This window comes from Phascolarctos cinereus, unplaced genomic scaffold (genome assembly GCF_003287225.1).
Source record: "Phascolarctos cinereus isolate Bilbo 61053 unplaced genomic scaffold, phaCin_HiC Scaffold_2;HRSCAF=192, whole genome shotgun sequence".
NCBI classification, from domain to species: Eukaryota; Metazoa; Chordata; class Mammalia; order Diprotodontia; family Phascolarctidae; genus Phascolarctos; species Phascolarctos cinereus.
Window position 1 is genome coordinate 100,105,351 of NW_027555625.1, and position 72,089 is coordinate 100,177,439.

The following is a 72,089-nucleotide window of genomic DNA, read 5'->3' on the forward strand; positions in this document are numbered from 1 at the left end:
AGCAAACCTGCAGCAGGCCACAGGAAATTGAGTCACAGATACCAGTGGTGGTTTACAGACTTCTCATCACAAAAGTAAAAGATGACCTTGAAGATCAGTAGGAAAGGTCTGTTGGACCTGGGTGAGAGAGGAGTGCAGTCCAGCCCCAACCCCAGCACTTCCCTGGGGTTTCAGCAATGGCAACTCCTTTGACAGTGGCTACTTCTGGAGCTGTCAGCACACAGAGAGTAAGGGAAGTGAACAACTAATCAGAAAGAAATTACAGGGGTCTCTTTGCTGGCTCTGAGGCAGGATTCTGTTGCTTTGCCCATACTTGGATCTGGGTCACAGTCCTGGCTGGCAGTCCTGGGTGAGGAGAAACACTAGCATAGCAGAGCTTGTGGCAGCAGTGAAGAGTGAACCCTCTTCATAGTTCATGGCAGAAAAGAGTGCTTGTGGTCATTCACAGACCAAAGCACAGGCCAAGAAAGGATTAAACACCTCTCTTTAGATCACACCACCTTGGAAGAACTGAAAACTTACAGGTCCCTAGAAATATCTCTGAAAACAGCTGCATAAAACCCATGAAGCTTGGGACAGTACACCCTCCAAACTATAAGCAGAGCCCTACATTAAAAGGAAGTTAAAAATTCAAATAATTGCCTGGGAAAATGAACAAACAGTGGGAAAAAAAATCTCAGCCTATAGAAACTTGCTCTGGTAATATGGAAGATCAAAACATGCACTCAGAAGAAAACAACAAAATCAAAGCTCCTACATTCAAAGCCTCCAAGAAAAAAAAAATGAATTGGTCTCTGTCCATGGAAGAGCTCAAAAAGGATTTAGAAAATCAAGTAAGAGAAGTAGAGGAAAAAATTGGGAGAGAAATGAGAGTGATGCAAGAAAATTATGAAATAAGAGTAAACAGCTTGCTAAAGGAGACACTCCAAAAATACTGATGAAAATAATACCTTCAAAATAGACTAATGCAAATGACAAAAGAGGTCCAAAAGGTCCATGAGGAGAAGAATGCCTTAAAAAGCAGAATTGGACAGATGAAAAGGATGTCCAAAAGCTCACTAAAGAAATTACTTCCTTTAAAATTAGAATGGAGCAAATGGAAGCTCGTGACTTTACGAGAAATCAAGACATTGTAAAAAAATTGAAAAAAAAAATAGAACATAATATGAAATTTCTCATTGGAAAAACAACTGACTTGGAAAATAGATCCAAAAGAAAAAATTTAAAAATTATTGGACTATCTGAAAGCCATGATTAAAAAAAAGGAGCCTAGACATCATCTTCCAAGAAATTATCAAAGAAAACTGCCCTGATATTCTAGAACCAGAGGGAAAAATAGAAATGGAAAGAATCTACCAATCGCCTCCTGAAAGAGATCCTCAAAGGAAAACTCCTAGGAATATTGTAGCCAAGTTACAGGGTTCCCAGTTCAAGGAGAAAATACTGTAAACAGCCAGAAAGAAACAATTCAAGTATTGTAGAAACACAATCTGGATAACACAAGACTTAGTGGCTTCTACATTAAGGGACCAGAAGGCTTGGAATATAATATTCCAGAGGTCAAAGGAAGTAGGATTAAAAGCAAGAATCACCTACCCAGACAAACTGAATATAATCCTTCAGGGGGAAAAATAGATAGTCATTGAGAAAGAAGACTTTCAAGCATTCTTTATGAAAAGACCAGGGCTGAATAGGAAATTTGATTTTCAAATACAAGACTCAAGAGAAGCATGAAAAAGGTAAACAGTAAAGAGAAGCCATAAGGGAATTATTAAAATTATACTGTTTACATTCCTACATGGAACAATGATATTTGTAACTCATGAGACCTTTCTCGGTATTATGGTAATTGGAGGGAAAGATGTGTGTGTGTGTGTGCGTGTGTGTGTGTGTGTGTGTGTGTGTGTGTGTAGACAGACAGCAGAGGGTGAGTTGAAAATGAAGGGATGATATCTAAAAAATAAAAATACAGGTGAGAGAGATTATATTGGGAGGAGAAAAGGAGAGGTAAAATGGGTAAAATGTCTCATAAAAAAGGGAAGAAAAAGCTTTTGCAGTGGAAGGAAAGTGGGGGAAGGTGAGATGGAATGAGTGAATCTTACTCTCATTGGATTTGGCTTAAGGAACGAATATCATATACACTTAATTGGGTATGGAAATCTATCTTACCCTTCAGAAAAATAGGAACGAAGGGATATGAGAGATGGAGACAATAGAAGCAGGGCATATCTGGGAAGGTATTAATAAGAAGCAAACACATTTGAGGAGAGACAGCGTCAAAGAAGATAACAGAATAAAGTGGGGAGTGCGATAGGATGAAGGGAAATACAGTTAGTTTTTCACAACATGACTATTATGGAAATGTTTTGCATGACTACACATGTATAACCCATATCCAGTTGCTTGCTTTCTCAATGAGGGTGGGTGGCAGAGAGAAAGGCAGAGAATTTGGAACCCAAAGTTTTAAAAACAAATGTTATAAATAGCTTTTACATGCAACTGGGAAATAAGATATAAAGGCAAGGGGATATATAAATCTATCCTGCCTTACAAGAAAATAGAAGGGGAAGGGGATAAGAGAAGGTGGGAGGTGATAGAAGGGAGGGCAGATTGGGGGAAGGGGTATTCAGAATGTATGCTGTCTTAGGTTAAGGGGAAGGGAGAGATGGGGAGAAAAGCTGGAACTCAAAATCTTATGGAAGTCAATGTTGAAAACTAAAAATAAATTAAAAAAAAGAAAGTAAATGTAAAAAAAGAAAAAGAAAAAAAGTCCTTGGGCCTAGGCAATTGCTATCTTTCATTCTATAAGGGGCATAGGGGAGAAGAGTGTGACTAGAGGGACATTTCCAAACAAGCCCGTAGGAAGAAGCAAGTGTCTTCTTCCAGAAGGAAAGTAGGAATGTAAGAAAAGTTCTAGTACCAGCCAGGCAACTTTGCTCATCTTAGCGCTAAACTAATGTCATGCTATTTCCTACAGAATCAGTCCCAAGCTCTATTAAAATAAAACTTTCTTACTGCATACACCAAAAATTAGAAAATTCATTTTCAAGCCTGTACTATAACTGCAAATTATCTTGCTACTGTGCGAGAAAATAAAAGCAGGAGGGACAGGGGTATATTTGAAAAGGGAAATATGTATAGTCAAGCATACTGTCAGAGAGCTGGGCTTTAAGTTAGGAGTACCCCTGTTCTGGTCATATGTATGCCACATACTGGCTATGTGACCCTGCTTAAATAAGCTAGTATCTTAGTTCTCTAGGGGATTTTCTATGACTAAATTAAAGAAAAGGAGCCAATATGTATTTGAAAAGGAAGCTCCTCGTTAGCAGCTTTCTATAATAATGAAATAGCAGTTCTAGTTCAAACAAACAAAATGATTTTTAGGTATAGGCGAAGGAGAAAACATTTAGACTAGATACTAAAATACTTTTTTTCACTGACTGTTTAAAGCATTTTGATAGCATCTCTTCACATAAGCAGTTAATATGATATTATTAATGACTTCTATCTAATTAAATTTCCTACAGGTACTTTAGTTAATTACATTTTTTTGTTAGTAGCTGCTGTTATATGGATTTGGAAATAATATTGCATAATCTAAAAACATTAATTCATTCATTCCAACTGACCTCTCCCTGAATTATTCAAAATTAAAATGCTCTTCTGTTCTACTCATACATATTATTGTTAATAATCCACTGCTTCCCCTATCCAAAGCTAAATCTGCTTTATTGTGTAGTGATCTTAAATTTAAGTAAGGTAATCCTGGACTTTCTCAAGCTCTTCCTCTTCTAATGCAAGACGTATTATAACAATTTTCCATATTCATCATGTAAACTCAGGCATATTTGAACTCAGATTGTTAAACTAAATGACTTTCAGAGCACCTAGTTCTTTTTACCTTGTATTTTTATAATGTTTTACCACTCCATAAAAAAAGGAAGATCATCTTTATCTGAATTTAAATCTGGCCAACCTGTGGTATAAGAAAGCTTTTATTGACTGTAGATATCTGTTCAATAAAGAATATCAATCTACAACATTTTTATTTGTGGATGAATATCATTTCTTGTTAAATTAATATTTTAAAAGGGAGATAGGAGAAGAAAGCTTTGGGGAGAAGAATTCAGTAGACACCATCCCATTTGCATGAAGATAAGAATATTTTGGGAACAAAAATAAAAATTAGAATGAAATGGTTTTACCAAATCTCTTCAACTGGAGAAATGCCCTTAACTAAGGTTTCCTAGCTAACTCATCACAGTAAACACAAGGCAAAGTGAGCATGTCCAGACCCATGAAAGGAATTTGAAGGAATAGTGGATAAAGTGGCCTTGGCATCATAAAGAAATAGATTCTAGTCTTACCTATGAATCTTAAAAGCTATGTGCAATCCTAGCCAAGTAATATAACTAACAAGGCTTATCTGCATTAGTAGAAGGATTTTCTTTACCAGGAACACCTCATAGCAATGAAAAATGGAATTGAAAAATGAAATCACAGGACCAATTCCCTTCCTCTTGCCCTTTCTTCCTCCCTCTGTCCACCTTTGTCTCAATCTCTCTCTCTCTCTCTCTCTCTCTCTCTCTCTCTCTCTCTCTCTGTCTCTCTCTCTGTCTCTTTCTCTCCCAAATACATACATACATACAACACACACACACACACACACACACACACACTAATATGTATATGTATATCCTTACAAAAACTACATGTATATATGTGTGTGTTTTTGTGCACCAAAAGTTCTTACTAAAAGATACCTTTTCAAAATGAGTTGGTCAAACCATATGCATAGTCATGTTTTATATTGTTTTAATAAAAAAATTCTTGAAAATTCAAGAATGAAATATTTTAATTAATTTGTTGTGTATATTTGTGCATGTATACAGACAAATTTATGTGTATGGAAACACATATTTATATGAGTATGTATATATAGGCATATTATATACATATGTACATAGATACATATGTGTATATAGGTGTATATATACATATATATATACACATATGTACATAGGTACATCACACATACACACGCAAACACACACACACAGAAAAGCATACCAATGATATGAACAAAAACAAAAAATATCACTGTTCTCAAGAAGGGCAGACAAAAAGGAAACAAAAGCAAACAACTGCATAAGAACAAGACATAAACAAGATAATTTGGAAGTAATCAAAAGGAAGGCAATACCACTAATGGGGATCTGGAAAGGCTCTTGTAGAACATGAGGTTGTAACTGAGACTTGGAAGCAAGGAAAGCCAGGAGGTATAGACACGGAGGGAGAGTCAGTGAAAATATCCATAGTGGAGCTTTTTTCACCAATTCTATCCCCATACCCTTCTTCAAGAGCTTCTCAATTACATCATGGTCATAACTAGTTCAAGCACTAGCATAGCCACTACCTGCCACCTCCTTCTACCATGACCATTTACTGGAAAATCTTTAACCATGATAAGATATCTCTAAAATCTACAAAATCCAGATCACTAATGGGATTTGCCTAGTGATGGAGGGGAAAATGGTCAGTAGGACAGATGGTACTCTGATGATTCAGCATGATTTCATCAGTAAAAATGTCTTCACTGAGGTCTCAGAGGGTCCTGAGGGTCTCAGAGATTTCACTTTAATCCCTAGAGATGACACAGTAATGAACCATCATCTCAAGAAAGTAGCTTCTCAAAAAAATCCTAAAACAAAATGTACAAAAAATCTGAGATGAAATCAATCAAAGGCAGGCTTGAAAAATAGAAATCAAAGAAAAACCTTACTAATGGGAGCTCAAGAACAAATCAAATATACCTGTTGTAATTTCAAATACCATTAGCTCTTCACAGATGAAAACATAAATCCAGGCAATATAGTGGCTTTATTGAATTTCTATGATGATGATGTGACTCAATTTACAGTTTTCTTAAAGGACATTTTAGAAATAGAGAAATGTTAATGAGTTCAATGGATTAGTTTGGATCCCCTGTCGTTATAAAAGGCTGCTGCTTGTTTGTCTTCTATACAACACCAGAACTTTGACAGACTTGGACAGATGTCATCTTGAGTATTATCCATTTATTTTTTTACCACAAATTGTTTGGAGTGGAGGCATTATTTTTTAAATGTCATTTAGGTGGCCTGAAATCAAACACGTGTGCATTCCTCTGCAACACTTCTGGAAAAAAAAAAAAGAAGAAGAAAATGTTCAGAGTTGGACAATGGATTGTTCTGTGCAAGAAATGACAAGAAGACCAGTGCCACTTGACCATAGAATATTTAGAGGGGGGTCAAGAGGAAGAATACTGGGAACTTGCAAATGGGGAGAAATTACATAGGATTTTTAAAGCAAAATAGAGGATTTTATACTTGATCTGGTAAGCAATAGAGAGCCACTATAGTTTATCGAATGGTCAGCTTTACATATTAGGGAAATAGCAGTGGTAGCTGAGTAACAGATGAGCTAAAGTGGGGAGAAACTTAAGATAGAGAGACAAACCAGAAGGCTATTGCAGTAGTCCAGGCATGAAGTGAAAAGGGCCTAAACCAGGATAGTAGCTGTATCAAATGAGGGAGGGAGCATACATAAGAAATGTTACAGAGGTAGAGCTAATAATAGCTAGCATTTATATAGTGTTTTAAGGCTTGCAGAGCACTTTTCAAATGTCTCATTTGATCCACACAATAACCCTGGGATGTAGATGTCATTGTTATCCTAATTTCATATACAAGGAAATTAAGGGGCTTGTTCTGGGTCATACAACTAGCAAGTGTCTGAAGGACTCTTTTAAATCAAGTATTCCTGACTCCAATTTCAGGGCTCTATGTACAGTGCCACCTACCTGTCAAGTCAACAGATTGTATGGGCAGGGTGGGAGAAGGGGCGTTAGACAGTGGAGAGTCAAAGATAAATATTAGCTAGCTTGGGATGACTGGGGGAATTATGGTACCCTTGACACAAATAGGGAAGTTAGGAAGGAGGAAGGGTTTAAGGGATCAGATAATCAATTTTTTGGACATACTGAATTTAAGGTGCCTAATGGCAGTCTAGTACAATATGTCCAATAGATAGTTGGAGAAGAGAAACTGGAGGTCAGGAGAAGTAAATTGTCTGGGTAAATATATCTGAGAATCAGATTTATTTATAGAGATATTTAATCCATGTTAGCAACTGAAATTTCCAAGTGAAATTATATGGAAGGGGAAAGGGTTCAAGACAGAGCATTGGGGGTGGGGGTGGAGCAAACTGAAGAGTGTTATGAATAGAGTAGGAGGGAAGGAAATAGAAGACTGATAGTTTGGTAAAGAATGGAATGTAGGAGAGATAGGAAGTTATGTAACGGTTAATAAAAGGGTTAGAGATTATGAGGCAGAGGGGAGAAGTGTAATGGTAAATTATTATGATGAAGTAAAGGAATTTCAGAGTCCATGAACATGGAAGTAGGACAATTGTAGGTGGTAGCAAGATCAAGGATAAGGCCTTTTCTGGTTATAGCTGAGATGCAGAAGTAAATTAGGTCACAGGAAATAATCAAATTAAGGAACAGGAAAGATAGTGTGTTTGAGGACATAGCGATACATATGTTGAAAACACCTAGTATGAGAGAAGAAATTGATGAGACAAAAATTATAAGCCAACATTGGACTCATTAAGAAAGGAAAGTTGGTGCTCTGGGGTCCAGTATATAACAATAACCATAATTTTCACTGGAGGATATATAGTGATTGAAACAAAGTGGGAGAAGTTACTTATTGACTGATGTTGACAGTGGCAGAGTCAAGAAGTAGTAATGGGGACAAGGAGGATTTAACTCCTCTAATATGGCCATCTTGGGGGTATAAATGAAAGTGCAACCAGTGCTGGAAAGCATGGCTAGAGGAGCTATGTCATTAGGAAGTAGCAAGGTCTCAGAGCATACGAGAAGATGGAAGGTGCAAGAAAGGAAAAAAAGTTTCAGATGAACTCTAGTTTGTTATGTAACAAGCATACATTCCAGAATCCAAGGAGAAATAATTGGAAAGCTTTAGAGTGGTGTGGGGGGGGCAAGGGGGTTGTTTGATGGAGATGGGAATAAGGGAATACTCAGTGGTGCACAGAGAATGGAGTTCAATAGCAACTGGGAGGTCAGAAGAACTAGGATGAAGAGAGCATTATCAGGTGATAATAAGCTAATCACTATGGTAGGAATTTGGGGACATTATCATCCCCAGGGGGCCAGGATGCTGATCTCTGCATGTGGATTAGGCAAAAGAGTAAACAGCACAGCTGGACCTTTACAATTATGGAGGTTCCAGGTAGGTACTCACTGATCATTGTGTCAAGGTTAGTGAGGCATCATCCTAGGGCACTTGGTATCAGGTCTATAAGTGCAGCAGGCCAGAAATTGAGCAGCTCAGGAGGTGGAAGAGCCCCAAGAGTGAGCTGGAAGTACACAGTGAGATTGACTCACTAACTGAGCTTTCTTATGATACTTAAATGTATGTATGATACTTTAAAACAATCTAACCTGTTTGGAAACTCACTATAAAGTTGTTGTCAGGACACTCACATTAGGAGATTTCTCTTTTATAGAAAGGAGAAGACATTATAAATTATGACATGCATGGGAATTTGTAATTAGATCCTCAGTGCAACCAAATTATTGGCATAACAATGTGCCTAATAACAGGGCCTTATGCTTACAATATGCTTTGGTACTGATGCCTCTCTCTTTAATTGTTTGAGTGTTCAACATTTCTTCTTCCCTATTTCTCTTGAAGGTATCACAAACATTCTAGTCACCCAGCTTTGCAACCTCAGGAGTTGTTAATAGACTGTTTTGTTTCTTTCATCTCCATATGCAATCAATTAAAAAGTCCTGTTAACCCAGCTCTGAAATATCTTTCACATCCATCTCCTTCTCTCTCTTCACCCAGTTTCTTTCCTATTCTATGCCTTCATCACTTCTGTCATGGACTTCTACAATAGCCATTTACCTGTCCTCCTTACTTTCTGCTTCTTCCTTAAAATAGCTTCCTCCTTTTTTTCTGTAATATATCCTCTGCACACTGACAACTCAATATTACTAAAACATTCTAGCCATATGATCATAGGTCTAGGCCTAAATGGGACTTCAGAGGTCATTTATTTCAACTGTTACATTTATAAAAGGGGAAACTGAGGTCCATGGAAGTTAAGTAACTTATCTAAAGGCAATATGTAGGAAGTGATATTTCAACCAAGTTATTTGGACTACAGAGCCAATGTTCTTTGTATTATTCCATATTTCTCTACATCCTAGTTTCATTAGAGATCTTCATTGGTTACCTACTGCCTCTTGGTTGCAATAAAAAAGCCTCTGTCCCTTATTGAAAATTCTCTGCTATGTCTCCCATACAGGCTAACACCACATATTGGCTCTTCCAGTCATCCTGGACTATTTATTGATTCCCTACATGTAACATTCCTTTTTGCCTCAATGTTTTTGCAGGGGTTGGAGGCACTTTCTCCAACTGTCTCCTCACCTCTGTCTTTTAAAATCCCTTCTTTCCTTCGAGACATACCTCACATTCCACCTCCTACATAAAATCTCTCTTAACACTCCTAGTTATTAGTTTTCTTATCTTGGTACTACATTTTTTTTTTACTTTAAGAAAACCTTTATTTTTGTTTAAAGTAATTTTTTGAAATCTTCAGATGCAAATTTGAAATCCTCACTTCTAAGACAAGATACAAAGGGTCAAAGAAAGATTCAAGGAGCTGCCACACCTCTTTTGGATAGTTCATCCTGTTCCATATTTACAGACAATGATGCAGTGTGAGGTCAATTATCAAATGTTTCTTTTGGTACTACATTTTAATGGGATTTATGTACTCTCATCTATATACTTGGGACAGTTAGGTGTTAGAGTAGATAGAGTGTTGGGCCTGGAGTCAGAAAGACTCATCTTCTTGAGTTAAAACCTGTCTTCAGACACTTACTAGATGTGTGACTGTGGGCTAGTCAATTAACTCTGTCTCAGTTTCCTCATCTGTAAAATGAGTGAAACAAGGGAGTGGAAAACTTTTCCAGTCTCTTTGCCAAGAATCCCAAATGAGGTCACAAAGATTTGGAAGTGACTGAAAGAATTGAGCAGCAATATATACTCTGAATGTATTTAACTGTGAATATGTTCTATCTGTTTCCCAGGAAAAAAGTTAACCACTTGATGATAGGAATAGTCTTGTTTTTGTCCTTATTATAATATCTATCCCCAAATCCCACTCCATCTCCAGATTCTACAATCTTGCACAATACTTTACACAATATAAAAATTTGATCATTATTCATTGAATTAAATTGAATGCTTTATCATGGGTTCCCACATTTCCAATGCAGAAGTACTTCATATAACTGAGAAAGACATGAAAATAGAGACACCTGGGACATTTTTTGAGGGTCTAAGAAGAGGCACCAGCAAATGAAGCCTTGTTTGGTAGAGCTCAGAGACATGCAAATGGTACCCGCACGCACACACACACACACACACACACACACACACACACACCCCACCAGTAAAATTTCTTCAGAAAGAAAGAAGAGCTAGACTGACCAAATCCCTTTTCCAGAGGTTTATGCATGACTTGAAGCAAGGTACTCTCAGCAGGAGCATGTTCAGCCAATCAAGCCTAGTCCCTCTAGCCTCTTATTTTTTCCACTGTAAGGCACCCTGAGTGAATCAATGTGCAGCAGCAGACATCCCTGGCTTTCTTGCTGTAAGGATGTAGAGCTCATTGAATTAAGGTGAAAGAAGGCAGTCAAACCCTTTTATTCATTTTTCTCCCTTTCTTGCATTGGTAGAAACCAAGCAATCATCACATCTCTGAGTTCCCAATGCACTTTCCAACATAGAATTCACTTGAGGATAAATGTCTCTTCTCCCTTCTCTATCCAAAGTTGTAATCCTTCGAATTGCCCAATATTCTCTAGTGCAGCACTGAACGAATTGTTTTTCAATTGCAGCTTTCCAAACACTGAAAAGCTTTGCAAGGATACAATGTAGACTCCAATCTACTGGCCCTGCCAGCGTACTGAATTTTGTTTTATGATGAACACAATTCACAAGATGTACTCCCTATTGCTCTTGCTTAGCAAAGAGCAGTGAGAGACCTTTAGAGCCATTACAAGTCAGTATTTTCTCAGACTTTCAGAATTAAAAATGAAATCATTAAATATGATCTTTTGCAAGATCAAGTGGAATAGCAATTAAGGGGGGAAAGAACAAATGCCACTTAGTAATGGTATTTGATCTATATATAAAACAAATATAATGGTCTCCTCTGAGGCCAGGAGAGAAACAAGATGCACATATTTGTTATCTTAAAGGAGATACTACTCCCATTTACTCCTTTCATCTCTCCATTGGCATCCAAATTTGTTAGCACTGTCTTAGATTCCCATTGGATGATTTCTTTAAAATTTTAAATATTTAGGGAAGTTGTAAAGCTAGTTTGATTTTCTTTATATTTTAATGTGCCACTTCCTCTCTCTCTCTCTCTCTCTCTCTCTCTCTCTCTCTCTCTCTCTCTCCCTCTCTCTCTGTCTCTCACACGCACACACATGCACACATGCACATGCATATGCACACCACACACATATGTATAAACTTGACACTCACATATTGGATTGCCCAGGATATGGTTACTCATATATCAAGATCAAAGTACTCTGTGGATTCTACACTCCTACGATTACAGTTTATAAGCTTCTGCTGATGCATTCAGCTTTAATAGTCAGCTGCTTGACACAATTTAACTCAAATCAAAGGCATTTATGAAAATGACATGGTACAAATATCAGTGATAAAGCATTTTCCCTTTGGGGAACATTGAGGTCGTTCTTCCATATAAACATACAGTATCAGTGTGAAGAGTAGACATACACATAAAGCATGTAATTAAAAAGGGACACATCTAATGAATACACATGGGCAAGAGGTACTCTGCTCTAGTCATCTTACATCTGAAATATTCTGTTCAGCACCTCAATTTATGAAGAACCCTGGCTCCAATCTATCCTGCACTCATCTGTAAAGGTGCTTTCTTAAGTTACACATCTAACCATTTCATTTACTGTCTCCCTATTACCTCTAAAGTCAAATATAAATTTCTCGGTTTTACATTTATAACCCTTTGCAACTTAACCCTGCCCTACCTTTCCAGTCTTATTACATTTTACTCTTTTTTTCTTATGTTCAACAGTTCGATTACCTTTTCTTTCCCACAATGTTTAGTCTCCCATCTCAATTCCTTTGACTAGCTGCCCCCTCCCTCAGCTTGGAGTCCTCTTTGTCCTCATCTATGCCTTTTCCCAGGATTTTTTCAACAAACAATTAAAATCCCACTTTTTTCCCATTCCCCTTCCTCCTCTTATTTCCTATGAGATTACCTTCCTAGTCTGAGATTGCCCACCTATTTTGTATATACCTTGTCTCTACATTATGGAGAGAAGTAGATACTGCAGTGAGGAGAGCATGGGACCTGGAGTCAGGAAGGCTTAAGTTCAAATGTGGACTTAGACACTAACTTTGCGACCCTGGGTAAGTCACTTAAAATGTCTGCCTCAGTTTCCTCAACTGTAAACTGAGGATAATAATAGCATCTACCTCCCAGGGTTGTTGTGACAACAAAAAGAGATAATATAATGAAAGTGCTGAGTATAGAGCCTGGCACATAGAATGTTTAATAAATGATTTTTCCTTCCTTCTTTTTTCATACATAGTTATTTACATATTGTCTCTATCAATGGAATGTGTGCTTCTCAAGGATAGGGATAATATCTTTCTTGTCTAGCACTTAACACAGTGCTCACAACACAGAAAGCACTTAATAAATGTTTATTGACTGACTTATATAATGGTGAGGAGTACAGAGAAGTACAATTAGAATAATAATGGTGGTGGAGGAAAGGAATAAGCATTTATTAAGTTGTTACATCATGCCAAGTATTGTGATAAGTACTTTAAAAATCTCATTTAATCCTCAAAACAACCCTGTGAGGTAGGTGCCATTTACAGTTGAGGAAAGTGAGTCAGACACATGTTAAGTGACTTGATCAGGATCACAAAACCAGTGCCTGAGACTGGGTTGCAACTGTGATTTTCCCAATGCTCTTCCTGCTACTGCAACACCCAATTGTTTCTAAGGGCCTTGAGTCCGTGATTTATAATGATCAGTTGTTGTTGTTCATCCTCTGTTCTCGAAGAGGACTAATGATATAACAAGGGTGAAAAGAAAGTGAAATGTTTAACTTGGTTGAAAGGGGACTTGGGGGACATGATAGTTGTTTCCAAATATTTGAAAGGATGTCATGTGGAAGACTGGTTAATTAGACCACAGGTATCAAATGTGAATAGAAATGAGGGTCATTAAACTTTATGTAAGGATACTCGCAGGGTGAATATTGACTATGAAAACCACATATGAATATTATCTACATTTAATTGTATTTTAGATATTTTCTTAAATATCTCAATTTTATTTTATTCTGTATTGGGTTGCATTCTGGAATGTTGTGGGCTGCTTATAAGCCGTGGGCTGCATTTTTACACCTTTGAATTTGACTCTTGATCCCATTCTCAACTTCATCCTCACATCTTCTCCAGTAGATTTCTTTTTCTCTCATTATCACCTATAAATGAAAATCATTCTTTGCCTGTCTACTAACTGCTTCCTTAAAATTTTTAATGCATTTTGCAAAGTGCCTGTCAGATAATAAATGTTTAATAGAAGATTGTTGAGAACTCAGAAATCCTTCATTTGATCCAAATATATCCACTAGTTATTACCTTAATATCTCTCTTTCCTTTACTAAACTTCTTGAGAGAGCTGTTTATATACTCTATACTTCTCTTTCCTTCCATCTCACTCTCTTTAATTTTTTCAGTGTGACTTATGACTAGATTATTCAAGGCAACTTCATTCCAAAGTTAAAAATGTTCTTTCAATTGTCAAATAAGATGAATTTTTCTCAATCCTCACCCTTCTTAACTTTTCTACTATCTTTGACACTATCAGTTACTCTCCTTTAATTGATTTTTTCATCTCCAGGTTTTAGGAATATTTCTCTCATTTGGTTCTCATAGTACCTTTCTAGGTACTACTTCTCATTTCTCTTTTATGGATCTTCATTCAATTCACGTCTCCTAAGCATGAGTGTCCTCCAATACCATGTCATGGACATTTTCTTCTTCTATGACATTTTTCTTGGTGATCTCATCTACTCCCATGTATTCCATTTTTGCATATAATGCTCACATCTATTTCTCAAGCCCTAAAATGTCTATTGACCCTCAGCCTTGCATTTACAGCTGCTGATTGGGCATCTCAAATTGAATATCCAGTGGCACCTTAAAGTCATTTACTGAACTGAAATTTATGAAAACTGAACTCACTGTCAAACAACTCTTCTAAATTTCCATATTAATGTAGAGGACTCCACCATTTTCATGGCTGATAAAGTTCTCAACCTCATGTCTCAATAAGTCAGTGAAGTAACATTTTACTATCAAGGCACTCTGCTAAAATCTGGGGTGCGCTGACTGCAAGAAGTTCACAGTTCATCTGGGGATATAATATGCAAAGAACTATGCATAAACAATAATATATGGGGGTGTAATCTCAGTGATGGCACTAAGATTAAGGAGTAGTGAAAATGGATTATTAAATACAATAGAACTTTAGCAAAAACTTGAAAGGAGCTAAAGAGGCTAGGAGGCAGAGATAAAATAGAGTATAATAGGCCTGGAAGATACACAGTGAAAAATGTTTGGAGTTGGGAGATGGAGTATCATTTATGAGAAACAGCAAGGAGGTCAGTGTCATAAGATCATCAATCTCATGAAGTCAGGAATAAAATGTAAAAAAAAAAAAAACTGGAGGGGCAGGTAGGTGTCCCAGTAGATAGAGCTCCTGCCTTGGAGTCAGGAGTAACTGAATTCAAATCCGACCTCAGACACTTGACACTTACTAGCTGTGTGACCCTGGGCAAGTCACTTAACCCTACTGCCTAGACACCCCCCAAAAAAAACGGAAATGTAAGGAAGCGCCAGGCAATGAAGACATTTGAAAACCAAACACATTATTTTTATTAAATCTTAGGGAAAAAATGTAGTTCATTGAATAAAGAAGTAAAACGCTGAAACTTGAATTTTCAGAAGATCATGACAGCCTAGTTGAAGACAGATTAGAGTGGAGAGAGGTAAGGCAGAGAGGTCTAAAAGCAGTCTATTGTAATACTTCAGGCATAAGGTAATGAGGGCCTTGACTAAGATTGTTATAGTATCAAAGAAGAGAAGGGGTGAGATTGGAAATTAAAAAGTTAAAAATTATAGCACTTGACCACTGAATGGGTATATGGAAGTTTAGAGTGAAGATACAAAGATCACACACACATGCACATACATACACACACAAACACACAGATAAATATAGCTATATTAATCGATACATATATCAATATGGATATATCTTTCTGTCTAGATATAGATATATATCTTGTTTCTATGTGAGTTGATTGCATGTTGACTCTCAAATGTGACATTAATTGGGACTTAGAGGATGAAAAGGATTTCAACAGAAGATACGGAAAATCACAGGATGATATTGGAGAAAGGCTAATAGTCTACTATGGCTGAAAAAAAATTATAAGGGGCCATTTTGATATTTGAATACATCTCAGTGATGTAGTTAATCCTTACACAGGTTAAAATCACAACCTATTTATACCACCTTATCCTATATAAGTGTTTTCCATATCACTGCAGTAATCCTCCATAGAGTATTTACCCAACGTGCTGGGATATTTTTGCTAATTCTTTGAATATTTATTCCATAGAAGTGAATCACTTCAGCAATCCTTTTGTTATGCCTTGGTCTCACTAATTGAGCTACTCTTTTCTTCCACTCATACATGTCTTTAAGGATATCATATATGGCATTTCTTGAGAGCCAGTCACAATTGATAAAATACTACAGTTCATTTGCAATCACCAGCTTTGTTTCTATTAATCTTTGTGTCATCTTATAGTTTTTCATTTTGCAATATTATGATGTCCTGTAGTCAACAGCCATCTTTGAGAGGAAATATGTGTTAAAAAGAAAAAAAAATGTGTGTTACTTTTGGTTTATTTGTAGTCAGGAATAACTTCAGATAATTAAAAACTTTGCATCTTTTTACTTGATCTGATCCTATTCAACTCTGAGTCCATTTCTTTTTCAATATGCAACACCTATCCATTATAAATGTTAATTTATTAACTTAATGATTGCCCATCATAGTTCATGTAATATTCTTGGAAAGATATGTTATTCATCCATTCCGAATTTTCATGTATTGATTATTAGGCTGATGAAAGGTGTTGTCCATTTCCAGAGAAAGAACTGGTAGAGCCTGAATGCAGGTATGCAGACCAAAGATACTTTTTCTTTATGTTGTTTTTCTTGTGGGTTTTCTTTTATATGTTTTCTTTCACAGAATGACTTCCTTGGAAATGTACTTTGCATAAATACACATATAACCCATGTCAAATTGCTTGCCTTCTCAGTTGGCAGTGGTAAGGAGGAGAGAGAATTTGGAACTCAAAATTTCAAAAAAAAAGAATGTTAAAATTGTTTTATGTGTAATTGGGGAAAATAAAATATTAAGTATGATTAAAAAAATTATTGAAACTAACTTCCTAGAAACAAAACAAAATATTTGTAAAGGTTTTTTGTTGTTTTGAAACCTTCTAAATCCATGTTATATTTTTTAATCTCAAATGTAAACAATAAGAATAGTACATTAGTGTTCATTGATCTAAATCTGTGCTCTCCGTGAAGTTTTGGATTCAGGATTATGATTAGTCTCTCAATATATTCAGCCTTAGCTTTCTTCTTGATAAATTCATGGTAGCATGTCTTACTTTGAATTAGAATCTTGACAAGCAGCTCGAAGATTTCATCTAGGTCTCAATTCCATACATAGCAGTGAACAGTAAAAACTGCATAGATTATGAAATGTCAAATTATATTAACCTTCCTCAAAAAGTTGGTTAGTCAGACTGATAGCACTCCAGTGAACCAATTGTTTTCTAACATTAAATCATCCTCTCCAACTGTTTTCCTCTTTCTGTAACTACTTTATTTCCCTTGAAAAAAATAAATTTGTTGGTGATATCAGATCTTGCATTTGTATTTTGTTAGAGCTTTGGAAAGAATCTGAAGTAGATAGAGATTTGTCATTTTGAGGGGTAAAAATGGTATCCTGTTTAACAAGTATTACTTTGAGTTCTTACTCGATTTTTTCTCCAGGATATCATACCAAAATTAAAACTTTGTAAAAAGAAAAATGGTGATTTTGAGCTACAGTTCATATTGACAAATTTTAAAAGTTTTATATGAGAAAAATGAAACTTAAAAAGAAAATAAAGTTATTACGTATTGGAGGAATTGGTTAGCAAATGTGTTTTCCTGTACCTTTTCCCTATTTAATATTGAGTTTAAAACAATAACAGTGACTTTCTTCCTCTCTTGTCTTTACTAAGAATTTCACTGTAAATAAGAATTGAGTCAAAGAGACAGAGAGCTAGACCTGAAATCTTTAGAGGCCTGAATCTTATGCCAATCCTGTCTCCCACATTTACTTGTGATCAAAAGCAAGCCCCTTAACATTGTAAATTTCAGTCCCTTCATCTGTAAAATGAGACTTGTAGTATTTCCCTAAGAAAGTTGCTGTCAATGGATATAAAGCATTTTATAAACCTAGTACTACATTAAAATCAGATCTTATTAATTTTAAAATTCATTTTAAAACGAACCTTTAACATACACCTAAGATTAGGATGAGCTAATCAAACTTTTTAAAGAAAATTCCTCCCTCCTTTTTGATGCATGTTTAGATGCCTTGCATACCTTCCAGGTCTCTTCTGCCCCCTCAAAAGTTTCTCAAGCAAATAAAAGTAATGAAAGTTCTTAAAGCTCCCAGCATTTTTAAAACACTTTACATTTTGCTAAACACTGCAAATTTTATCTCATTTTATCCTTATACCAACTCAGTGAATTATTAGGATCCCCAATTTACAGATAAGGAAAGTGGAACAACCAGATGTTAGGTGACTTGAACAGAGTAACACAGAGAGCTATACAATCTGAGGTGGGATTTAAAATCATTTTTTTTTAACTCTATGGTCCAGCAATATGTGTTCTGCATTACCTTTCTGTCTTAAGAAATTTGGCATTTTTATGAGTTGAAGTTTTGGTGAATTGATGATTTTTTTAATATATAAATTTATTTATTTTCAGTTTTCAATATTTTCTTCCACAAGATTTTGAGTTGCAAATTTTCACCCCATCTCATCCCTTCCCCCACCGCAAGCATTCTGAATATCCCTTTCCCTAGTCTGTTCTCTCTTCTACCTCTTCCCCCCTTCTCTTATCCCCCTGCCCTTCTACTTTCCTGCAGGGCAGGACAGACTTCTGTACCCCATTTCTCATATTCCTTATTTCCCAGTAGCATGTGAAAATATATTTTTTAAATACCTGTTTTTAAAATGTTAGGTTTCAAATTTTCTTTCTTCCTCCCTCCCCAACCACCCTCACTGAAAAGGAAAGCAACTCAACATAGGTTGTACGTGTGCAGTTATGCAAAACACCTCCACAGTAGACATGTTGTGAAAAACTAACTCTATTTCCCTTAATCCTACCCTGCCCTCCCATTTATTCTATTCTTCCTTTTGACCCTGTCCCTCCTCAGAAGTATTTGCTTCTGATTACCCCCTTTCCCAATCTGCCCTCCTCTCTATCATTCCCCTGCTCTCTTGTCCCCTTCTCCACCTATTTTCCCATAGGGTAAGACAGATTTCCATATCCAATTGAATGTGTATGTTATTCCATCCTTAAGCCAAATCCCATGAGAATAAGACTCACTCATTCCCTCTCACCTTCCCCAATTTCCCCTCCACTGTAGGAGAGTTTTCTTTTGTTTTTTTTTTTTTTTTGTGAGATAATTTGCCCCATTCTATCTGTCCCTTTCTTCTTCTCCAAGTATAATCCTCTCTCATCCCTTAATTTTATTCTCCAGATATGACCCCTTTATCTTCATGTAACCCTGTGCCCTCTATCTATCTATTTACCTATACATACATATAATTTTTTTTTCCTCCAACTACCCTGATACTGACAAAGGTCCCATAAGTTATAAATATCATGTTTCCATGCAGGAATGTAAACAGTTCAGTCTTAATAAGTCTCTTATGATTTCTCTTTCCTGTTTACCTCTTCATGTTCCACTGGAGTCCTGTATTTGAAAGTCAAATTTTCTATTCAGCTCTGGTCTGTTCATCCAGAATGCTTGAAAGTCCTCTATTTCACTGAATGACCATTTTTTCCCCTGAAGAATTATACTCAGTTTTGCTGGCTAGGTGATTCTTGGTTATAATCTTATCTCTTTTGCCCTCTGGAACATTATATTCCATGCCCTGCAGTCCTTTAACATAGAAGCTGCTAAATCTTGTGTTATCCTGATTGTGTTTCCACAATACTTGAATTGTTTCTTTCTGGCAGCTTGTAATATTTTCTCCTTGCCCTGGGAAATCTGGAATTTGGGGACAATATTCCTAGGAGTTTTCCTTTGGGGACCTCTTTCAGGAGGAGATAGGTGGATTCCTTCAATTTCTATTTTGCCATCTGGTTCAGGGCAGTTTTTCTTGATAATTTCTTCTTCACATTCTCTTCTATTTTTTAATTCTTTTGGATTTGTTTTACAGTGTTTTGATTTCTCATAAAGTCACTAGCCTCCAATTGCTCTAATCTAATTTATAAGGAAGTATTTTCTTCAGTAATCTTTTGGACTTCCTTTTCCATTTGGCCAATTTTTCTTTCTAGGGCATTTTTCTCCTCATTGGCTTTTTGGACCTCTTTTGCCACTTGGGTTAAGCAATTTTTTAAGGTGTTATTCAGTATTTTTTTGGGTCTCCTTAAGCAAGCTGTGGACTTGTTTTTCATGATTTCTTGCATCACTCTCATTTCTCTTCTCAGTTTTTCCTCTACTTCTCTTACTTGCTTCTCAAAATCCATTTTGAGCTCTTCCAAGGCATGGGACTGATTCATATTTTCCTTTGAGGCTTTGGATGTAGTAGGAGCTTTAACTTTGTTATCTTCTTTTGGTTGTATATTTTGATCTTCTTTGTCACCCAAGTAAGATAATATAGTCTGACTCTTTTTGTGCTGCTTGCTTATGTTCCTGGCCAATTACTTGAGTTTCAAACTCTTTGTTAAGGTAAGAGTCTGTTTCCAATGTGGAGAATGTACTGTCCCAAGCTTTGGGGGTTTATATAGCTGTTTTCAGAGAACTTGTAGGGACCCATAAATTTTCAGTTCTTGCGAAGTGGTATGATAAGGGGCTAGGTGTTTACTCCTTTCCTGGCCTGTGCTGTGGTCTATTAGTGACCACAAGCACTCCTTTCTGTCTTGTAACCGGGAAGAAGGTTTCCTGTCCACAGCCAGTACAAGCTCCACTGAGCCAGTGCTCCTTCTCACTCCAGGACCCCCGTCCAGAACTGTGATCTAGATCCAACCGCAGGCAAAGCAAGAGATTCCTGCCTCAGCACCAGCAGAGAGATCCCTTCAATCCCCCTCTGATTGGCTTCTCTATTCCCCCTCAGTCTGTGGACCAGAAGTTGGGGAAGCAGCTGCCCAGCCCAGGGCCGTGTTCTCAGGTTCCTGGACCTGAGACCCCAGCTTCCTCTCTCAGCACCGCAGAAACAGACTTTTCCCACTGATCTTCTAAGTTGTCTTTGGCATTTGTGGATAGAGGAGTCTGGAAACAGCCACAGCTGCCTAAGATTCAGCCCTCTAAGACCTGCCCCAGGTTCGCTGCGGCCCATGCGCCCATGCCGCGCTGTGCTGCGTTCCCAGCCCAGCATGATATACCTCTCTGATAAATCATCCAGCATGTCTTGGGCTGGAAATTTGTTTTCACTCTGTCTTTGTGTGGGTTTTACTGCCTTAGACTTTGTTTAGAGCCATTTTTATAGGTATTTGGAGGGTTTGGGGGGAGAGCTCAAGAAAGTTTCTGCTTTCACTCCATCTTGGCTCCGCCCCCCCTACAACAGTAAATTGATTATTTTAACAGACCTACTTTCCTACATTTGTCAAAGGATTGGATTCCAAAATACATCTCTTTCTATGACTAAGTGTCTTAGATTGATATGTAAATGTATGTATTTACATAATCAGCAATTCCTTTTAATAAGACCTGCTTAATGGGATTTGGCTTCATTGCTGTACTTGTGAATTAGTTCAGATTAGTTAAATAGTTAAATTAGTTAAATTAGTCAAATAGTTAACTAATCTGGAAGCTTTGGCCAAAAGGGAAATGGTCAAAATACTTCAGTTGTCTTAATACTGATGAATTTTCCAGTCTTACATGGGATGAGTGAACTGGGAGGGAGTATAATAGCATCATTGCATTCAGTTAAAGCTAAAATAGAATAATAAGCATATTAACAAAATGCATTTGAGATTCACAGAACTCTTTGGTCAAAACAACTTAGCTAGATATGGAATGTTCTTGGTGCCTTCAGATCATCCGTTTCACTGTCTTTTCATTCTCCCATTGTTTTGGGACATAAGATCGTCATTCTCAAGCATAGGCAGCAAAAGGAAAGAACTGGTCAAGTACCATCAATTTGAAGAGTCTGTCTAGTCAGAAGCTTTCTGCTAAATATGGCAGGTTGGGAAAGCAATACTTTCAGTACCTGAGGAAAAGATAAAGCTTCAATATCTAGGCAAGTTTTATAGGTGCATCAGGCATCAGACAGAGACCAGGGGATTTAGCTAAGGTTAAGTAGAAGAAACAGAAAGTGTCATGAGTCTAGGCAGTCGAGGAAGAGGCTGAATACCAGGGGAGTCAGTATGCATAGATAGTATTACTGTTGAAGTTCTTGAGCAGAGAACATCTTTTTTTTTCTTTGAATTGCTCGCTAGATGTGAGTGCCTCTCACCATTGATTATAGCCGGAAGGAGGTCAGAGTTCTGTACCTGACCTTTGCTCCTGATGGATACAAGAAAAATGTGGTACTGGGATGATTGAAATGCTCTGACAATAGTATAGACACAGCCTTAAAGTTAGGGACAGAAGAAAAATTGGGAGGAAATATGCCACAAGGGAAAGAACATTTTAGCTGGAATTAGAGAATACTCACTGTCTATGTGACCTTAGGTAAGTCAGTTACTCTCTTAAAACTCAGTTTCCTTATGCATAAAATGAGGGAGTTAGAAATCTTTGAAGTCCCTCTTGTTATCTATACTCACAAACAGTGGAGATTTTGTGTCCATCAGGACAAAAAAAAGTAACACACTCACTAGTGATTTTACCTTGGGGAAAATCAGGCTAACTAAAATAAGACTCTACATATAATATGTTCTATTCCAATTGCAAAAAAATTCCCTGATATTAGGTACTTTATAAATGAGATTCAAGAGCCACAAATGATACAAACAAACAAACAAACAAATAAATAAATATAATTATCCTTTGGGGTTTTCCTGCCTTACTTGAGGATAACTTTGCCTATTCTGATATCACATTTTACAAATTTCCAAATAGTCTCCAGTCATGCTAAGACCTTAATGATTCTGATTTTCAGGATAGACCTTAGGTTTGTGGCTTATCTGAAAGACAGCCCTGCCAGCAGCACTTTCCAATGGAAACAATTGTAAATATAGCATAAAACTATTCACTTTCAAGGCTTTAAACATTGTTGTTGTTTTGGGAAAGTAATTGGTTTTTCTCTTTCTCTCATTCTTTTTCCCCTCCCAATGCTCAATGCAATCTATATTGCCTGGAAGCCAGACTCTGAATGAAGCAGATGCTCCAAGTTTAAATTCTAATCTGAAAGAAAAGTTGTTTCCTAGCAACAGAAACTATGAAAACTTCAAGTGCACCTCTTATATAGCTAAAGGTTTCTCCTGCTTTATTTCTTCATTCACTGGATGGGTTGTTAAAAAGATCATTGTATCAATGATATTTGGATTTGAAGATATATTGATAAAGATGGTACTTTGATATATATATCTTAAATCTCAGTTTCCTCACCCATAAAATGAAGGACGTAGAAAAATCATCTTTGAAGTCCCTCTTGTTATCTATATTCACAGACAGTGGAGTTTCTGTGTCCATTAGGACAAAAAAAAAGTAACACACTGACTAGTGATTTTAACTTATGGAAAATCAGCTAAAATTAGACTCTACATATAATACATTCTATTCCAATTACAAAACAATTCCCTCATATTAGGTACTTTATAACTGAGATATAAAAGAGAGATGTATCAAAACCAGCTCCATTGGTTTTAAGCTATTATTTTGTAAAAGTTTTCACTGCCAAAATTTCAAAATATTTACATTTAGGGAGGTATAAATGAAAAGCTTAGGCATGGGCATTGAGTTTTTATCAAGGCCATTTGGAGATACAGACTTTTTGGGGCTAGGAAATAAAAGCAAGGTATAAGTATTTATATGTTTTGTTTTGTTTTGTTTGGATGAGGAGGAGGAGGAGGAGGATATTTATGTCAGGTGAGTGTATTATCTCCAATTTACCAATGAGGCAACTGAGACTGATAAAGATTAAGATAATTGCTCAAGGTCACATAGTTAATGAAAGTCTATGATGGACCTCAAAATTCTACCTTCTTGACTACAAATCCAGCAATCAATTCACTTTGCCACCTAGCTGAAACCTGGAGGTCATTCACAGTAGTCTTTTTCCTCTTTCCCAGATTTCAAGGATATGTCAACATGTGACAATAAGGTAGAGTGTTGAATTAAATATCTGTGTAACAGACTAAAAGCTTTACTATTCAGTGTCTATTTGTTTTTGCACAGAAAGAAAATTTTTGTTACAAAGATGTCAAAATCTAAGAAATGGAACACTCTTACTTCATTTTAATTTGTTAAAGCATTCTATGAAGTATTTTAATCTTACCGCTGCTCTCATGGCAGGGAACTAGTGACAGGTTATAATAATCAGAAATTTGAATAAAAGTACAAGAGCTTTGGGTTTGGTTCTAATTATTGAATTTTGCTAACTGATAGTTTTAAAAATGTCTTGATCCTTTGTTCAGGTACACATGATGTCTAAGACATACTGCTCAGCATTCAAACATATGCTGATTTGTCTCATTTACTAAACCAATTTCTGATGCATCCATTTTGTAATATAATTTTATATTTATATAATGTGTTATTATAATATAATATACTTTGTAATATATGTATAATATAGAATCTATATAAACTATATTATTATATATAACTATATATTAACATATAGTATTTATATTGATATAATATAATTTTATAAAGATCATAATTGTTAGATAAAGTACATTTTATTCCAACTCAGAATTACAAAGCATACTAATATTTGTTCAGTTCTCATGATTATTATGGAATCCCACCTGGAACAAAGATCTTTCCCCAATGCTTTTGGAGACAACAAAGGTTTAGCAAAGAGCCACTAGGGAGTTCAGAGAAACTGTTTGTTTCTGGACATAAAAATAAATGCCCTAACTTTCAAAGAAGTATTAATGAAGGTTCTGGGATATCCATTTGCGTTTTTTTTAAATAATTAAGCTCATATACACTAAATTTTAAAAACTCCACCCTACTCTTGGATATAATTGTGATGGGTTAATAATAGCTACTAATTTGTCCAAAATTTTTGTTGTGAAATTTTAAACAAGCTGACCATTTCAGGGTGGTAGTATTTAATATTTTACATTTTTTAAATATCTATTTTCTATCAGAAAAAGAATATGTATAAGATAAAATTTAATTTGTACAAGGTTAATTGTTATTTGATTCCAAAATTTCATATTAAAGGTCAAGAGAACAGAGCAACCAAGAACTCCCACCATAACACTTTATGGACTTATAGCATTTATTATGATATCTATATCTATATATACACACAGATACATACACATGCACACATAGAGTACAAATAAATATAAATATATATAAATATTTGTCTATATCTTTGTCTCCGTATTTCTGTATCTATGCCTATACATACACATAGACATATGTCTATATCTATATCTATCTACCTATCTATATCTATCTATTTATCTACATATCTCCAGTACAAATTAAAGGCTTAGTGAGATTTTATTTGTACTTTATATTTATTCATAAACGATCTGAGGCAAGAGAAAACAAAGATTTATTTTAAAATTGAGAATCTAAACAATGATGACTGAAGTGCTACCTATACAGGATGGGAAAAGGAAAATCACAGCAACAGAGAAATTAGTCCACAGCTCCTCTAGGTCTGTCTTCCAGTAACTCTATTCAGACTTCAATAACTTAAGAACCACTTCACTGCTGAATGGAGTCACATAGGGTCTGAAAATTGTAAAACATATTTAACTTCATGAAAGGCTATGCTGAACTGCATGTGGTTTAAGAGAAGACCTTGCAAGAAAAATACCAGGGAGTATATTTAGAAAAGACTGCCTGAGGTTTGCACAAAATAACTCCCAAAATGGAAGCATTAGGAGAGCTCCTTTAGTCCCCAGTCAAATAGGAATCTATTGAATCATTGAACTTCCATAAGGAGAAATTGACCCCTAAACCAAATAGATAGATTGATAGTTCTGTAAACTCCCTTGATGAGGTAAGGATAGATTAATTCTATGAATTTCTGTTTGTATCTGAATGGATACAGAACTCTGGGACTGGCATACTATGTGAAACAAATGGTACTTAAGAATAAACTGGGAGAAAAGAAAAATTGACTCTGGGGAAAATTTACTCTTTGGCTCTATCCTACTCAGGTGGGTAGAAGGGCTTCTGGTTGGATTACAATGTTCAGGCAGATTCTGGTAGAGGTGAGCCATACAGCCAATCTCTGTAGAACAAATGATAATTCACACACACACACACACACACACACACACACACACACACACACACCTGGAGAAAACCCTTAACTTTTTTTTGCAATAAACCATAATTTGTTCGATGTTTGACTGGAAAATATGATAGTTGCAAGCTGATTCTCCAAATCATTAAGGCTTAAAAATTCTAGATTGGTATTCTAAGCTGACTGATCTGAGAATGTATTGAGCTTCTACACTGTAACCAAGATAACTATCTATGAGAATTAGACTAATTGGGTAAAATTGTAAGAAGTGGATATATGAACTTTTAACATGACTTTTTAGACCCAAAGGAGAAAGAGGAGGAAAAAGAAAGACAGAGAGAAAGACAGAAAGATGGAAAGAGAGAGAGAGAGAGAGAGAGAGAGAGAGAGAGAGAGAGAGAGACAGAGAGAGAGAGAGAGACAGAGACAGAGAGAGACAGAGAGAGAGAGGAAGGAAGGAAGGAAGGAAGGAAGGAAGGAAGGAAGGAAGGAAGGAAGGAAGAGAAGCAGTGTACTCTTTCAGGGGATGAAAACAGAGAAAACAGTAGCACAGACAGAGAAGGAAAGAGAGGGGGAAGTGGGATGCAATAAAGCTCAATTCAGGCATAGCTTTTAATGGGCTATAGTGACCTTTATTTTCTCCAGGATGGGGAAGTAAAAAGTAATTTCTGCCTTAAGAAAACAATCAAACATTCAAAGAAAAGGTTCCTCAGAGGTTTTATAGTATGTGTGAAGGAATTGCTAGTAAGAAGTAATGTAGTATTATATGAAGAACTTGGAATCACTACAGACCTGGGTTCAAATTAGCTCTGAAAATGTTATTACTTGTTGTGTGACCATGGACAAGTCACTCTATATCATCATGCCTCAGATTTCTCATCTGTTGGTAGGGATATGAATACAAATACTACATTATTTACATAGTTGCTTTGAGGTTCATAAGCTATAATTACTTTGTAATGTGTTTTATAAATCTTAAAAAGAGTAATATGAGTGTCAGCTATTATCACTCTTTCTGAAGAATGGAAAAATTAAAGACCAGTAAGCTGAATCAATGATACATACAAAAGTAGTTACATAAGAAAAAGATTGACGCGAACAAGGGAGTTTAAAGGAGCAAGAAAATATGTGAGCAAATTCTATATTTTGTTCAATCTGACAATTAGAACTAGAGAGAGGAACTGGGGGGACAAATTTGTAAATTCCTTCATTGATAATGAATTTCTTTTTATACCCATAGGTAGTTCATAAATCAATTAACAAAACTATACATTTTGTGCCTACTATTTCCCAAGTTCTCCATTATACTGCTCAGGGAAATCAAGGCCATGAATAAATGGTGATTACTACCCTCACTTCATCCCTATCAAATCCCTTTACATATAATATGAATCCAACAAATTATTTTTGAATGATTCCATTACATTTGTACTCAATTTGCTATTTCCCCCTCCATATCTATGCAGAAGTTGTAGGAAAAGTGTATTCATGTCTGAAAAACAATAAGTCTAATTTCATTTCTAAGCGAATTATTTCTTTTCTCTTATAATGACATTCTAAATGTCATTTATCATGTACAAAGAACAGCTGAATAGTTCATGTTTGAAATGAAAAATAAAAAACAAATTTTAAAAAAATTAGAATGGCACTTCAAAACCTTTGAAGAAAAAAAAAGAGGAAGTAAAATATGTGAGATAAGACAATAAGAGTTAGTTGGGTTTGAAAAAGATCTCAGATTATTCAATGTAAAACACAGTCTGTAGCATCATATTGTTTATTATTGACATGAGGAAATGGAGAGCACACTGATTTGCATGGTTGAAATCCACAAATTTAATTGTTGTTGTTGTTGTTGATGATGATGATGATGATGATGATGATGATGATGCAATTTTTAAAGACTGAGTATCCTTGTCTCAACTGGGTTGCAAGTGCAATGGCTGCTAATCAAGGCTCTGATATAATTCTGATTATAGAGAAGCCTTGGATTGTTCTGTTTTCTGACCTGGTCTGATTCATACCTCCTTAGTCAAAATGTTTTTTTTTTTCCCTTACTCTGTTCCTGCTACCCAGTTTGAGGCTTAATATATCAATGCCAACTTTAATGCAGACATTTAATTAGCTTAACCCATGAAGCTCAGAAATCTGGATCTCAAGAGGTTCACCAGCCTCAGCCTCCAAGAAGCAGAGATTCCAGGTGTGTTCCACCATGCCTTGCTCCCAAGTTGATTTTTAAGTAGGTCATTTTTGTGTCATTTAAAAATATGTTTTCTTTTAGAGTGTTTTCTCACAATTAACTTTTCTCCATTTAAACATCTATGGCAATAGGCTATATTTGTATGGTTACAAAGAAAATACATTGCTAAGTATAAGATGGTCTAAGCAGTCATGGGTAACAGGAGTTCCTTCTATCAATTATCCAATGAGTACTTCTTGACCATCAGCTCAGTACAATTCATTCATTCATACTCATTTTCCCAGCTCTGGAACCTTCCAAAATCTGTTATCACTGTTTCTGTCCTTCTCTATGCAATTTAATATGCTCCACGAATTCTAAACTCCACTCATCTGGACAAATATCTTGCCCCAAAATGTATGAGTGGATACTACTGCTCTCTCTCTTTCACTCTCTCCCTCTCTCCCTTTCTCTCCTCTTCCTCCCCCATCCTTCCTCTTTCTTTCCTCCCTTCCCCTATCTGCATTAACTTTTAAGAACTGTACAATGACCTGATGTCAGCTTACTATTTAGTTCAAGGAATATGGTAATCTCAGATTTATCTAAGAGATAAGATGGAAATTTGTCTCTGAGCTATAAATCACAGACTTTAAGTCAGATATCAAGCATCCTTTATATTTATCATCAGTACATCACACAGCATGTATTCAATGAGAATCAGGTCTATTCTAGTTCCTTGTGAAAAGGACCAGGGATACAAAGACATATGCAATAGAGAGATCTGACATCATATCCTTTTTCTCTTTTATTCTATTTTATTTTTTCAATAAAAAATCTAAAAATCTGCTTGGTATTGTCTAAGAAATAGAGTGGTAGATCAGTGGAATAGGTTAAATATGCAAGACACAGTAGTCAATGACTATAGTAATCTATTATTTGATAAGCCCAAAGACCCCAGCTTCTGGGATAAGAACCCACTCTTTGAAAAAAAACCGCTGGGAAAACTGGAAAAGAGTATGGCAGAAAATAGGCATAGACCCAAATCTCACACCATATACCAAAATAAACTCAAAATGGGTTCATGATTTAGATATAAAGTCTGATACTATAAGCAAACTAGGACAACAAGAAATAGTTTACCTATCAGATCTATGGAGAACTGAAGAATTCATGACCAAACAGGAGATAGAGAACATTATGAAAAGCAAAATGGATAATTTTGATTACATTAAATTGAAAAGTTTTTGCACAAACAAATCCAATGCAACTAAGATTACAAAGAAGGTAGAGAATTGGGAAAGAATTTTTAAAACCAGTCTCTCTAATAAGGGCCTCATTTCTAGAATATATAGAGAATTAAGACAAATTTATAAGAATACAAACCATTTCCCAACTGATAAATGGTCAAAGGATATGAACAGACAGTTCTCAGATGAAGAAATCAAAGCCATCTATAGTCATATGAAAAAAAAATTACTCTAAATCATTATTGATTAGAGAAAAGCAAATCAAAACAACTCAGAGGTACCACATCACACCTATCAGATTGGCCAACATGACAAAACAGGAAAATGAGAAATGTTGGAGAAGATGTGGGAAAATTAGAACACTAATGCATTGTTGGTGGAGTTGTGAAATGATCCAACCATTTTGGAGAACAATTTGGAACTATGCCCAAAGGGCTATGAAAATGTGCACACCCTTTGCCCCAGCAATAGCACTTCTAGGATTATATCCCAAAGAGATCATACAAATGGGTAAAGGACCCACATGTATGAAAATATTCACAGCAGCTCTTTTTGTGGTGGCAAAGAATTAGAAATTGAAAGGATGCCCATCAACTGGGGAAGGGCTGAGCAAGTTGTGCTATATGAATGTAATGGAATACTATTGTACTATAAGAAACGATGAAAAGGCTGACTTCAGAAAAACCTGGAAAGACTTATATGGTCTGATGCTGAGTGAAGTGAGCAGAACCAAGAGAAAGTTGTACACAATAACAGCCACATTATGCGATGATTAATATTGATAAACTTAACCATTCTCAGCAATACAAGGGTCTAAGACATCTCCAGAGGCCTCACGATGGAAAATGCTATCTACATCCAAAGAAAGAACTATGGAAGTTGAATCACTACCATTTTTTTCTTTTTTGTTGAGTTTTGTTTCATCTTTCTGATGGTTCCTCATATTGGTTTTAATTTTTACTTACAACTTCACTAATGTGAAAATATGTTTAATAGGAATATAAATATATAGCCTATATCAGATTGTGTGCTGTCTTGGGGAAGGTAGTGGGGAGGAAGGGGGGAAAATTTTAAATTCAAAAGCATATGGAAGTGATTGTTGATAAATCAAAATAAATTAATAAAATTAAAAGTGAAAAAAAATTCTAAAGTACTATAACATATTATTACTCTGGTGTAATCCTAGTCATTGTGATCAAAAGAGAGAACCAAATAACTTTTCTTTTGCATTACCCTTCTCAAACTATATATGCGTTAATTAAAGTTGTCTAAGGTACAACCACATGAGTTCCAAATAACTAGGGAAAGCCAGTATGGACTGTAGGATATATTTTTTGAAAAATTCTATGTCTCATGGTACATGAACATAATGGACAATGTTGTGCCATAAGAAAAAAAAGAAACATCTGGGTGGGGGGGGCAAAGAGAAAGGTCTCTTCTGATTCTCCTGCTCAGTTCTTGACATCCCTACTCTTTTTCAGTCTTTCCCAAAGATCTTATATGATCCTTTGAGAATTTCCAGGAATTACTTATATACTAATTCCAGTTCAAAAAACTTAAGTCTGCTTTCTAGCTTAGAGAATGCAATAGTCACAAATCGTTCTCAGGACTGAGGATAAATGCTTGTCTTTCTCACTTAAAAATCCCAAGACGTGAGTCTATTTGCAAGACCTTCTTTAAAATTATAAATGAAGTAAATATATGTGTGCATGAAATATTTACTAACATATTCCTAGCACTGTGCCAATTGATGCTACACAGCATAGCTATCTGAAGTTGAGTCTTGTTTTATTACTACACCCTAAACTCCACTGCAACTGCAGTATACATCTTTTCTAGAGGCTAGCATAGTGTTTTTCACCAAATACGTGTTTAATAAATGCTTCATTAAAAATTTGTATAGCTGTGAATGGGTTACTGGATCATACAAAGACTACCAATTTCTCAACTTTATGCAGAGATGCCTTTTTTAAAAATTAGTGTCATGTTCTTCCATACTTCCATAAAACAATCTATGCAAATAATGATCATAGTTTGTGCTTTATTCAAATAAAATTAATTAATAAAATTTTAGAAATATTGAAATATGAAATATGCAATTACATTAAGTAATGTTCACAACAATTTACTAATAAAATCACTAATAATTTTAAATTTATAAGTTTTACAAGGGGGCACAGCCAAGCTCACTTGCTTGAGCTCTCCCCCAAACCTCTTCAAATACTCATTAAAAAATGGCTCTAAACAAATTCTGAAGCAGCAGAAACCACAAAAAGATAGAGTGAAACAAATTTCTGGCCCAAGACAACCTGGATGGTTTATTGTAAAGGCATATCGCGCCGGGCTGGGAGCACAGGACGGCATGGACCCGCAGGCTGCAGCAAACCTGGAGCAGGCCTCAGAGGAATGAATCTCAGGCAGCTGTGGAGGTTTCTAGACTCCTCAATCCACAAATGCCAAAGACAACTTAGAAGGTCAGTGGGAAAAGTCTGTTTTTGTCGGTGCTGAGAGAGGAAGGCAGGGTCACAGCTCTATTCACCGAGAGTGTGACCCTAGGGGAGAGCAGCTGCTTCCTGAGCTTCTGGCCCATAGACTGAGGGGAAAGCCAGTGGCTGATCAGAGAGGGATTGCAGGGATCACTTTGCCAGTACTGAGGTAGCAATCTCTTGCTTTGCCCATGCTTGGATCTGGGTCACAGTTCTGGGCGGTGGTGATGGGGTGGGGAGGAACGTTGTCGTGGTAGAACTTGTAGCAGCTGTGAAGAGGAACCCCTCTTCACAGTTACAGGACAGAAAGGAGTACTTGTGGTCACAGGCCAGGAAAGAAGTAAACACTTAGCCCCTTATCATACCAACTTGGAAGAACTGAAAATTTACAGGTCCCTACAAGTATCTCTGAAAATATCTGTACAAACCCCTGAAGCTTGGGACAGTACATTCTCCACATTGGAAGCAGATTTGTACCTTAACAAAGAGTTTAAAACTCAAGTAATTGGCCGGAATCATGAGCAAGCAGTGCAAAAAGAGTCAGACCACATTATCTTATTATGGTGAAAAAGAAGATCAAAATATATAACCAGAATAAGACAACAAAGTCAAAGCTCCTACATCCAAAGCCTCCAAGAAAAATATGAATCAGTCCCAGGCCTTGGAAGAGCTCAAAAGGGATTTTGAGAAGCAAGTAAGGGAAGTAGAGGAAACACTAGGAAGAGAAATGAGAGTGAGGCAAGACATTTACAAAAAAAACCCCAAGTCAACAGCTTGCTAAAGGAGACCCCAAAAAATACTAAAGAAAATAACACCTTAAAAAATAGCCTAAACCAAATGGCAAAAGGGGTCCAAAAAGCCAATGAGGAGAAGTATGCCATAAAAAGAAAAATTGGCCAAATGGAAAAGGAAGTGCAAAAGATTACTGAAGAAAATACTTCCTTAAAAGTTAAAATAGACCAACTGGAAGCTACAGACGTTATGAGAAATCAAAACATGTAAAACAAATCCAAAAGAATGAAAAATTAGAAAACAATGTGAAATATATCTTTGGAAAAACAACTGACCTGGAAAATAGATCCAGGAGAGAGAATTTAAAAATTATTGGACTATCTGAAAGCCATGATCAAAAAAAAAAGAGCCTAGACATCATCTTTCAAGAAATTATCAAGGAAAACTGCCCTGATATATTAGAACCAGAGGGCAAAATAGAAATTGAAAGAATCCACCTGTCTCCTCCTGAAAGAGATCCCCAAAGGAAAACTCCTAGGAATATAGTAGCCAAATTCCAGAATTCCCTGGTCAAGGAGAAAATCTTACAAGCTGCTAGAAGGAAACAATTCAAGTACTGTGGAAACACAATCAGGATAACACAAGATTTAGCAGCTTCTACATTAAAGGACTGCAGGGCATGGAATATAATATTCTGGAGGGCAAAGGAGATAGGATTACTACCAAGAATCAAGTACCCAGCAAAACTGAGTATAATCCTTCTGGGGGAAAAAATGGTCATTCAGTGAAATAGAACACTTTAAAGCATTCTTGATGAACAGACCAGAGCTGAATAGAAAACTTGACTTTCAAATACAGGACTCCAGTGGAACATGAAGAGGTAAACAGGAAAGAGAAATCATAAGAGACTTATTAAGACTGAACTGTTTACATTCCTGCATGGAAACATGATATTTATAACTCATGAGACCTTTGTCAGTATTAGGGTAGTTGGAGGGGAAAAAAATATATGCATGTACATATATATATATATATATATATATATATATAATATATATATAGAGAGAGAGAGAGAGAGAGAGAGAGAGAGAGAGAGAGAGAGAGAGAGAGAGAGAGAGAGAGAGAGAGAGAGAGAGAGAGAGGGAAAGAGACAGACAGAGAGAGAGAGACAGACAGAGAGAGAGAGAGGGCACAGAGTGAGTTGAAGATTAAGGGGTCATATGTGGAGAATAAAATGAAGGGATGAGAAAGGATTATACTTGGAGAAGAAGAAAGGAACAGGTAGAATGGGGTAAATTATCTCACACACACACAAAAAAAAAAAAACAGAAAAGAAAAGAAATGTATCCTACAGTGGAGGGGAAACAGGGGAAGGTGAGAGGGAATAAGTGAATCTTATTCTCATAGGATTTGGCTTAAGGAGGGAATAACATACACATTCAATTGGGTATCGAAATCTGTCTCACCGTACAGGAAAATAGGGGGAGAAGCAGACCAGAGAGCAGGAGGATGATAGAAAGGAGAGAAGATTGGGAAAGGGGGTAATCAGAAGCAAATACTTCTGAGGAGGGACAGGGTCAAAAGGAAGAATAGAATAAATGGGAGGGCAGGGTAGGATTAAGGGAAATAGAGTTAGTTTTTCACAACATGTCTACTGTGGAGGTGTTTTGCATAACTGCACATGTACAACCTATGTTGAGTTGCTTGCCTTTTCAATGAGGGTGGTTGGGGAGGGAGGAAGAAAGAAAATTTGAAACCTAACATTTTAAAAACATGTATTTAAAAAATATATTTTCACATGCTACTGGGAAATAAGAAATATAGAAAATGGGATACAGAAGTCTGTCCTGCCCTACAGGAAAATAGAAGGGCAAGGGGATAAGAGAAGGGGGGAAGAGATAGAAGAGAGGACAGACTAGGGGAAAGGATATTAAGAATGCATGCCATCTTGGGGTGGGGGAAGGGGTGAGATGGGATAAAAATCTGGAATTCAAAAACTTGTGGAAGTGAATGTTGAAAAGTAAAAATAAATAAATTTATATTTAAAATAATTTGTAAGTTTTACAAGTAATTGCCAAGATAAAAATAAATATTTTATATAATGACCTTGGTTACTATATTATAATGATGGGTAAATATGTTTTTCATGAAAAGTTTCTCAAAAAGTGGTAAGATTGCTGATATTGCTCTTCTTAATTCTTTTTTAAACAATAATTGAGATTTTAAAATGTCTTTTTAACAGCTATGTTACTAAAAACTCATTTTGCAGTAAGGTGTTATGAGTAAGAATAAAATTAGTATCATTTTAAATGATAAACAAGGGGACTCTTTATTCACACATAAGCAAAACATAGTAAGAATTTCAATTTCCAGTACTCCTTTCAACCTAGAATCTTAAGGCATTACTTACTATATACTATTCAAATTCAAATGGAGTAAGATTCTATGATTAGTTTGTATATGGCAATTTGTAAAATTGCAATTTGTGTTTAGAAACATTGTCATTTAATTACTTAAATTATTTAAAATAAAATGGTAACTCCTTTTGTAGAGTGATTAAGGGATTAGCCGGTTTTTATTTCTTCTAATTTGTTTCATATGGTAGGCTTTTTTTTAAACTTTGGTAATACATGAGAGTGTTTTTTTTGTCAGATGCATTATCTACAAATCTAATTTTTTGGTGTTGTATTTTTTCCATCAGAGAATGCATATGTGGGCCTTTTTAAATCTGCATGCTGAGTCCACAGGTTCTCTTTCTGAAGGTGGATAGCATATTTCATCATTAGTCCTATGGAATTGTGGTTGGCCGCTATGGTGAACAGAATTACTAAGTCTTTCAAATCTCATATCACTACAATACTGCTGTATAAATCATTCTCCTGGCTCTACTCTCATCTTTTTTGTATCAATTCATGTAAGGCTTCCCAGTTGTTGTAGTTGCTGTTGTTTTTCCCTGAAGACATCTCTTTCATCATTTGCTATAGCATAATAATATTCTATCATATTCATATTCCATAATTTTTCCAGCTATATACCAAATGATGGACATCCTCTTAGTTTCTGATTCTTTGACACAACAAATAGAACTAGTGTAATTTTTTTGCACTTATCTTTTCCTCTATCTTTGCTTTATTAGGTGTATGTATTTAGAATGGTGTTACTGAGTCAAAGGGTAGGCATAGTTTGATATAGTTTTGGGTACAGTTTCTAATTGCTTTCACATATGGTTGAATCAGCTCATAGCACCACCAACAATGGTTTAATGTATTTGATTTTTGCCCATTCCTCCTGTATTTTTTTCCTATTTTTGTAAACCTTAGTCAGTTTGATGGGTTTGAGATGGTACCTCAGGGTTATTTTGATTTTCATTTCTTATTATAATTGATTTAGAGAAAGTTATCACATAGGTATTGATAGCCTTGATTTTATCTTCTGAAGACTGTCTATTCATATCTTTTGACCATTAACCAGTTGAGGAATGGTTCTTGTTTTAAATTTCACTGAACTCTCTTCATGTTTTAGAAATGAGACTTCCATCAAAGAAACTTGCTAAAAGGAATTTTGTTTCCTACTTTTCCTCCAATTTTAGCTGCATTGTTTTTTATTTCTGTAAAAACTTTTTTTTTAATTTTGCATAATCAAGATTATCCATTTTACTTCCTATGAACCTCTCTATCTTTTTTGTGGTCATATACATATATCTAACAGGTAATCTCTTCCTTGTTATATTTGCCTTTGATATGACCAAATCATGTACTCATTGTGAACTTGAGTTGGACTATGGTGAGATGTTAGTCTATGCTAGTTGTGCCAGACTACTTTCAAGTTTTCCCAACAGTTTATATATGTGTGTGTGTGTCTATGTGTCTGTGTGTCTGTGTCTGTGTGCCTGTGTCTGTGTGTGTCTGTGTCTGTTTCTGTGTCTGTGTATATATAACAAATAAGGAGTTATTGCTCTAATAACTGGGATCTTCACATTTATCAAACACTAGGCTACTGTACTCATTTGCTTATGTATGTTGAGTACTTAATCTGTTCCACTGACCAATCTCTCAATACTAAATTATTTTTGATGATTGCCTTTTTTTTGTTAGAGTTTGAGATCTGGCAATGCTTGGTCACTTTTTTTCTTTTTATACCATTGACTCATGTGATATTTGTGATACTTTTCTTCCCTTAGATGAATTTTGGTATGATTTCATCCAGTTTTACAAGGTAATTATTTGGCAATTTAATTGGTATGGCACTGAATAACTAATTTAATTAACATAGCATTGTCATTTCATTATAAAAAGTGACATTTAATTTGTCCATCTAATAGTATTTTAATTTTCCAATTACACCTAAACATAGCTTTCAACATTCACTTTTATAAGATTTTGAATTCCAATTTTTTTCTCCCTCTTTTCCATTCCCCCTCCCAAAGACAGCAAATAATCTGATATAGGCTATATATGTACAATCACATTAAACATATTTCCACATTAGTCATGCTGTAAAAGAAAAATCAGAACAAAAGGGAAAAGCCACAAAAAAACAAAAGAAAGTAAAAATAGTATGTTTTTATCTGCATTAAGATTCCATAGTTCTTTCTCTGCATGTGGATAACATTTTCCACCATGAGTCTTTTGAAATTGTCTAAGATCATTGAATTGCTGAGAATAGCTAAGTTAATCAAATTTGATAATTGCACAATGTTCATGTTACTGTGTACAATGTTTTCCAGGTTCTACTCACTTTACTCACCATAAGTTCATGTATGTCTTTCCAAGTTTTTCTTTTGACCACCACATTCCTCAATCTACCCTACTTTCTATCACCACCCTCCCTTTTATTTTTCCCCTTTCGCCTCCTACTGCCTATAGGGAAAATTAGATTTCTTTACCTGAGTATGTTATTCCCTCCTTGAGTCAAATCTTATGATAGTAAGGTTTAAGCAATGCTCATCTCCCTCCCTTCTTTCCCTCTATTATAATATATTGTTGTGCCTCTTAATGTGATATAATTTCCCCTTTTCTGCCTCCCCCTTTATTCTTGTCCCATTATAATCCATTTTCACCACTTAATTGGGTTTTTTATCATCACATCAAAGTCAACTTGAACCCACCCCTTCTGTGTATGTGCATCCTATCTAAATGTTGTAATAAAGCTATGGTTCTCAAGAGTTATAAGTATCATCTTCCCATGTAGGGATGTAAATAGTTTGTCCTTATTGAATAATATGTTGTTGTTTTTTTTTCCCTTTCCAGTTTATCTTTTTATGCCTCTCGATTCTTGTATTTGAAGATCAAATTTTCTGTTGAACTTTGGTCTTTTCATCAGGAAGGTTTGGAAGTCCCCTATTTCACTGAATGTCCATGTCCTCCTCTGAAAGATTATGCTTAATTTCACTGTGTAGTTGATCCTTGGTTGTAATCCAAGCTCCTTTGCCTTGCAGAATATCATATTCCATGCCCTATGATCTTTTATGGTAGAAGCTGCAAGGTCCTGCGTAATCCTGACTGTGGTTCCATGATATTTAAATTGTTTTTTTTCAGGCTGTTCATAGTATTTTCTCTTTGGAACTTGGCTACTGTATTCCTTGGCATTTTCAATTTGTGATCATTTTTAGGAGGTAATCAGTAGATTCTTTTGATGTTTATTTTACCCTCTAGATCTAGAACTTCAGGGCAGTTTTCCTTGATGATTTCCTGAAAGATACTACTTGGTCTCTTTTTTTATTCATGGTTTTCAGGTAGACCAATGATTTTTAAATTTTCTCTCCTGGATCTATTTTCCAGGTCAGTTTTATACCAATGAGCTATTTTATCTTTTTATCTATTTTTTCTCATTCTTTTGTTTCTTTTTGACTTATTCTCACTCTCTCACAGAGTCATTAGCTTCCACTTACCCAATTCTAATTTTTAACAAATTGTTTTCTTCTATTAGATTTTGTACCTCTTTTTTTCCATTTGACCCATTTTACTTTTTGAGGAGTTGTTCTCCATGGTGAGTTTTTATGCTTCCTTTTCCATTTGGCCAATTCTGCTTTTTAAGGAGCTGTTTTCTTCAGTGTACTTTTTTCCACCATTTAACCATTTTCTCTTTCTTTAGGCAACTGGGGTTAAGTGGTTTGCCCAGGATCACACAGCTAGTAAGTGTCAAGTGTTTGGTCTGAGGCCACATTTGAACTCAGGTCCTCCTGACTTCAGTGCTCTATCTACTGTGTCTCCCAGCTGTCCCAGGCCAATTGTATTTTTTTAAGGACTTGTTTTCTACCGTTAATTTTTGTCCTTCCTTTTCCAAGCTATTGACTCTCTCTTGCATGCTCTCATTCCTTTTCCCAATTTTTCTTCCACCTCTCTCATTTGACTTCTATTTATTTATTTTTTTAATTATTTATTTTTAGTTTTCAACATTTACTTCCACAAGATTTTCAGTTCCAAATTTTCACCCCAAATTGCCCCACCCACACCACAAGATGGCATTCATTCTGAATATTCCTTCCCCTGGTCTGCCCTCTCTTGCATCTCTCCCCTTCTTCTCTTATCCCTTTCCCCTTCTATTTTCCAGTAGGGCAGGATAGACTTCTGTACCCCACTTCCTGTATTTCTTATTTCCCAGTTGCATGTGAAAACATTTTTTTTAAACATATGTTTTAAAACTTTGGTTTCCAAATTGTCTCCCTTCCTCCCCCTCAACAACTTCATTGAAAAGGCAAACAACTCAATATAAGTTATACATGTGCAGTTATGAAAAACACTTCCATAGTAGACATGTTGTGAAAAACTAAGTCTATTTCCCTTAATCCTATGCTGCCCTCCCATTTATTCTATTCTTTCTTTTGACCCTGTCCCTCCTCAGAAGTATTTGCTTCTGATTATCCCCTTTCTCAATCTGCCCTCCTCTCTATCATCCCCCTGCTCTCTTGTCCCATTCTCCCCCAATTTTCCTGTAAGGTAAGACAGATTTCCATATCCAATTGAATGTGTATGTTATTCCCTCCTTAAGCCAAATCCTATGAGAATAAGATTCACTCACTCCCTCTCACACTCCCCCATTTGCCCTTTCTTTTTTCTTTTCTTTTTTTTTGTGAGATAATTTACCTCATTGTGCCTCTCCCCTTCTCGTAGTACAATCCTCTCTCATCCCTTAATTTTATTTTCCAGATATGACCTTTTAATCTTCAACTCACCCTATGCCCTCTCTCTCTCTCTCTCTCTCTCTCTCTCTCCATATATATATATATATATATATATATATATATAATATATATATATATATATATATATATATATATATATATATATATATATATATATATATATATATATATATATATATATATATATATATATATATATATATATACACACACATACGTACATACACACATATAGTTTTTTTCTTCCAACTGCCCTAATACTGACAAAGGTCTCATGAGTTATAAATATCATCTTTCTATGTAGGAATGTAAACAGTTCAATCTTAATAAGTCTCTTATGATTTCTCTTTCCTGCTTACCTCTTCATGTTCCACTGGAGTCCTCTATTTGAAGGTCAAATTTTCTATTCAGCTCTGGTCTTTTCATCAGGAATTCTTGAAAGTCCTCTATTTCACTGAATGACCATTTTCCCCCCAGAAGGATTATACTCAGTTTTGCTGGGTAGGTGATTCTTGGTTGTAATCCTATCTCCTTTGCCCTCCAAATATTATTCCATGCCCTGCGGTCCTTTAATGTAGAAGCTGCTAAATCTTGTGTTATTCTGATCATGTTTCCACAGTACTTGAATTGTTTCTGGCACCTTGTAATGTTTTCTCCTTACCCTGGGAAATCTGGAATTTGGGTACAATATTCCTAGGAGTTTTCCTTTGGGGATCTCTTTCAGGAGGAGATCTGGGATTCTTTCAATTTCTATTTTGCCCTCTGGTTCTAATATCAGGGCAGTTTTCCTTGATAATTTCTTGAAAGATGATGTCTAGGCTCTTTTTTTGATCATGGCTTTCAGATAGTCCAATAATTTTTTAATTCCCTCTCCTGGATCTATTTTCCAGGTCAGTTGTTTTTCCAATGAGATATTTCACATTGTTTTCTAATTTTTCATTCTTTTGGATTTGTTTTGCAGTGCTTTGATTTCTCATAAAGTCTGTAGCTTCCAATTGCTCTATTCTAATTTTTAAGGTAGTATTTTCTTTAGTAGTCTTTTGGACTTCCTTATCCATTTGGCCAATTTTTCTTTTTAGGGCATTTTTCTTCTCATTGGCTTTTTGGACCTCCTTTGCCATTTGGGTTAGGCTATTATTTAAGGTGTTAATTTCTTCAGTATTTTTTGGGTCTTCTTTAGCAAGTTATTGACTTGTTTTTCATGATTTTCTTGTATCACTCTCATTTCTCTTTCCAGTTTTTCCTCTGCTTCCCTTACTTGCTTCGCAAAATCCCTTTTGAGCTCTTCCAAGGCCTGGGACTGATTCATATTTTTCTTGGAGGCTTTGGATGTAGGAGCTTTGCCTTTGTTGTCTTATTCTGGTTATATACTTTGATCTTCTTTTTCACCAAAATAAGATAATATGGTCTGACTCTTTTTGCACTGCTTGCTCATGATCCCGGCCAATTACTTGAGTTTTAAACTCTATGTTAAAGTACGAATCTGCTTCCAATGTGGAGAATGTACTGTCCCAAGGTTCAAGGGTTTGTGTAGCTCTTTTCAGAGATACTTGTAGGGACCTCTAAATTTTCAGTTCTTTCAAGGTGGTATGATAAGGGGAGAGGTGTTTACTCCTTTCCTGGCCTGTGACCACAAGTACTCCTTTCTGTCCTGTAACTGTGAGGAGGGGTTCCTCTGTATAGCCACTACAAGATCCATCATGCCAGCGTTCTTCCTCACCCCAGTACCACCACCCGCAACTGTGACCCAGATCCAAACATGGGGAAAGCAACAGATTCTTGCCACAGCACTGTCAAAGAGATCCCTGCAATCCCTCTCTGATCAGCCACTGGATTCCCCCTCAGTGTGTGGGCCAGAAGCTCAGGAAGCAGCTGCCCCCCCCCAGGGCCATGCTCTTGGGGAATGAAGCTGAAACCCCACCTTCCTTTCTCATCACCGACAGAAACAGACTTTTCCCACTGCCCTTCTAAGTTGTCTTTGGCATTAGTAGATTGAGGAGTCTGGTAACCTCCACAGGTGCCTGAGATTCAGTCCTCTGAGACCTGCTTCAGGTTCACTGAGGCCTGCGCACACACACTGTGCTGCACTGCACTCCCAGCCCGTTGTGATACACCTTTCTGATCAATCAACCAGGTTGTCTTGGGCTGGAAATTTGTTTCACTCTGTTTTTTTGTGGGTACTGCTGGTTCAGAATTTGTTTAGAGCCATTTTTTATGAGTATTTGGAGGGGTTTGGGGGAAGAGCTCAAGCAAGTCACTGCTTTCACTCTGCCATCTTGGCTCCGCCCCAACATTATTTGACTTTTAAAATCCTTCTTTAGCTATTCCAAGAAGGCTTTTTGGGTTTCAGACCAGTTCATAATCCCTTTTGTGGTTCCAGATGTGGGTTTATTGATAGTGTTGTCCTCTTCTGAATGCTTGCCCTAATCTTCACTGTTCCCATTATAAGAATATGTGGTATGTTTCTTTTTACTCATGGTGTTTGCTTATTTCCTGGGCTTTAAAAAAAAATGAGCTCTCCTGCTGGAGAGCAGGGGCAACTCACCCAAGCTTCTTGTGCTGAGAGTCTGGGGCCTGATCACTGGCATTGTGTGATGGGGTCTTAGGTGTTGTCAGTTGGAGGCTGTAGAGTTTTAGTATCTCACCTGGTTTGGTGCTAGGATCAACAACACTGGAGCTCCAGGGCTAGGGGTGCAGATTCTGGCCCCCAGAGGAAGACTGCCTACCCAGGCTTTGTATTTCTTTCTTTGGCTCCTGCTCACCCAGGCCTTGCTTAGGAATGTTTTGCTTCTGGAGGATGTCTTTCAGTTTGTAACTTTACCTCTTGGACTTGTTCTTCCCAGAGTTTTGCTGAGGCACTGGGAAACTTGGCTGCAGGAGAACATCTTGGTAAATAGTGGTTTGCTTACCCAGTGTTCACTGGTTCCCCTGTCCATGCTGAGGCACTCAGGGGTCCTCATGTTGGTGCTTGCCAGCTCACCTAGGGATTTCTGCTAGCTTGTTGGGATGCCTCCCATTCTGTATTGCTCCCCTTCCCCCAAAGCAAGAGGGGACTTTCCCATTAATCCTTCCAGCTCTCTGAGTTACAAAACTGCTGCACCCCATTTCTCTGCTGGCTCAGCTGTTCCAGGGTATTTCCTGGGGTAATATTTTCCAGGTTTTCAGGGGTCAGTAAGGGAGATGATAACAACTTCTTACTCCACCATCTAAGCTCCCGGGAGCAGAACCTTGATAACTTCTTGTAAGATGATTTCTAGGCTCATTTTTTGATCATAGCTTTCAGGTAGCACAATAATTGTTAAATTATCTCTCCTTGATCTATTTTTCAAACTCATTATTCTTACCACTTTAGTAGTTTTCTACTGTCAAGTTCTTCTTTTGTTGTTTGCTCATTTTTCCAGTCTATTTCTTGATTTTGAAATTTATTTCAAAGTTTGGCTCTGCTCATATGTGGTTGGAGTGGGGCAACAGACACTATTCCAACCTTAAGGTTTGTTTGTACTGCTGTTTTCAGAGCTAGTTCATTAGTTCTGCAAATTTTCAGTGTTTTGAAGGGATGCAGGGGGAGGTGAGGTCCCTTTTATCCTGGTCTGTGCTCTGGTCTTTACCCAGGAATGAGCCTGTTTCCCTGCAGCTAGCACTCCTCTTGGCCTGAAAATGTGACCTTGTCCCCATGCTCTTCTGCAACCACAAGTTCCAGTGTTTCTTTCTGCCTCAGAACTAGAACCAGGATCCCTGATCCCTTGTGGAGACCACAAGTCCTCCTCTCCATCCCAGAACTGCAACATAGAATTCTGCATGGTCAATAGAGTTGTCAATTACTATGAACTGCATCCAGTGCCATCAAAGGGTCCACTATAATCTCTGCCCAATTGTCCAACCTTCTTATTATTTCTAGTCTACAAGCTCCCAAAGCTGCTCCTCCTGTTATTGTGGCTGCCTTCAAGCCCTAGAACTTGTGCTATACTCACATCAGTTCCAAACTGCCCTCCACCCCAGTGTCACAGATCTCTCTTGCCAACCTCCTAAGTTGTCTCATCTAGAAAAATGTCTCATCCTGACCTTTTGTTGACACCACTGATCCAAAATTTGATTTGATTCATTATTTTAAAGTTGTTTAATTGGGAACATTGATAGTTTTTTCTGGTTGCTGATTCTATTCTGCCACCTTGACTCATATATAATTACTTTCTTCTTTCATTGTAGTCCTCCTCTTGTCTTCTTCTCTCCTCTCTTCCACCATTATGAATAGATAGTTCTGCCACCTCTCCATTGCTTCTGAAAATATCTAGTTCTACTCAGGCATCGGCCACCTTCTACATGAGATCTTTTGATTGTCCCCCAATTGGTAACATCTCTTATATACATTTACTTTTCTGCATAGATTCTGAGCCCTTTCTTCCCAGATTATCCCCAACAACTAGCACAGTGCTTGTAACATATGTTCTTAATAAATTGTTATGTTCAATAAACATGAATAAAATACATAATTTCACCAAGCTGAGTAATACAGATAATGTGTGGATTTCAATCATTAAGAGAAATAGATTAAATTTATATGATTTAAGATCATAGATTGAGAGCTAAATCAGACTTGAGAAATCATTTCTTTAAATAGCCTCACTTTCAGGTCAAGCATCTAGGGTCCTAAAAAGTGTAGAAAATTCCCTGAGTTTACACAGCTAATAAGTAGTCATGCTGTAATTCCAATTCAGCTTCTTTTACTCCACATCCAGTATGCTTTACACTATACCAACCTGAGTTGATCCTTGGAAGTAAGGAAGATTTGAAAAGGAAGAGAGAGGAAGGGGATGGTATTCTCATGCAATAGGAAAAAAAAACAAACTAGTGATCTGTGAAAAGATGTGTAAGTGAACTTGTTCCAAGAATGGATAAAGGTAGACCATGGTTAAAGAAGGAAAGATTTAGGGTGACCAAGAAGGCAGTGACCAGGACATTGTCCAGGGAAGTGACAAATGTAATTAATGACTATATTACTCAAGAGAAAAATCATATCCATTCCAAAGGTTATTTCATCAGCAAATTCTTCTTACGTATCTAGGTACTGTAATTATGGGTATCTCAAACCTGGGCTGGAGATTCAAAGCCTGAGGTGGACACAGGGGTACTCTTGTCACTAAGGGGCTCAATTCTTGGCTTTTGGGTACTTAATTTAGTCTTAATTGGAAACCTGATCCAAAGAGAGTGGATCAGGCTTTTCATGAACTCCCTGGCTTATTATTTCCCCATCCTAGAAGTCTTAGGGTAAATTTCCAAGTTTCATTATAATGTATGCCTAGGCTCTTCCTGAAAGGGATTGGGGGGTATACATTTTTTTTCTAGAAATAGTATTGCTGTACAAAATAACAGGTATCATGTATGAGATATCTAGTCATTTCTTTTACTACACAGAGGAGGGGAGGGAGGAGGAAATGGGGAGAGGGCTGAGTTTATGCTGCTAAAAGTCTAACTAGGCAGTCATTGAAGTAGCATCCACAATCTTCTGAAAAATTAAGAAAAGCCCAAAGTCAATGTCCAATGTGATTTACCTTTTTGCATGATCATTCACCAGTGTACATGTTTTAGATATCATGAATCATTAGTAAATACTTATATCTATCTTTCCATTTTCTCACTGTAGCCATCCATCTCAGTGAGCCACAGATATTTTGTTATGAGAGTAAATCATGTTATGGATTTGAACTTAAGTGTATATAGTTCTCTGGGAAAATTTCCAGTTACACAAACTAATTATCTGTATCACTATTAAGAGTTTAATGCAAAGGAGCCAGGTGGCACAGTGGATAGAGCACGGGCCCTGAAGTCAGGAGAACCTGAGTTCAAATCTGTCCTCAGATCAAACCCTTGACACTTACTAGCTGTGTGACCCTGGGCAAGTCACTTAACCCCAATTGCCTAAAAAAAAGAGTTTAATAATGCTAAGTATAAAGAGCCCTTCTTCCCATTGAGTCATGTGAAATGTTATACAAGCAATTAAAATTCAATAATAACAAATAAAAATTAAGAGACTGAAAATTGTATAATGTAAAAGCAAACATAACAAATTTGCATTAAGATAAAAATAAATCAGCCAACAAATTAACATGTACCCAATGCCAGTAATCCAATCAACCTGGGGCCACAGAGATTTCATTTCACAGATTCATTTTCTGCTTCTTTTTTAGTTTGGTTTTCATGGGAATCTGTGTGTATGTGTGTATGTGTGTGTGTGTTTGTGTGTGTGTGTGTGTGTATGTGTGTGTGGGGGGGGGAGGGAGGGAGGGAGAGACAGAGACAGACAGACAGATAGAGACATAGAGAATTTTCTAGCCCAAGGTAAAAATGGTATTAGGTGAAGATGAGGGAGGGTGAAGGTAGGAAGCAAAAATTTCTTGGAGAATGATTTTTTTTATTGATGAAACTAATGTAGTAAATGCTGTGCTCTACCACATGTAGCATGGGTATGTCATTTTGTGGCTAAAAAGGAGGCAGGACAGTTATCTCTAACCTCTTCTTTTCCTACTGTTCTCAAAGGAAGGCTTTAATTCCTGTCAGGAGGGGAAACAGCAGGTGGAAAGTAAGGGCTTATTTTACTCTCCTCAGAAATAAGGGATATCAAGCTAAAGATTTATCCGTCTGCTTCCTTATGTATTGTTAATGTAGAGAATGTAATTTCCAGGTTCAAGCTAAATTCTTATCCCTTGTCATTAAATGGGGAAATACAACCCTAAGCTTTATATCCAAGGCTTGACTTCCTTTCTATTAAATACCAGTTCCACAATGACCACACATAGTAAGTAGGAAATAAACCCATTTATCCAACTCAATTATAAAACAGAGATCAGAGAAAGTTTACATAGGAGCCTACAGACCAGACAATCCTCCACCTCCCCCCCAAAAAAAAGCTCTGTCACTGAGGCCAAGATAATTTACTCACCAGCGAGACTCCCAAACCTCACCCAAAGAGAAAATCCCTGAAGTCTCTAGTGTAACAAGCAGGGGATAGGGACAGGTTGGAGACTGCTAGCTTATCTCACATCAACGTATCAGTCTTTTCCATCAGCCACCTGAAGTGGGGATAGCATTGCCCATTTTCTTTCCCAGAACTGGAAGTATGAAGACATCAAAGAGACTGCTGATCCTAAAGAAGTTGATGAGACTGAAGAGTTGTCTCTCCTGCTCTCACCGACACTTCATCTCTCCTCATACAATGGGCATTGATATCTATCAATGAGGAAATAGTTGTTTACCAAGGGGCTTCAGGACTCATTTATACTAAAAGATGTGGCATAGGCCACACCAATAAGGTTTCCAGAGACTAGGGAAGAGAAGTGCTACCTAGAATTATTGTGGAAAAGAAGGGATTGTATATGTAAACTTTGAGGTAGAGAGTTCTGTTTCCCTCATGACTGAACATGAAAAAAGCTGAAATTCCTAAAGGAGAGAAATCTCCAGCTAGCTTACCAGGAAGAACACCATCATTGCTGGGACTGTGAATTGGAATGTGTTACAAAGTGATTTTATGGTTTCTCCTATAGCAACTTTACAAAAGCAGTAGAAAACTCAAAAAAATTTAACAAGATAGACAGAGAAACAAGGTAAGCTTCTTCCAATCATAAATGAGAGAGTTTCTAAAGAAAAAAAAAAACAGGAAGCATTTAAAATGCTAAACTTTGGAACTACTTTATAAGTAATCACATTTTATAATTAGTACATACTAAACTAAACACTCTTGAATGACGTCCAAGCACCAAATTCTACAGAAGAGAGCACATTGCTATTGTGGGCTTACTTTGCAATAATATTCTAATTTTATCTTTCAGAGTAAAATTTCTTTAGGTTATTTTTCTCTGCCATGTCTCCTAAGATCATTTCCATAATTAATTGTATTTTCTTGGTTAAAAACCATAGGGGATCTTATGAGATAGAAGCAAGAAAGAATCCTGTTTTGTCCTCATGCCACTAAGCTGCTGGTTGGTACAGTAGGTCATTAAACATGAAGTCAGGAAGACCTGAGTTCAAATCTCATTTTAGACAATTAATAGCTGTCTGAAATTGGGCAAGTCACTTAAACTACATTTGCTTCAGTTTTTTCATCAATAAAAACGAGGCTAATAACAACATCTATCTCTGTCATGGTTGTTATGAGGAGAAAATAAGACAATATTTACTGCAAGCCTAAAAGTGCTATATAAATACTAGGTATTGTAATTGTTGTTGTTGTTGTTATTATTATTATTATTATTATTATTATTATTACCAAAAAGATATAAACTGGGTTTCACTACTAAAGCAAGGATCATTGTACAGCAAAGTTAAGAGAAAGCAAAATATGTAAATATGTCTCCAGACTTTCCCAGAAAAATTTGTAACCGAATTAAAAAATTGAACAAAACTTTCAAGAAATGTTGCAACCTCCTTTAAGATGAAAGGTACAATAAGGAGGCACTTATAATTGAATGAGGTGGACTTGAGTTTTTAATCACTGGTGGAGATATGTATTCATCTCTACTGACAGAGATCTCTAATCTTCATGCCTATTTTTCTTATCCAAGTTTTGTCATTATTTTATCATAAGTACTCCTTAGAATATCTATTTTTCCTGTTCATTTTGTAAAACCACATATGTACCAATTTCCTGTTGTCCCATGTTTAACCTTGAAAAACAAATATAAAATGAACTGAGAGATTAAATTACTGAAGATAAAGTATGAGAAAGATTCAGTTCAAAAGTAACAAAATGAAACAAGGTAACCAACTAGGTTTAGAAAATGAATATTATGCCTTCACCCACAAGGTTTTGCCATGAGGATGTCTCAGGCTCTATCTGGAGAAGTTTACATTACTCATTATAATTAGTTTTTCAATTAAGATGTCCAGCTTTTTGCTTATTTACTTTGGTGGTTCCATAGAGCAAACCTGGGACTTCATGGCTCATATTTTTCATTTGAAATTATTATCTTAACAGGAATTCTTCACCATAGGAAGTCTGGGGCCATAGGAAGTCACTATTACCCATTTAAAGCGTTTCTGTGGCATTAACAATATCATCAAATTGTAAATATGGAAAGGATCTCAAAATTCATCTAGCCAAGGGTCAGCAAACTACTGCCAGTAGGTCAAATTTTATATTTTAAAATAACTTTCAAAAAAATAAACAAAGAACTATTCTTAGCTGTTAGATGGCCCATAAACAGGTTCAGATTTTGCCCTCGGTCCTTAGTTTGCTGACCCCTGAGGCAAGCACCACAAAACCCAAGAACCCCTTACATAACACAACAGACAAGTGCTTATCCCAGCTTGTCTGGCGCCCTTTCTTCAGGGAGGGAGAAGCCATTGCTACCAAAGCCATTCTCTTCCACGTTGGGACGGATTTTTCTTACAATAAGCCTAAATTTCCTTGCCTCCATTGTACTCAGTTTGGTTCCCCGGGGCCACACAGAGTAATCCTAGCTTCTTTGCCACATTACTCCACTTCAAATAGTTAGAGACTGCTTACGCTCCCACTCCTCCCCACCTCTCCTAAGTCTCTTCTTCAGACTCTGTAATCCCAATGTTTCCAACTGATCATGTATATCATGAACTTAAGGCCCTCTGTCAGCCCTAACTGACTCCTCTGCATTTTATTCATGTTTATTTATGCCTCTCTGAAACTATAGCTCCTAGACCTCCAGATATGTTTGGACTAGAGGTGAATACAATGGGTCTATTACTTGTCTAATCTTTCACAATCTATCATCTATCTATCTATCTATCTATCTATCTATCTATCTATCTATCTATCTATCTATCTATCTATCCATCTATCTATCTATCTATCTATCTATCTATCTATCTATCTATCTATCTATCCATCTATCTATCTATCTATCTATCTATCTATCTATCTATCTATCTATCTGTCTGTCTGTCTATCTTTGTTCATACGTAGATATTTCCACATCAATTCTTGAAAAGTCAGTAAAAAGCAGACTATTGTACTTATGTAAATGAAGATGAAATATTTAGCATTTATTAACTCAGTTCGAAGACCATCAAATTATTTTCACAAATAGTGTTGTGAATGAGGTGAGATTTGCTTCCTTTCTCAATTACATTTGGTCCACAGCCAAGATTTCTTGGAAACAATTTTTCTTCTTGAATTAGCAACTCAAAAATACCTTCCACATCATGTAGATTTAACAAGAGAAAGGAATGATTTACTGAGTGTGAGAAAGAATTAGGTGTGATAAAAAAAATGTTTTTTTTCTCTTTTTATAATGACATGTTCACTTCACTAGGACATTTTCACTCTTTCTTCATTATATACACCTGACTCCCACCCCACCCCAATGGTCTCTCTCACTGGTTTCTTTTCTTTTCCTTGACTGAAATTAACAGGGTTAATTCAAAAACTGGATTTAATTTTTATCTAAAATCAATAGAGTTTCAGTATTCTAAAAGAAGGCAGAACTAATTAGCGTAATCCTGCAGATGATATGCTCCAAAAGGCATCATATACTGTTGTGTGTGTGCATATGAGTGTCTCTGTGTGTGTGTGTGTTCGTGTGTGTATAACATGCCTATTCTGACATTTAAATCTCTTTCCTTAAAATGTGTTTGTTGTCAACAACATATTGTAGGATTATGGTATTTAGTCCACTCTGCTTCAATTTTATGGGAGAGCTCATCCTGTTTGCATTCACAATTATGCTTATTGTGTCTTTCTCTCCATCGTATTTCCCCCCGTTTATATTTTTCTTTCTCCTTTCACCCTATCTCTCCTGAAGAGTGTTTTGCTTCTGACCACCACTTCCCTCAATCTTCTCTCCTTTCTACCATCTGCCCTCCCTTTTCTATCTCCTTTCCCTTACTACTCCTTTCATCCCTTTTGCCATCCATTCTATCCACCCGCTTCCCTTTTCTTTCCCTCTTCTCCTCAATCCCTATGAGGTAAGATAGAACCAACTGAGTGTGTGTGTTATTCTCTCCTTCAGTAAAATCTGATGAGAGTAAAGTTCAAACAATGCTCACCCTCCTCTCTACTTTCCCTCTACTGTACTAGGTCATTTCCGCCTCTTCATGTGATGTAGTTTATCCAATTTTGCCTCCTCTTTCCTCTTCTCCCAGTACAAATTTTTGGTTTTGTCCCTTACTTTTCTTCCTTATTTAATCACATAAAAATAAACTTATGCCCACATGCTTTGTCTATCTATACCACTTCTAACTGCCCTAATAAAGATACAGTTCTTGAGGGTTATAAGTATCATCTTCCCATATAGGGATGTAAGCAGTTTAACCATAGTAAATAACTTGTGTTATTTTGTTTTTCTTTCCTATTTACCTCTTTATGCCTCTTTCGAGTCTTGTATTTGATGACTGAATTTTGTCTTCAACTCTGGTCTTTTTATTAGGAATGATTGAAAATTCCCTATTTCTTTGAATGTCCATGTTTTCCCTAAAAGATTATGCTCAATTTTTCTGAGGAGCTGATTTTTGGTTGTAATACAAGCTCTTTGCCTTCCAGAAGATTCATTAACATACAAGCTGTTCATTCTTGTGTTATCTGGACTGTTGCTCCATGATATTTGAATTATTTCTTTCTGGCTGCTTGCAGAATTTTCTTCTTCACCTGATAATTCTGGATGTTGGCTACAATACTCCTTGGAGTTTTGATTTTGAGATCCCTTTCAGTAAGTGATTGATGGATTATTTCAATGACCATTTTACCTATAGTTCTAGGATATCATGGTAGTTTTACTTGATAATTTATTGAATGATGTTGTCCAACTTCTTTTTTTGATCATGGATTTCAGGTAGTCCAATAATTCTTAAGTTATCTCTCCTTGATCTGTTTTCCAGGTCAGTTGTTTTTCCAGTGAGGTAACATTTTCTACTTTTTTCATTCTTTTGATTTTATTGGACTGATTATTTTCCATTTTAATTATTTAGTTCTAGTTTTCAACATTTGCTTTTATAAGATTTTTGAGTTCTAAATTTTCCCCCCTCCCTTCATTTCCCACTCCCCAAGGTGGTGTGCAATCTGATATAAGCTGATAATATGCATGATCATATTAAACATATCTCCACATTAGTCATGTTGTGAAAGAAGAACCAGAATAAAAGGGGAAAACCATGAGAAATAAAAAAAAACAAATAAATGAAAAAGAAAATAGTATTCTTCAATCTTTATTCAAACTCCATCATTATTTCTCTCAATGTGGATAGCATTTTCCTACATGAATCTTTTGGAATCCTCTTAGATCATTGCATTGTTCAGAAAACCTAAGTTTAACAAAGTAGATCATAACACAATGTTTCTGTTACTGTGTATAATGTTCTTATGGTTCTGCTTACTTCACGCAGCATCAGGTCATGCAAGTCTTTCCAGGTTTTTATGAAATCTGCCTGCTCACCATGTCTTATGGAATAATAGTATTCCATCATATACTTATACCACAACTTGTTCAGCCATTCCACAATTGATGAGCATCCCCTCAATTTCCAATTATTGGCCACTATAAAAAAAAACCTGCTATATTTTTAGTACACGTGGATCCTTTTCTCTTTTTTATGATTTCTTCAAGACACAGATCTAGAAGTGGTATTGTTGTATGAAAGGGTATGCACAATTTTATAACCTTTGGGGCATATTTGTTAGACTGATTCTTGATGTCATTATCTTCCACTTGCCCATTTCTAATTTTTAAGGAACTTTTTCTTCAGTTAGCTTTTGTACCTCCTTTCACATTTGGACAATTCTGATTTTAAGGAGTTGTATTTTCTCCCCAGTGGATTTCTTTTTCCATTTGGCCAATTGTATTTTTTGAGAAATTGTTTTTTTCAGCCAATTTTTGTTTTTCCTTTTCAAAGCTGTTGACTCTTTTTTTTTTTTAGGCAATTGGGGTTAAGTGACTTGCCCAGGGTCACACAGCTAGTAACTGTCAAGTGTGTGGTCTGAGGCCATATTTAAACTCATGTCCTCCTGACTTTAGGGCCAGTACTCTATCCACTGTGCCACCTAGCTGCCCCTGTTGCCTCTCTCTTGCATACCTCTCATTTCTTTTCCCAATTTTTCTTCTACCTCTCCTATTTGATTTTTAAAATCCTTTCTGATCTCTTTCAGGAAGGCATTTTGGGCTTCAGACCAATTGATATTGCCCTCTGACGTTTAACATGTGGACATTATGATATTCTTGTCTTCTTCTGAGTATACACTTTGAACTTCCCTGTCACCATAAAAGCTTTCTGTGATCAAAGTTCTTTTTTTCCTTCTTGCTCATATTTTTGCCTATTTCATGTCTTTTAAAGTTGAGCTCTCCTGCTGGAACACTGAGGGACACCATTCTAATTTCTTGTTCTGGGGAGCAGGAGCCTGGTCTCTAGCTTTGTATGCTGTGGCCTAAGGTGCTCTCTGTGCTGGGATGGCCCTTCCTAGTCAAGCTTCTTGTCACCTGGTTTCTAGGGCTGGCAATTTGCCTTCTGTGGCCTGGCAGGAGGCCTCATAGGTGGCCTGCTGTATCACTGGCTTGCTGAGCCAGGACCAAGGGGCCTCAGTTGCTGATCACTTACTGAGAAAGGGAGTAGCAAGTAAAAATATATTTTTATAATGCGTCTAAGAGCCTGCCAGTGGCTCTCCTGGACACTGTCTGTGCTAGGCTGTGCTCCTTTTTTACTCAAGTGAGAGTGACCTTTTTCATAACCTTCTGAGTTGCTTTAAGTTGGAAAATTGTTTCAATCCATCTTTTTGCAGATTCTGTCACTCCAGAACCCATATAGAGGCTTGATTTAATGTTAATGCTGAGGGAAACTCAGGAGTACTTAGGCAACTTCCTGGCTTCTCTCTGCTATCTTTCTTTTAGGAATCAATTTAGTTTTAGTTTTCAACATTCACTTACATAATATTTTGAGTTCCAAATGTTCTCCCCATCTTTCCCTTCTCCCCCCACCCCAAGAAGGCATGCAATTTGATATAGACTCTACATACACATTCATATTAAACCTATTTTCACATTAATCATGTTGTAAAGAAGAATTAGAATCAATGGGAGAAAACATGAGAAAGAAAAAACAAACAAAATAAAAAGAAGAAAAAAAAGAGAGCAAATAATATGCTTCAATCTGCATTCAGACTCCATAGTTCATTTTTTTTTTCTGGATGTGGACAGTATATTCCATCATAAGTCCTTTGGAGTTGTTTTGGATCCTTGCATTGCTCAGAAGAAATTATTCTTTCAAAGTTAGCCATCATACATTTTGGCTGTTACTGTATACAATGTTCTCCTAGTTCTGCTCACTTCACTCAGTATCAGTTCATTTAAGTCTTTCCAGGTTTTTCTAGATTGCCTGTTCATTATTTCTTATAGCACAGTACTGTTCCATTACATTTGTTTACCATTACTTGTTCAGACATTCCACAACTGATGGTCTGCCATCTTTTGATATAGATTTTTAACCAATATAATTCAATTGCCACAAGGAGAACAAAAATGTACATAAAATTTCTTAGCAAATATCTGAGTAGCCTGACAAATAGAGATAGATGTATGAGAAGGGGAATAGAAAGTAAGAATATATTTTTGTAAAATCCTAGGATGGAGAAAGATGGACAATTATCTGTAGTATCATTCCAAAAATCAGATTAAAAATAGGGAGTAAAGGAAGTTTTAAGAATACTCATCTGACAGGTCAAGGATGGATAATCTATGAATCAAACTACCTGAAAATCATGAAAATAAGTTTGAATACTGTTTGTCAAGATACGGTAAGTGAAAACTTGTAGAATCTTAGAATCACCAAACGACATGAAAATATCCCAAATGTACTGATTACTTCCTGAAAGAAATCTCAGCATGAAAACACCAAAGAACTCCAAAGCCAATGTCCAAAGTTACTAGAATTACTAGGCCAATTAATTAATCAGTCAATCAGGAAACACTTATTATGTGCCTGCTATGTGCTAGGCACGGTGCTACATGCTAGTTAAAAAAAAAAAATACTGCAGGCAGCCATGAAGAGAGAGTCCAAATACTAAGGAGCCATGTTCTGTACACAAGATTTCTTGGAGGTCTCTTTTATTCCTTTATAAGTATATGCATATATTTAAGAAATGAGTTACCTAGTTTGTGGTTTTTTGAGATACCTTACTTTTCATTATACTTTTTCTTTTCTTTTTCCTTGGCTTTTAGGGGCTTCATTTTTCACAAAGAAAGAAAGAAAAGAGAATCTATCAGTTGCTACAACTACTTGATATCATAAAAAAAGATTAAGTATATTAGCTAAAATTGGATTCATAGTATGTAAATGGATTTCATTTGTCCAAATCCTTTTTCTAACTTCCTTCTTCTTAGGGCTGGTAATAAGGCATTTATAATATTCTATCTTCTCAGGACAGAATAAAACTAAGAGGTAAAATTTAATGTCCTAATTCATTAATGCCTCATGATCAAATTTTTCTTCAAATACATCTGTTCTCTCTTCCATGTAAATGTTTTGGATAAAACCCAGAGAAGCATATAGGGAAATGACCACAGAGCCAAAAGGACTAAGGTTCAAGTCCCATTTATCGACCATATTCACTATGTGACCTTGAAAATAAAAGGTATTTTCTCAGGGCACAAATAATTGTCTAAGGCTATAAACTGCACAGCAACTATGTCTGAAATGGTATAAGGAATTTCTTCATTTAGAATTTTGATGAGTATCATTGAAATCATAGTTCTAGCTAACACAACCACTCTGTGATCAAAAGTGTGGATAGGTCAATCACTAGAGAGTAAAAAGGAGAGAAATGGAAAAGAATTCAACTGATATTACATATCTAAATCTCTATTATTAGATAGGTAAATAAAACATTTCTTTGCTAAGTACTTACTATATGTAAGGCATATTGCTAAGCACTGGGAATAAAAAATACATGAAAAGAGACTGTCCTTGTGCTCAGAGAACTTACATTTTAGCAGGAGAAGACAACACATACAAAACAGTTCAAATGGGGAGAAGGTCAGAGAATGGTCTTCCATTAGCACAAAGTGGAGAGGTGTTATGAGACATCATGGCACGGTACAGGCATGAGTGCTTCCTGAAATGGAAGTTTGAAGAGCAACTTATAAATGTTTGTTTCTAGTATGAGAGGAAAATCACTAAAATAGATGTAGGGAGGTGTTCTGGGACCTCATGAGCTGGTCTGGATTTGAAGAAAGCATGACGGCTGGTATGAATGTTTCAGGGGAGTGGATATACACTTGCTTTTATCTAATCTGTTAATCTTACATTGATCTAGGGGATCTGATACAAGGTTGATTGGGCTGGTCTTTTAATTGAACTAGCACAAGAATTAGGATAAAATAAGGTAAAATATTTGACTTACTATTTGCAACACAAATGGATTCTTGTTTTAAAATGGAATTATTCATATCAAGATTTGGAAAATGAAATATCATGCTCTATCTACCACAATAAAACAACATAAATTCATTAGGCTATCATGCACAATAATACTATTAGTTATGAATGCTAATGGTTTCTTAATCACAGAACTCATATAATAATACTAAGTCTACATGTAGTAAAGGACATTCTTGGGAAAAATAACATTGTAAATTTTAAAATACAGAACAAATATGATTGATCACCATTTCTTCTATTGTGCTTATTGCTGGACAGCTACATATGCAAATTCATCTTGGAATAGAGGTTCTTCCTCATCAAGTATTAATTTATACTAAGGAAACTGGAGAATAATTAATAAATTGTTTTTATAAGTGTCTACTTCCTCTTATGGGAAAGGAATAGATGATGAAAAGACTAGTTAAAAAAAACACAGTAAACAGATTAAAAATTGTAAAAATTTGGTTTTTTTACTTCAAATTTTTATTATTTAAACAATTGGTATTTTGTAATTGGAGCATGCAAATTTTCCAATGAGATTCATTAATCCACATACCAAATTTGTTAGCTATGTTTCATTTATGTTGAAATATAATAAAAACTGCCCAGGGGTTGAGAAATACATTTTTTCTACTATTTGCTATATTTTTAAATGTATTTAATTTTGGTTTTCAGCATTCACTTCCACCATATTTTGAGTTTCAAATTTTCTCCCCATCTCACCCCTCCCCTCAGCCCAACATGGCATGCATTCTGAATACCATTTCCCCTCTCCCCCCCCCACTTTTCTTATCCTCTTCCCCTTCTATTTTCCTATAGGGCAGGATACATTTCTATACCCCATTTCCTGTATTTCTTATTTCCCAATTGCATTTGAAAACAATTTTTTAACATGTGTTTTTGAAACTTTGGGTTCCAAATTTTCTCCTTTCCTCCCTCTCCACCTACCCTCATTGAAAAAGCAAGCAACTCAACACAGGTTATACATACGTAGTCATGCAAAGTACTTTGATAGTAGTCATATTGTGAAAAAATTATAGTTCCCTTCATTCTATTCCACCCCTCATTTATTCTATTCTTTTTTGATCCTGACTCTCTTCAGAAGTGTTTGTTTCTAATTACCTTCTCCCCCAATCTGCCCCCTCTATCATGCCCCTGCTTTCTTGTCCCCTTCCCCCCCAATTTTCATGTAGTGTAAGATACATTTTCATACCCAATTGAGTGTGTATATTATTCCCTCCTTAAGCCAAATCCTTTGAGAATAAGATTCACTCATTCCTTATCACCTTCCCTCATTTCCCCTCCACTGTAAAAGACTTTTCTTGTCTGTTTAATGTGAGATAATTTATCCCATTCTAATTCCTCCTTTCTCCTCTCCCAGCATAATCATCTCTCAGCCCTTAATTTTATTGCCTTCATCTTCAACTCACCCTGTGCCTCTCTCTCTCTCTGTCTCTGTCTCTCCCTATGGATAGATAGATAGATAGATAGATAGATAGATAGATAGATAGATAGATATAGATATATACACATACATACTTATATTTTTTCCCTCCAACTACCCTAATACTAACAAAGGTCTCATGAGTTACAAATATCATCTTTTCATGCAAGAATATGAACATTTCAACCTTAATAAGTCTCTTGTGATTTCTCTTTGCTGTTTACCTCTTCATGTTTCACTTGAGTCTTGTATTTGAAAGTCAAATTTTCTATTCAGCTCTGGACTTTTCATCAAGAATGTTTGAAAGTCCTCTATTTCACTGAATGAACATTTTTATCCTGAAGGATTATACTCAGTTTTGCTGGTTAGGTGATTCTTGGTTGTAGTCTTATCTCCTTTGCCCTCCAGAATATTATATACCATCCATCCTCTTTTGTCTCTTAATGTAGAAGCTGCTAAATCTTGTGTTATTCTGATTATATTTTCATAATACTTAAATTATTTGTTTCTAGCCATATGCAATATTTTCTCCTTGACCTGGGAACTCAGGAATTTGGCTACAATATTCATAGGAGTTTTCCTTTGGGGATCTCTTTCAAGAGGTGGCTGGTGGATTCTTTCAATTTCTATTTTGCCTTCTGGTTCTAAAATATCAGGGTAGTTTTCCTTTATAATTTCTTGAAATATGATATTGAGCATCTTTTTTGATCATGGCTTTCACATAGTCCAATAATTTTAAATTCTTTCTCCTGCACCTATTTTCCAGGTCAGTTGTTTTTGTTTGTTTGTTTGTTTGTTTGCTTGCTTGTTTGTTTTTCAAGTGATATGTTTCACATTGTTTTCTATTTGTTCATTCTTTTGGATTTGTTCTACAATGACTTGATTTCTCATGAAGTCACTAGCTTCCAATTGTTCCATTCTAATGTTTAAGGAAGTATTTTCTCTTTATTTAATATAAATTTATTTATTTTTAGTTTTCAACATTCACTTCCACAAGTTTTTGAGTTCCAAATCTGAGTTCCACCCCAAGATGGAATGCATTCTGAATATCCCTTCCCCTAGTATGTCCTCTCTTATATCTCTACCCCCACCCTTCTCTTATTCCCTTCCCCTTCTATTTTCCTGTGGGGCAGGATAGATTTCTGTACCCCATTTCCTGTGTTTCTTATTTCCCAGCAGCATGTGAAAATATTTATTTAAACATATGCTTTTAAAACATTAGGTTTCAGATTTTCTGTCTTTCTCCCTCCCCACCCACCCTCATTGAAAAGGCAAGCAACTCAATGTAGGTTGTGCATGTACAGTTATGCAAAACACTTCCATAGTAGATATGTTGTGAATAACAAACTCTATTTCCCTTAATCCTATCCTGCCCACCCATTTATTCTATTCTTTCTTTTGACCCTGTCCCTCCTCAGAAGTATTTACTTCTGATTACACCTTTTCCCAATCTGCCCTCCTCTCTATCATCCCCCTGCTCTCTTGTCCCCTTCTCTCCCTATTTTCCCATAGGGTAAGACAGATTTCCATACCCAAATGAGTGTGTATGTTATTCCCTCCTTAAGCCAAATCCTGTGAGAATAAGATTCACTCATTCCCTCTCACCTTCCCTTTCCCCTCCACTGTAAGAGCTTTTCTTTTCTGTTTTTTTTGTGAGATAATTTACCCCATTCTACCTCTCCCTTTCTTCTTCTCCAGTATAATCCTCTCTCATCCCTTAATTTTATTCTCCAGATATGACCCCTTAATCTTCAACTCATGCTGTGCCCTCTATCTATCTATCTATCTATCTATATATACATAAATATAATTTTTTTCCTCCAACTACCCTAATACTGACAAAGGTCTCATGAGTTATAAATATTATCTTTCTATGCAGGAATGTAAACAGTTCAATCTTAAATAAGTCTTTATGATTTCTCTTTCCTGTTTACCTCTTCATGTTCCACTGAGTCCTGTATTTGAAAGTCAAATTTTCTATTCAGCTCTGGTCTTTTCATCAGGAATGCTTGAAAGTCCTCTATTTCACTGAATGACCATTTTTTCCCCTGAAGGATTATACTCAGTTTTGCTGGGTAGGTGATTCTTGGTTGTAATCCTATCTCCTTTGCCCTCCGGAATATTATATTCCATGCCCTGCGGCCCATTAAAGTAGATGCTGATAAATCTTGTGTTATCCTGATTGTGTTTCCAAGGTACTTGAATTGTTTCCTTCTGGCAGCTTCTAATATTTTCTCCTTGACCTGGGAACTCTGGAATTTGGCTATAATATTCCTAGGAGTTTTCCTTTGGGGATCTCTTTCAGGAGGAGATCTGTGGATTCTTTCAATTTCTATTTTGCCCTCTGGTTCTAATATCAGGGCAGTTTTCCTTGATAATTTCTTGAAAGATGATGTCTAGGCTCTTTTTTTGATCATGGCTTTCAGATAGTCCAATAATTTTTAAATTCTCTCTCCTGGATCTATTTTCCAGGTCAGTTTTTTTCCAATGAGATATTTCACATTGTTTTCTAATTTTTCATTCTTTTGGATTTGTTTTACAGTGTCTTGATTTTTCATAAAGTCACTAGTTCCAATTGCTCTATTCTAATTTTTAAGGAAGTATTTTCTTCAGTAATCTTTTGGACTTCCTTTTCCATTTGGCCAATTTTTCTTTTTAGGGCATTTTTCTCCTCATTGGCTTTTTGGACCTCTTTTGCCATTTGGGTTAGGCTATTTTTTAAGGTGTTATTTTCTTCAGTATTTTTTTGGGTCTCCTTTAGCAAGCTGTTGACTTGTTTTTCATGATTTTCTTGCATCACTCTCATTTCTCTTCCCAGTTTTTCCTCTACTTCCCTTACTTGCTTCTCAAAATCCCTTTTGAGCTCTTCCAAGGCCTGGGACTGATTCATATTTTTCTTGGAGGCTTTGGATGTAGGAGCTTTGACTTTGTTGTCTTCTTCTGGTTGTATATTTTGATCTTCTTTTTCACCAAAGTAAGATAATATAGTCTGACTCTTTTTGCACTGCTTGCTCATGATCCCGGCCAATTACTTGAGTTTTAAACTCTTTGTTAAGGTAAAGTCTGCTTCCAATGTGGAGAATGTACTGTCCCAAGCTTCAGGGGTTTGTGTAGCTGTTTTCAGAGATACTTGTAGGGACCTGTAAATTTTCAGTTCTTCCAAGGTGGTATGATAAGGGGCGAGGTGTTTACTCCTTTCCTGGCCTGTGACCACAAGTACTCCTTTCTGTCTTATAACTGTGAGGAGGGGTTCTTCGCCACAGCCACTACAAGCTGCACCATGCCAGCATCTCTCCTCACCCCAGCATCACCACCCAGAACTGTGACCCAGATCCAACAGGCAAAGCAAGAGATTCCTGCCTCAGCACTGGCAAAGAGATCCCTGCAATCCCTCTCTGATCATCCACTGGATTCCCCCTCAGTCTGTGGGCTGGAAGCTTGGGAAGCAGCTGCCCCCTCCCCTAGGGCCATGCTTTTGGGGAATGGAGCTGAGACCCTGCCTTCCTGTCTCAGCACCAACAGAAACAGACTTTTCCCACTGACCTTCTAAGTTGTCTTTGGCATTTGTGGATTGAGGAGTCTGGAAACCTCCACAGTTGCCTGAGATTCAGTCCTCTGAGGCCTGCTCCAGGTTTGCTGCGGTGTGAGCACCCAAGCTGTACTGTGCTCCACTCCCAGCCCTTTGTGATACACCTTTCTGATCAATTATCCAGATTGTCTTGGTCTGGAAATTTGTTTCACTCTGTCTTTTTGTGGGTTCTGCTGGTTCAGAATTTGTTTAGAGCCACTTTTTATGAGTATTTGGAGGGGTTTGGGGAGAGCTCAAGCAAGTCACTGCTTTTACTCTACCATCTTGACTCCACCCCCCTCTTGTTAAATTTCTTGAAATTGTGCTATTGTAATATATTTTGCATTCCTTAAGTGACTGAAGGCTCTTTGCTTTAATGTTTAAGTTTAATCCCCTAACATTTCATCAGCTAAACTTTTATCCCATTCTCAGTTATTTCTTTAGAACAAATGTCATGTTAGATTGGCTAACATGAATCCAGCATATTAAAGGATGAGGAATGTTGTGTTCTGAATTCTTTGCTTCATGTTTGAGTTCATCTTGAAATTTAGAATGCACCTGTAAAATTGTGCACTTATTTCTCCCTAACTTTACGGGTTAATAGCAATTAAAATAAGCTGATTTTGAAGTGTACTATTTCTCTACTTCATTTATGTCCTTCTCTATAGTTGTTCTGTCAGTATGTTCAAGTGGAATTCAAAGATAAAGTAACATGGATTCAGGTTCCCAGTCTATTGTTTAACAGCTATGTAATCTGTCTAGATCACAGTTTCATCACTCATAAAATAATATGACCCATTCAAGCTAAAAAAAAATTCTCTCCTAGGTAACAATATATCATGAATATTGAGCACTGTCTTATATTTTCATTTTCCTCTGAAATATGAAAGGTCAGAGTTTGGCTCTTTGGATATTATCTGCTTATTAAAAATAATAAGTTTTTCTGTTCAATTAATAACTATGATGTAATGTAAAGAACATTGGTAAGTACTATTTGGGTGAACTAAGATGACAAAAATTAGCCTGAATTGTCAAAATTCCCCTACAAACAAATTTAAATAACACCTCAAAATAAATTCTGGAGCTGCAGACCCTCTCCTCTCAAAAAAGGGGGGACATGATGAAACAATTTGCCAGGCAAAGAAAAGTTAAAATATTAGAAGAAAGGACTGTCTCAACTGGGTGAGAGTAGAACACAGTCCAGCACAGGATATACCAGTTTAGAAACTGCTCTCTTCCAGCAAACCAGAAGCAGTCCTTAGGGGCAACTGAATCAGTAATAGCAGCAGCTACTCAGCCCACAAACAGTAAGGGAATTGAATAACCAATAGAAGAAACTTCAAAAGTGTCCCTTTGCTGGCACTGAGTGCAAGACTCTGTTGCTTTGTCCACATTTGGATCTGGGTCACAGTCCTGGGTCCCAGGGAAAGGAAGAGTGTCAGCACACCAGAGGTAGTGGCTGCAGGAAAGCAGGGATGCTGGCCAGAGTGAATGTGATTGGGGGCAGCTAGGTGGTACAATGGGTAGAGCACTGCCCTGAAGTCAGGAGAACCTGAGTTAAAATCCAGCCTCAGACACATAATACTTACTAGCTGTTTGACTCTGGGCAAGGCAGTTAATCCCAATTGCCCCCCCCCAAAAAAAAGAATAATCATAGTGCTTGTGGCCCCTCGCAGATCAGAGAACAGACAAGGAGAGGAGTAAACATAACTTTCCTCAGATGATAACACCTTGGAAGAACTGAAAGCTTACAAACCTATAGAATTAACTCTGAAAATAGCTACACAAATATTGACTCTTGGCACGACTCCCTCTCCACCCCAGGAGCAGAACCAACTTTAACATAACATTAAAATTAAAGAAATAGACTGGATTAATGAGTAAACAGCAAAAGCAACAACAATAACAAAAAGCACCTAATCATAGAAAGTTATTAGGGTGACAGGGAAAATTAAAGCACAAACTCAGAAGAATACAAAAAAGTCAAAACTGCTACATCAAAAGACTCAAGGAAAAATAAGAATTAGCTTCAGAATGAAAAATGTACCTTGGAAGAGTTCACAAAGGATTTAAAGATCAAATAAGAGAGGTAAAGGAAAATGTGAAAAAGAAATGAATGATGCAAAAAAAAATCATGAAAATCAAATTAATAGATTGATTAGGGAGGGACAAAAAAAGAAGAAAATAACACCTTATAAAGCAGTAGGCCAAGTGGTAAAAAGAGGCACAAAAATCCATTGAAAAGAAAAACTCTTTAAAAGCAGAGTTAGTCAAAGGGAAAAAGAGGTACAAAAATTCACTGAAGAATATAATTTCTTAAAAATTGGAGTCAGGCAAGTGGAAGCTAATGACTCCATGAAACATCCACAAACAAACAAAATTAAAAGGAGGAAAAAAAACTAGAAGAAAATGTGAAATATCTCATTGAAAAAGTAACCTGGGAAATAGATCCAGGACAGCTAACTTAAGAATGTATTGGACTACCTTAAATCCATCACCAGATAAAGAACCTTAAGATCATCTTTCAAGAAATTATCTAGGAATAGAAAGAATGCTGAAAATTTGGGGAAAACATTCATAGTCAATCTCTCATATAGAATGTGATTTTGGAATACTATAATGACATAGGAAATGATAAGCTGGTTGATTTAGAAAAAAAAAAAAAGAAAGACTTGGACCTATGAAGGAAGAAGCTATCCACCTGCAAAGAAAGAAATAACAAGTGGAAATATACATATATATATATATATATATATATATATATATATATATATATACATATATATACATATACATATACACACACACACACACGTGTGTGTGTGTGTGTGTGTGTACGTGTGTGTATGTTTATAGATATCTGTCTATAAGTTGATATATCCACATTTAATTATAGCCTTCTTTAGGATGAGGGAGAGGGAGGGAGAGAGAAAAAAAAAGAGTGAAAAGTTCACAGCAAAGAACAAAAGAAAACCTGGAAGGAATTAAAGAAAAGATGGGTAACTTTGAAAACAATGTGTAGAATTTATTATATAGGTTTTCTTGAACAATGGACAAACAATAATGTGTGAGTTGTATTTCCTGGCCCCTGGGACCATCTGGCCAGTTCTAGTTTGGCAATGCTGCTATTTCCTCCCTCTTCCCGCTCCTGCTTCCTTTCCTCTTCTGTCTCTGCCCACGTGGGGTACCAAATCCTTAAAAATAACTGTTCTTTCCAAAGAAATATAAATTTCAATCATTCGTACTTGGCAAGATATCTTGAGGTTTGGTGGCTAGATTTTCACCCCTACTTGTTTGTTCTGGCCATTTTTTCAAAAGCCTACAATAATTAACTCATTTGTCTCATGTAGTTTTCATTTATGGTTTCTGGAAATATAGGTCTGTAAGACCAGACTTTCATAAAGCCCACTGAGATTGAAATGGAGCTACTTGACTATACCTTTAACCCCAAATCACTCTGGCTCTCACTGTTTGGCCCAAGCCTCACTTGCTCATTGTTTCCCTTTTGATGTCTCAGAGTGAATGTAAATACCAATTGTTTCTGTTCTGGTTAGAAATTCTAAGGGTCTTCCCCTTCCAGACTGTTTCTTTATGAAGACAAACTAGGCCACCTTTTACCTTAATTCTTGCCTAGCCGTTATTCACTAAATAAGTGTTGTTTCAGACAAGCTGAGATCCAGGAAATATCTTAGCTTAAAAAGGCCAGAATCTCCCACTGCATCTGGGGCCATCATCTGTCATCCTGACCTATGCCTCTCCACTGCACTCAGATGACTCTAGAAGAGAGAGTGAAGTTGATGACTTTACACAGCCCTGGCTCACTTAAATCCAATTCACTTGCAAGTCAAGACGTCACCTGCTGGTGTCATTGGTCCTTTTTGAGAACAAAGAATGAACAGCAATTTCTTGAAATTTATTGTTTTATGTTGAATTTTCTATTATGTTCTGCCTTGTATATGGAAATGTTATTTTCTCATTTTATATTTAAGTTTAAATGAATAAAAATATTACAACAAAAAGAAAAAAAACACTATCAAGGAACACTGTCCTTATATTCTAGAGCCAGAGGGTTGAAAAACTTCTGATTACCTCCTGAAAGAGATCCCAAAATGAAAATTCCCAAGAATATTATGCTCAAATTCCAGAGCACTTAGGTCAAGAAAAAAAAAAGTAATACAAAGAGCCAAAAAGAAACAATTCAAATATCATGGAGCCACAATCAGTATAACACAAGATTTAGCAGCTTCTATATTAAAGGACCAGAAGGATTGGAATATTACGTTCCAGAGGTCAAAGGAGCTAGGGTTACAACCAAGAATCACCCAGCCAAACCAAGTATGATCGTTCAGGGGGAAAATGGACATGCAATAACACATTCCTGATGAAAATATCAGAGCTAAAGAGAATTTCTTTCTTTGAAATACAAGACTCAAGACAAACACAAAAAGCTCAACAAGAAAGAGATTCAGTAAGGTTAAACTGTTTACATTCCTACATGGGAAGATGATACTTTTAACTACTAAGTACCTTCTCATTAATAGGGCACTTAGAAGGAGTATACATAGAAGGAATGGGCATGAGTTGAATAGGATTGGATGATATATGAAAAATGAAATTAACGGGTGAGAAAGAAGAATGAACTGGGAGAAAGGGCAATAGAGAGATAGAATGGGATAAATTATCTGACATAAAAGAAGCACAGATTAGTTTTTACAATGGAGGGAAAGATGGGAGAGCTGATGTAGGGGAGCACTTGAACCTTATTGTAATTGGCTCAAAGAGCAAATAACATATGCACTGAGTTGTGTGTGGAAATCTAGTAGGGAATTAGGAAGGGAAGGGGATAAGATAAGTTGGCAGAGGGATGAGAGAAGGGAGGCCACATTGTGGGGTGTGGTAGTCAGAAGGTAAATACTTTCATAGATGGACAGGATGAAAAGAAAGAGAGCATGCAGAATAAATGTGGGAAATAGAATGGAAAAGAATATACAATGAATAATAAAAACTCTGAAAAAAATTACAGTAAGTTTATCTGATGAAGACCTAATTTCCCTCAAAGAGAACTGAGTCAAAGTTATAATGATACAAGTCATTCTCCAAATAATAAGTTGTCAAAGGATATTAACAGGCTGTTTTCAGAGAAAGTAATCAGAGCAATCTATAAGCATAAGAAAATGTTCTATAACTTTTGATTATAGAAATGTAAATTAAAATAACTGAATGACCATATTACATTTATCAGATTGGTGAATGTGACAGAAATGGAAAATCATAAATATTGCAGGGGTATAGGTAAATTGAAACATTAATGCATTATTAGTGGAGCTGTGAACAAATTCAACCATTACAAAGGGCAATTTTGGAAAATGTCCAAAGGGCTGCAAAACCACATGTACCCTTTGAGCCAGCAATACCATTATTAGTTCTGTATCCCAAAGAGATTAAAAAAAAAGAAAGAAGACTTATACATACAACATATTTCTAGAAGCTCTTTTAGTTGTGGGAAAAACTGGAAATTGAGGGGATGGGCTGAACAAGTTGTGATACATGATTTTTATGGCATACTATTGTGATATAAGAAATGATGGGCAGGATGCTCTAAGAAAAACCTGGGGAGACTTACATGAACTGATGTAAAGTGAAACAAGCAGAACCAGGAGAACATTGTACACAATAACAGTAATATTGTACATATGATCAACTGGAAATGGCAGTTTTTCTCAGCAATAAAATGATCTAAAAGAATTCCAAAGGATATATGATAAAAAAAAATGCTAAGCATCTCCCAAGAAAAAACTGATGGAGTCTAAATGCAGATTGAAGTATATTTTTAAAAAATACTTTATTATTCTCAGAATTGTTTGTTTGTGTTTTCTGTCATAAAATGACTAATATGGAAATATGTTTTGAATGACTTCACTTTTATAACCTATATCAAACTGCTTACTTTCACAATGAGAGGGGAGGGAAGGAGAGAATTTAGAACTCAGTTCTTTAAATGAATGTTAGAAAGTTTTATTATGTTATCCATAAATATGCACAATTTTAAAAATTTACAAATATGTAAAAATGTTTACAAAAATATGTTTTTCTTAAACTGAAATTTGTTCCTACATGTAATTGTGAGAAAACTAAAATATTAAATAAGTGTATTTTAAAAGAATAAAAACACTGGACTTGAGTCAGAAGACATTAGGTTTTAAACTCTATTAAAGAAGATCACTTTGAAAAGTTATGTAGTCTCTCAGTGTCATCTTCTTCATTTGGAAAATGAGTATGAGAATATTTTCAATAACTGTGCCAATATTTGATTTCAAATATCTCCATATCAAATATATTCAAACGTATGCTAAGGTAAAATCTCAACAATCACTGTTTCAGAGATTCAGTCACTATTCTCCGAAATTCCTTCTCATCACAAACTCTCTCCTTACTAGAACACTGAGCCCTTGGCACAGGTACACGAAAACAAGTACTACAATAGGATAAAAGCAACTCAGAAAAATGACACATGTATATACCCTTTCTCTTGGGATCTTCTCTTCCAACCATCTCACTCTATAAAGTGACACAAGAGGCAAAGGCAAGAAGGTAGAGTCAAGGCAGGGACTTGTCTGAACTCTCCCCCAAACCCCTCCAAATAATTTTAAATAATGACTGTAAACAAATTCTAGAGTGAGAGAACCCAGAAAAAGATGGAGTGAAACTATTTTCCGGTTCACGACAGCTTAGAAGGTTGTCAGGAAAGGTCTGTCGCATCAGGGTAAGGGAAGAGCACTATCCAGCGCAGGCCGTGCCAGTGCAGTCTGGGCCCCAACAAAACAGAAGCATGTCTCATGGGAACTAAATCAATGGCAGCAGTGTGTTTTCTAGACTTCTCAGCCCTTAGAAAGTCAGCAGAAAAGGTCTGTTGTACCTAGATGCAAGTGGAACACAGTCCAATGCGGGCCTGCTCCAGTACATACTGGGCCCCAGCAAACCAAGAGCAGGCCTTCAGAGTCACTGTGTCAACCACAGCAGCAGCTGCTTCTGGAACTCTTAGTCCATAGACAGTAAAGGAGTCGAGAGGATATTACGGGGCTCTCATTGCTGGTACTGAGGTCAAGACTCTGTTGTTTTACCCATGCTCAGATCTGGTTGCAGTACTGGGTGGCGGTCCTAGGGCAAGGAGGAGCACTAGCACACCAGAACTTGAAGCCACAGTAGACCTGGGATCCTCCTCACAGTTCCAGAGGAAAAAGAGTGCTGGTGGTTACTCAGACACTACAGCACAGGCCAAGAGAGTAGTAAACACCTCTCCTTAGATCATACCACCTTGGGAGAACTGAAAATTTAAAGATCTCTAGAAGTATCCCTGAAAACAACTGCACAAAACCCATGAAGCTTGGGACAGTGCACCCTCCACCCTGGAAGCAGAGTCCTACTTTAACAAAGAGTGCAAAATCAGATAATAGGCTAGGAAAACAAGCAAAAAACAACAAAGCATTTTGACCACAGAAAGTGACTATGATGACAAGGAAGATCAAAACACACACACAGAAGATAACAAAGCTCCTACATCCAAAGCTTCCAAGAAAAATATGAATTGGTCTCAGGCCATGGAAGAGTTCAAAAAGGATTCTGAAAACCAAGTAAGAGAGGTAGAGGAAAAATTGGGAAGAAATGAAAGTGATGTAACAAAATCATGAAAAGTGAGTGAAAACCCTGGTAAAAGAGATACAAACATACTGAGCAAAGTAGCATCTTAAAAAAAAAAACTAGGCCAAATGTAAAAGGTACAAAAAGTAAATGAAGAAAAGAATGCTTTAAAAAACAGAATTAGTCAAATGGAAAAAGATGCACAAAAATTCACCAAAGCAGGGGGAAAACTTCTTAAAAAGTGCAATTAGCCAAATGGAAAAGGAGGTACAAAAGCTCACTGAAGAAAATAATTCCTTAAAACTTAGAATAGAGTAAATGGAAACTAATGCCTTTATGAGAAATCAAGAAGCAATAAAACAAAACCAAAAAATAAAAAAGTACAAGACAATGTGAAGTATCTCATTGGAAGAACCTGGTAAAAAAAAAAAAAGAACCCGACCTGGAAAATAGATCCAGGAGAGACAATTTTAAAACGTTTGTACTATATGAAAGCCATGATCACAAAAAGATCCCAGACATCATCTTTCAAGAAATTATCAAGGAAAACTAGCCTGATGTTCTAGAACCAGAGGGTAAAATAGAAACGGAAAAATTCCACTGATCACATCCTGAAAGAGATCCCAAAATGAAAACTCCCTGGAATGTTATAGCCAAATTCCAGAGCTCCCAGGTCAAGGAAGAAACGTTGTAAGCATCCAAAAAGAAAAAAAATAATAATAATTGAGTTATGGTAGAGCCACAATCAGGACAACATAAGATTTATCAGCTTCTACATTAAAGAATCAGAGGGCTTGGAATATGACATCCCAGAGGGCAAAGGACCTAGAATTACAACCAAAAATCACCCATTCAGCAAAACTGTGTGTAATCCTTCAGGGGAAAATGGATATTCAATGAAATAAAGGACTTTTCAGCATTCTTGATGAAAAGACCAGAGCTGAATAGGAAATTTGATTTCCAAATACAAGACTCAAGAGAGGCATAAAAAATTAAATAATAAAATGAAATCATAAAAGAATTAATAAGTTAAACTGTTTATATTCCTACATGGGAAGATACTATTTTTAACTCATAAGAATTTTCTCATTATTAGGACAGTTAGAGGGAGTACACCTAGAGCCATGGTATGAATTGGATATGAAGGGATGATGTCTAAAAAAATTCAGGAATGAGAGAGCAATGTACTGGGAGAGGCCAAATGGAGTAAGTTATCACACATAAAAGAGGCAAGAAAAGCTTTTACAGGGAGGGGATGAGAGTGAGAGTTAGGGGAAGTGGGAAAAATTCATTCTCATCAGATTTGCCTCAAAGAGGGAATAACATACATACTTAATTGAGTATAAAAATGTATCTTACCCTACAGGAAAGTAAAGGGGAAGGGGATAAGAGAAAGGAGGGTGAGAGAAGGGAGGGCAGATGGGGGGAGGTGTAGTCAGAAGCAAAACAGTTTTGAAGAGGGACAGCATGAAAGGACATATAGAATAGAGTAAATGGAGGACTAGGATGGAGGAGAAATAAATTTGAAGCAAATTTAAAGGCCTCTTTTCTGAAACTTATAGAGGACTGATTCAAATTTATAAAAAAAAAAGAGCCATTCCTCAATTGATAAATGATCAAAATATATGAGCAGTTTTGAGATGAAGGAATCAAAGCTATCTATAGCAACATGAAAAAAAATGGTCTAACTTACTATTGATAAGAGAAATGAAAATACAAGCAATTCTGAGATAATACCTCATAACTATCAGATTGGCTGAATGACAAAAAAGGAAAATGACAAATGTTGGAGGGATGTGGGAAATTGAAACATTAATGCACTATTAGTGGGTTGTGAACTTATTCAACCACTCTACAGAGCAATTTGGAACTATGCCTGAAGGGCTATAAACCCATGCATACCTTTCAAGCTAACAATGCCATTAATAGGTCAATATCTCAAAACAGATTTTAAAAAAGGAAAAGAACCTGTATGTATAAAAATATCTATAGCAATTCTTTTCTTGTGGTGAATAACTAGAAATTGAAGGGATGTCCCTCAGTTGGGGAATAATTGAACAAATTGTGGTATGTGATTATGATGTAATAATACTGTGCTATAAGAAATGATGGGCAAGATGCTCTCAGAAAAACCTGGAAAGACTTACATAAACAGATACAAAGTGAAATGTACTGTGTACAAAGTAACAGTAATATTGTAAAATTATAAGCTATGAATGACTTAGCTATTCTCAGCAATGCAATGATACCAGTCAACTTTGAAGGACTTATGATGAAAAATGCTATCCATCCCCAGAGGAAAAAAAAAAAAACTGATGGTGTCTAAATACAGATCTAAACATACTTTTTTTTTACTTTAATTTTTTCTTGTTTTTTTGCCTATTTTTCTTTCACAGCATGACTATGATGGAAATATTTTGCATGACTTCACATGTATAACCTATATTGAATTCTTTGCCCTCTCAATGAGGTGGGTGGTATGGGAAGGTAGGAAGAGAGAGAATTTGGAACTCAAAGTTTTAAAAACAAATGTTAAAATTGTTTTTACATGTGGCTGGGGGGAAAGTAAAATACTATTTTTTTTTAAAGAGAGAGACACACAAGGGGCAGCAAGGTGGCGCAGTAGATAGAGCTCCAGCCTTGGAGGCAGGAGGGCCTGAGTTCAAATCTGAATTCAGGCACATGACACTTACTAGCTGTGTGACCCTGATTGCCTCACTAAAAAAAAAGAAAGAGAGAGAGAGAAAAAGAGAGAGACAGAGACAGAGAGAGACAAAGAAAGAGAGAGACAGAGACATTACTTACAGGAAGAAAACTTCCTGGAAACTTTAAATAATGCAGTGATGTCCTTTCTATTTTGTGGAACTTTACCTGTATCTCACCCTTACTCTGTAAATATTCTACACTGACAAAGAGTCACAAAATATAACAATGTAGTTCCATTTCCTGGCATTTAACCAGACCTCCTCCCTCATTAAATATTTCGTGTGAAATATTATCTGTTGTTTGAGTCTTGGGCCATTTAGCTAAAACTAATGTGACAGAAGTCATATCAGAAAAAAAAATGCTTTAAAGTGGCTTTTCTGATCACAAAGGTGCTCAAAAATGATTTCACAGCCCTATAGTCATGACAGCAGGCTGTAATGTGCATACATTTCTTCTTGACTCCAAATAAATTAATCCATAAAAGATCTCTGATTTTATATGCATATGTCCCTTATGGATACAAATGGTATTATTCTCAGGTTGTTAGTAGGTTTTCATCAGCTATTACAGTCTTCCAGATTCATCACCTTATGGCCCATTGTATACTGATGGATATTTCCAGACTTGGCTGGGATGGTTCTCAAATGACAAAATC